This window comes from Tasmannia lanceolata, unplaced genomic scaffold, assembly GCF_043159265.1.
Source record: "Tasmannia lanceolata isolate RefF3 unplaced genomic scaffold, GAP_Taslan_0.1 ptg000029l, whole genome shotgun sequence".
NCBI classification, from domain to species: Eukaryota; Viridiplantae; Streptophyta; class Magnoliopsida; order Canellales; family Winteraceae; genus Tasmannia; species Tasmannia lanceolata.
This window is the reverse complement of record NW_027518706.1, coordinates 1,892,165-1,956,182: the sequence shown is the minus strand read 5'-3', so window position 1 is coordinate 1,956,182 and position 64,018 is coordinate 1,892,165. Positions and strand designations below refer to the sequence as shown.

General features: G+C 38.8%; 2 protein-coding genes across 5 annotated transcripts; one reads left to right on the top strand and one right to left on the bottom strand.

The window, feature by feature from the left end:
* Positions 1 to 5,627: 5,627 nt before the first annotated feature.
* On the bottom strand, positions 5,628 to 11,441 carry LOC143859118 (uncharacterized). Its single transcript, XM_077369797.1, has 4 exons — positions 10,878 to 11,441; positions 9,112 to 9,270; positions 7,998 to 8,693; positions 5,628 to 7,094 (listed from the first exon to the last, which is right to left on the bottom strand). Exons 1-4 carry the CDS (start codon positions 11,226 to 11,228, stop codon positions 6,048 to 6,050), a joined length of 2,253 nt encoding a protein of 750 aa, XP_077225912.1. The 5' UTR covers positions 11,229 to 11,441; the 3' UTR covers positions 5,628 to 6,047.
* A 12,828-nt stretch (positions 11,442 to 24,269) lies between these two features.
* LOC143859052 (ubiquitin carboxyl-terminal hydrolase) lies at positions 24,270 to 58,892 on the top strand. 4 transcript variants are annotated; one of them, XM_077369719.1, is made up of 4 exons: positions 24,270 to 24,424; positions 37,503 to 37,772; positions 39,157 to 39,371; positions 58,402 to 58,892. In XM_077369719.1, the coding sequence occupies exons 2-4, from the start codon at positions 37,529 to 37,531 to the stop codon at positions 58,759 to 58,761; spliced, it is 819 nt and encodes a 272-aa protein (XP_077225834.1). In that variant the 5' UTR covers positions 24,270 to 24,424; positions 37,503 to 37,528; the 3' UTR covers positions 58,762 to 58,892. The 4 variants fall into 4 exon arrangements, with proteins under 4 accessions (XP_077225834.1, XP_077225833.1, XP_077225835.1 ...); XM_077369718.1 differs by having other exon boundaries at positions 39,121 to 39,371; XM_077369720.1 differs by lacking the exon at positions 24,270 to 24,424 and adding an exon at positions 37,941 to 38,076 and having other exon boundaries at positions 37,634 to 37,772; positions 39,121 to 39,371.
* The last annotated feature ends 5,126 nt before the right edge of the window (positions 58,893 to 64,018 follow it).

Genomic DNA, 64,018 nt, shown 5'->3' with positions numbered 1-64,018 from the left:
AGAATACTTTGTAGGCTTTGAATCTACTGGGACGAATACAAACTTCCGTTCAATTGCGTACTCTTTCACTTTGTTCTTAAATACTTTCAAATTCGGGAAGATTCCCCCCACCTTCATCTCCTCAAGTCCTATACGCCCCTCATTTAATTCATCTACAACCATCTCATCTACTTCCAACCGCTCCCTTGTATACGTATTACACAACGGGTCGCCCACAACGTTCTGTAGACCAACGAGGGGGCATACAGCTTCGCACTCATCTTCCTTACCAAAGTCACCTTCGCGCACACTGTCCTCAACGAAGTCATCATCACCAAATGAATCATCACCCTTTATACTGTTACCATCCTCGCATTCAATGCCATCACTAACATGCATATCACTATGGAAATCCCTGCTGAACTCTGCATCGTGTCTGCACAGTAGGGAGTACGTTAGAATGAATATTGTATGAGAGAAACATAGAACTGGCGAAGTAAATGTAATTAGTAATTACAAGATTACATGGCAGTGCTCATATGTTGAGTTGTTTTTTCCACTGTCTCATCAAAAATAGGGTCCTCATAGTCTTCGTTCAAGTCCACTGAATATCTTTTCGGATTCTGAGGAATATTGGTATCTTCTCGGTTTCTGCCCAATATTTGTATATTCTTCGGACCACCAACGTCATTTCGATTAGGTGTTGCTGACGCTGCACGGATGGATTTATTTATGAGGTTCAATGGCGGTTGAAGAGGACGAGAAGAAGGTTCAGAAATATTTCCATATAAAATAGGATCTTCATAATGTTGAATTCGATCCCTCATATTCCTGAGCAATGACAAATTTCACATCACCTAATAGTGTAATGGAATGAGAGTTCAAAGAATGAAAATTTCCACCTGACTGAATATTTTACCTCCGGATGGGGATCGGTGCAGAACTAATTCCTCCTACTCTGTACTCTTTGGTTATGTACAGGCTCATACAATTGAAGAGGCTATTCTCAAAAAGCATCATCACCATAGCTAGGTCATCGTCATTTCGAATGTCGTACAACACGATTTGATATGGATCCACGACATATCGACATTTTATAGATTGTGAGATACCGGTTGCTGTGGTATGAATTTTTTGGTGAACTAGAGACTCAAATTCTGCAAATTTTATATGCCGATTCACAATTAAAGACATCTTTGTCCCGCCAATATACTCAAATGATACTTTATCCTTCAAGTACCCATCAACGTGTAACATAAAAGAAGCCCTTCTTTCCACCATTTTCGCAAACCCTATTAGGATAAGAACCATTATTAAACCCTCATAAAATTTGAATACAAACTAATATATGAACAACCATTTACAATGATACAACCACTTTAGAATGTTATAACCACAATTGGAAAATAAGTTAGACTCTTGGAAGCATATTTTATTCATTCGAACCACTGCGGATCCACATTTTATACCTCGGAACCAGTAGGGAACCACATTTTATACCTCGGAACCACTACGGAACCACATTTTATACCCCGGAACCATTACGGATTCACATTTTATACCTCCGAACCACTAACGAACCACATTTTCTACTCCGGAACCACAGGGGAACCAGATTTTCTACTCCAGTACCACTAGGGAACCACATTTTCTACCCCGGAACCACTAGGGAACCACATTTTCTACCCCGTGACCACTCGGGAACCACATTTTATACCCCGTGACCACTTGGGAGCCACAATTTATACCCCGGAACAACTAGGGAAAGACATTTGATACATTGGAACCACTAGGGAACCACATTTTCTACCCCGGAACCACTAGGGAACCACATTCCATACACCGGAACCACTAGGGAACCACATTTTACAACCCGCAACCACTACGGAACCACATTTTATACATCGGAACCACAAGGGAACCATATTTTATACCCCGGAACGACTACGGCACCACATTTTATACCTCAGAACCACTACGGAACCACATTTTCTACCCCGGAACCATTAGGGAACCACATTTCATACACCGGAACCACTAGGGAACCACATTTTACAACCCTCAACCACTACGGAACCACATTTTATACCTCGGAACCACTACGGAACCACATTTTCTACCCCGGAACCACTACGGAACCACATTTTATACACCGAAACCACTTAGGAACCACATCTTATTTCCCGGAACCACTTGAAAACAACATTTTATACGCCGGAACCACTAGAGCACCACATTTCATACACCGGAACCACTAGGGAACCATATTTTATACCCCGGAACGACTACGGCACCACATTTTATACCTCAGAACCACTATGGAACCACATTTTCTACCCCGGAACCACTACGGAACCACATTTCATACACCGGAACCACTAGGGAACCGCATTTTACAACCCTCAACCACCACGGAACCACATTTTATACCTCAGAACCACTAGGGAACCACATTTTCTACCCCGGAACCACTACGCAACCACATTTCATACACCGGAACCACTAGGGAACCACATTTTACAACCCGCAATCACTACGGAACCACATTTTATACCTTAGAACCACTAGGGAACCACATTTTCTACCCCGCAACCAGTAGGGAACCACATTTCATACACCGGAACCACTAAGGAACCACATTTTATACCCCGCAACCACTACAGAACCACATTTTATACATCGGAACCACTACCGAACCACAGTTTTTACCCCGGAACCACTAGGGAACCACATTTCATACACCAGAACCATTAGGGAACCACATTTTATAACCCGCAACCACTTCGGAACCACATTTTTTACCCCATGACCACTCGAGAACCACATTTTATACCCCGGAATCACTACGGAAACACATTTTATACCTCGGAAATACTAGGGAACCATATTTTCTACTCTGGACCCACAACGGAACCACATTTTATACACCGGGACCACTAGGGAACCACATTTTATACCCCGCAACCACTACGGAACCACATTTTATACCTCAGAACCACTAGGTGCACACATTTTCTACCCCGTAAGCAATAGGGAACCACATTTTTTACCCCATGACCACTCGGGAACCACATTTTATACCCAGGAACCACTAGGGAAACACATTTTATACCTCAGAACCACTACGGAACCATATTTTCTACCCGGGAACCACTACGGAATCACATCTTGTACCCCGGAACCACTTCAAAACCACATTTTGAGCGCCGGAAGCACTACGGAACAACATTTCATACCCCGGAACCACTAGGGAGCCATATTTTATACCCCTGAACCACTACGGAACCACATTTTATTCCCTAGAACCACTACGGAACCACATTTTATACCCCACAATCACTACGGAACCACATTTTATACCTCGTAACCACTACGGAAACACATTTTATACCTCGGAACAACTACGGAACCACTAGGGAACCACATCTTACACCCCGGAACCACTTGAAAACCACATTTTATACACCAGAACCACTACGGCACCACATTTCATACACGGGAACCACTAGGGAACCAAATTTTATACCCCGGAACCACTACGGAACCACATTTTATACCTCAGAACCACTAGGGAACCACATTTTCTACCCCAGAATCAGTACGGAACCACATTTTTTACCCATCACCACTCGGGAACCACATTTTTTACCCCGCAACCACTACGGAAACACATTTTATACCTTGGAACCACTAGGGAACCATATTTCTACCCTGAAACCACTACGGAACCACATTTTATACACCGGAACCACTAGAGAACCACATCTTATACCCCTCAACCACTACGGAACCACATTTTATACCCGGGAATAACTACGGAACCACATTTTATACCCCACAACCACTACGGAAACACATTTTATACTTCGGAACCACTACGGAACCATATTCTCTACCCTGGAACCACTAGGGAACCACATTTTTACCCCGGGACCACTCGGGAACCACATTTTATATCCCGCAACCACTACGAAAACACATTTTATACCCCGCAACCACTCCGGAACCACATTTCTACCACGGAACCACTAGGGAACCACATTTTCTACCGCAGAACCACTAGGGAACCACAATTCATACCCAGGAACCACTAGGGAACCGCATTCCATACCCCGCAACCACTACGGAACCACATTTTATACGTCAGAACCAGTAGGGAACCACATTTTCTACCCCCGAACCACTAGGGAACCACATGTTTTACCCCGTGACCACTCGGGAACCACATTTTATACCCCGGAACAACTAGGGAACCACATTTTATACCCCAGAACCACTAGGTAACCATATTTTATACCACGCAACCACTACGGAACCACATTTCATAACTCGTAACCACTAGGGAACCAAATTTTATATTTTATACCCTAAATCCTAGTACGGAACCAAATTTTATACCTCCGAACCACTGGGGAACCACATTTTATACGTCGGAGCCAGTACGGAGCGACATTTTCTACCTCGGAACCGGTACGAACCAAATTGGGTAGAAACAAGTAATGATCTTTTTCCAACAGAGAATATGATGGTTCTAACTTTCTTTTAAAACCCAACAAAACAATGGAAACAATTATATAACCAACATAGAACAACTTGGGTAATTTCTCTCTTTTTTTCAACACAAAACAATGAAAACCTTCATAAAATGTTCAAACCCAACAAAACTGAAAACCTTCATAAAATGTTAAAGCCCAACAACATATGAAAACCTTCATAAACTGTTAAACCCTATCGAAGTAGAGGACCATGGACCTACTTGGAGCTATGTTTATCACCGACGTTCAAATTTCTCACAAGTAATGGTGTTTTTTTTTAACAAAATACAATGGGATTAGAGCTTCCAAAGGATGGGAATGGCTGCACTGGTATTTTTCACGTTGGCTGGGTGAGGTGAGGAAGAAGAAAGAAAAACGTAGGGATTAGAGCTTCCAAAGGATGGGAATGGCTGCACTGGTATTTTTCACGTTGGCTGGGTGAGGTGAGGAAGAAGAAAGAAAAACGTGGGGATTAGAGCTTCCAAAGGATGGGTGAGGTGGGTAAGGTGAGGAAGAAGAAAGAAAAAGAGCTTAAGAAATGGTGGGAAAATGAAAGTGAGGGTATATTTGTCATAAAACTGATACTTTCTCACCGGCCCTTTTTTAATAATTTTTAAATATCTACCCTTTATTAACAATTTAGCATAATCTTTGCATTTTTTTAATCATTTGCCCTTATTTCTAATGTCAAATTAAAAAAACGGGGATAATATCTTTAAAATGAAAATTTCCACCCACCGTATGAGAACTTTAGCCATGAAGCACTTGTTTTTGGTCAGAGCACTATCCCAACTAATAATGGGAGAGGTCCACTATGTATGTGATAAATGACTCCTTACCTATAGGTCAATGCTAACCGTCCCATCTTGAATGTTAACTGTTGACCACTTTTCATATTAACCATCCATTTTGAGGCCATTGATTGGATGGTCAACATTGATGATCCACGATTTGGCCCACCAATTGGTGTACATCTCACTTAAGAGTGGGACATGTTTTAGTGTGGTGCTCAGAGAGAGAGAGAGAGAGAGAGAGAGAGAGAGAGAGAGAGAGCAGTACTTTCATATTGAAACAAAGATCTCTGGACACATTAAAATTAGAGTTGAAAGAAAATTCAGAGAGAAGTAAGAACAGTATTGTCAGATTGAAACAAAGATCTCTGGACACAGGAATTACAGTTAAAAGAAGATTAAGAAGAGTATTTTTCAGATTGAAACAAAGATCTCTGGACATATCGGAATTACAGTTAAAAGAAGATTACAATGCAAGGAATCAACAGCAATTTACAAGGAAAAACCTATCAGAGAGAGTAGCATTAGAGAAAGGACATACCCAGTCAGTCAGAATCACACGGTACACTGTACCCCTGCTCCGGCGGCGCTGAAAAAGAAACTCCACCAAAATCCACTCTAATGGGCTGCTTTGATTTCACCCATTGATCAGAAGAAACCGGAGAGAAACCCAAACCAAGAACAAAACAGAGGATAAGTAATAATAATAATCACACTTCCTACCTAAAATTTATACATCTCTTCAATCAGCTGTCATTGCTGCTGGAGAGGTGGGCGTAATCATCAGCTGACAAAACTCGGTAAGATGGAATTCAATCTGGAGACGGTGATGGAGAGGTGTTGAAGCCATTAAACCCTTCTTGATATCAACCTGCAATTCCCTAATAGGAATCGCGGCCAAGAATCTCTTGATGTACTCCTTACAGGCCTCCTTACCTCTGCACACAACCTCCTCAACTGGGTTTTGGTTTCCAGGATCCTCTGGCTTAGTTACTAGAACCCCCTCCTTCAAATTGTTCTGTTGGGCAGGCAGGTTTCCAGAGTCCTGATTGGATGTGGGCTTCTCCTTCTCCTCATTCCTCCCTTCAGTTGATAATCTGTAAATTGAAGTGTCTCGGTCGAATTTCAAGACATAGGCCTGGTTACAACCTTCGTAAAGCCTCTCTCCAAGTGTGTCTATAATGTAGTAAGCCTCGGGCTCGACCTTGAGGACAAAGAAGTGATCATTCCAGCTAACAATATAAAGCTGAGGTCTGCTTTCCGAAGGGCAACTCGACCCTGTCCGGCTAATCTCATCCCAGATTCCGTCAAAGGACATGGCCCCATGTAGGAAGTCGAAGCCATCACCCATTCCATCTGGATGGAAGAACCCAATGAAGGACTTCTCCGGGACAACAGCGAGGGGACGTATCTTTGCTTGTAGGACAGTCTCGAGGTCAAAGTGTTTGTCTGGGAACCGCTCCCGATAGGTCTCATTCTCACAGAGGTTTCTCCACTCGAGCGAGCCTTCTCTGATAAGGCTATCAAATTGGGACTTGATGGGCATGGTATCTTGGTTGGTCTGAAACCAGTCAGCGATGACAGCAACAAGGGCAGTGCATGCACTCTCACCGGCGGCCCGCTCGCTCCGTTGATCAATAGAAGCAAAGAATACTTGGGTGGAGAGTTTCATGTGCCCATCACGGCTTACCAGTTCTTTCTGCTCCCAATTACCAACGGCAAAATTGTCGTCTCCAAATTCTGATGCCGATGATCGGTTTGCAGACGCATCATCATCTGTCTTATGCCACTGCCAGAACAGTTTTCTCCTCAGAACCAAACATAATCTCACATTTAATAAAATCCGAAACATGAACTGCTATAGCATGGAAAAATGAATGAAGAAATGCAAGATAACTAGTGTTCTAAAAGTAAGATTTTCCAGGACAAATGGTACACAATCCAAGTATCTAAAAAACAAAGGTGTTTCAGTCATATCGCTAAAGAATCAGCATTTTCAAACTTTATGAAAGAGGAAAACATGGTGAAATCATTTACTAGGCCACCAGTGATCGCTAGTCAATTTTCAGAAACTTGCATTCGACTTGGAAATTGGTGTTTTGATTCCAAGGCTCAGCTTTGCCGGGTCAATGAATATTTTGGTGATTCTTTACATAAATCGGTGTTTGGACTTAATGCTTTGGACCAGGATAGACTGAGTTCAGTTTAGAGTTTATCAGAAAATTTCTGACCACATAGTGAATTGATATCCTAGGTAACACCCTTCGTTATGAAAATCGAGAACTAGTTTCTGAGTTGACTGTGGGTTTCTGAGCAATGAATTTGGTCATTCCTTACGGGATCAGAGTCTTCGTTTTATTAATATTAAGAGCCTTACTAAAATGGATGATATCTATGGAAAAATAAGACACTAGTATAAGCAATCCAATGCTCCTGTGAGCAGAAGATTAAAGAGTATGAGCTTACAACATTTTTGAAAGAGTATGAGCTTTAAAACATTTTTGAAAGAGTATGAGCTTAAAACATTATTGAAAGAGCTTACTACTAAATTGAAGATATCTTAGTAAAGCATTTTAAACATCTGTTTCCAGATGGTTACAAATCCTTCTTTTGAAAGTATCATTTATCGAAATTCTACCAAAGCTCCTGAGCATGAGTTGAAAGGGAAAGGAAGGTAAATCCAAACACATACCCCTATGGCGAAAGATTCGTCGGAGGAGCTCAGCTGCCTGCGATCAAAATCGATGTCGTCCCCACCCTCTTCTCCATAAGCTTTCTTTAACAGCGGCTCTCCTTTGGCTTTGGGAGACCTGAAACCCAGCTTCCTCTTCTTCCAAGGAAGGATGCTTCGTTTTGAAGTCTGAAATACAGACTGTTCGGAGATGGATGATGTAGTCTCTTCCACATGTACACAACCCACATCAGATTTGCGGTTGCTATAGTAAATCCAAGCCTCATCTTCCCCATTTATTCTCATTTCAGAGTAACAAGACCCTCCAGCACAGTTCGCAGATGCTAATGTACCATAACTGAAGGATTTCCTGAAACTAGAACGTTCCTTTCCACCCTCCGTCTCTCCTCCTTCGAAATCATCAAGTGAGTCTGTGTCAAATGGGTATGTGTATTCAGCCTCTTCGCTCCTAGCTGAGCATCTGCCCTCGCTACCCTCTTCCTCCCAGCATACCTTCTTATGTCTTCGAGTTGAAACATACTCCGTAAGTATTTTGACTTTCCTCAGGCCTGCTTTGAAAGCAGAAACCTCGTCTTTCTCTGTAGAGGGAGCATCACCAGCACGAGGCGACAAAGAAACAGGCAGAATTGATCTCTGCACCGTCTCTGACGACTCCTGGGCAGGGGCGGTTCTCAATTCCAATAAACTGAGAGCTAACTGCAACAGAAAAAACCTCAACATAAAAAACCCAAAAATTTAAAACGTGAGACATAAAAACTAGAAAGGTGTTTCTGACAAGCAATCAAATCAAGAGTAACTCTTTAATTCAGATCCGATGAGAACAAACATGTATTCCCACAAAAATATGAAGGAAATACATCTAACATAATTCATTTACGTGACAATGAGGCTTCATATAAACTCGGGCTTCCTGCATAGGAATAAAGATTATTCCAATGTGAAGAAAATAGAGTCCAACCATTTTGGCTACCACAACAACATGAGTTGTGGATTAAATGAAAATGTAAAATGAGTCATACAGAGACAAAGAGACACATTATCATTTATAATGCACCAGACGCAGTATCTTGCAAGTAGGGAGAATGTAAGTGGAAATTAATTAAAAAGCACATACACAAATAGATGGTTGAGACTCGGAAGGACCACCACCCGGTAGAGAGAGAGGGACATTTATTTCTATCTCTTTTTCCTCAGCTGCAGATGCAAACTCTGCAAGGTTCAATGAAGCTGTTCCGATAATAGACGCCTTGTTCTTCAGTCCTTGGTTCAATCCCTGAAACAGTAACATGACGAGGTTCTGAGTCTTCTACAACAAGAATAGAATGAACATAATGTCAACAAATAAAAGATTGATGCTGCCGAAGAGAGTTAATCAAAATGCCAGTAAAAACACAGATTCATCAAAATTCTGAGGCTGAATTTCACACTTAGACACAAAATAAAGAAGCAACAGGTTCTAGAAAAGAATTCTCTACAAAGCTGGAGCATGCGAATATACCAACTACCCACACATGGAGCTATAGCCAGCAAATATAAAGTTGACCCAAAAGGCTGGGCATTTCTGGTCAGTAAAGACCCAAGTCTTACGACCAAGTGATGACACATACCACATTATAATGTATGCAAAACACTCAGCACATCCATGAACATGAGACACAAAGATCCTACCGAGCAGTGTTTAAATGCTTGATCAAATGGATGAAAAAAACATCAGACTGACTCAAATTGATCTAGTGTTGCACATCTAGTAACTGAATATTTTTTTAGAGAACCCCTAAATCCTAAACTTAAAGCTGACTTAAGGAACAAGAAAAATGCTGTACCTGTGAGATAAAGTTCATCTGAAGCTACCTTTTGTTGTTGGCAACAAACTATTTTAAGGAGAAAACAAGCTAATAAATTAAAACAGATCAAGTTTACAAGCTCCTAAAGGAAATAATGTCAGAACTCAGCCTTACAGTGAAATGTTACCAGCAAAGATAAGAACAGAACATGCAAAGGAGAAATATATAACCAAATATCCTAACCTCTAAAACTCAGAAAAGAGGAAGAAGAAGATAAACAGTATCATTCAAATAAAAAACCAACAACCAAATTCCCTACAACAATAAATGAATGAATATTATACACTCATAACCCTAATTATTTATGATTCTCCAAAGAGAATATTCTCATATCGATCAAAATCAAATTGATTTGACCATTGGGTCTCAAGATAAACACTCCTTAGAAATCCAGCGATTCAAATTGATTCAATCTAACTGTTAAATAACCAATTGATTCAATCTAACTGTTAAATAACCGATCAAAATCATTCAGATTGATTATATCATATGGATGCCATTAGTAAAACCCTCAAATAAATCTAGCAAAAGCAATCAAAGGCAGGACATGGGACGTTCTAATTATCATCTCTGGATCCAAACAAAAATATCAATAAACCCTGACCTCCATTTTCACCTTATAGCTACTGCACTCAATAGGAAAAAGGCATAAAACTGAATACTACCGTACTTTTAAAAAAATTGCAATCGATAAGGTAGAATCCCCTCATGAAAATCACAAAAATAGATGGAAAGATTGATGAACCACACATCACCAAAACCACAATTTCAAAGAAAGGACTGAGAAATGGATAAACCTATCATCATCAGAGATTGGAACAGAAATTCCAATCTTCTCATCGAGGAATAAAAAATCGTGAAAATATGTAAGGAAAAAAAATATTCTGATCGTTGTCTCATAAAACCCTAACATACATACAGAAACATGAACATCAAGATAAAAGGCAAAATTTCTAGGTCATGAAAAACAGAACCTAAAAAAAGAAAGAAACCCTAGAAAATGAAAAAAAAGAAAAAGAGATAGAATCGGACTCACATTGGACACGGTGAATGAGATCTCCCAAGGAAAGAAGGCGGCGTTATCCTTATAAGACGAAAGATTACATAAGCTCCAAAACTCTTCATTCCATTGTACTGTTCCGTCTCTAAGAACATCCTCCTCTCTGGTGAAATTCCTCTTTACCTTCCGTCTAAGAGAACTCAACGACATCTTCGGACCTTTCCATCGAATCTCCACCGTTAATTTCGGCAGAGATTTCTCCTCGGCCTCGATCTGTTGAAGATGAGATTGATTAAATCCTTGGAGACTAAGGACGATGAGTTTCACCTGGAATTTCTTTGACAATAGAGGCGGCCATGGCCTCCATCTCATCATCTTTACTACCATTTCCAACACCAAAGATTTCAACCGATTAGGTCTGTTAATCTGTTCAAAATCAGATCTTTATCAGTAACTCCGGCCAAAATTAAAAAAAGAAAGGGGAAAAAGATCAGATTCCCGAAGCCTCTAAGAAAGGGGAAAAAGAATATGCGAGTCTAGAGATGATGTTGAGATACGAATTTTGATATTTCATCATGATTTATACGACCGTATAAAATCTGGGAGAAGCCGCAAAAACCAAACCCTCAACCTCAAGGCCGGCCACTAATCCTAACAACGTTAGTGGTGGGAAAGTAACCATGGTTAGTCTAATTAGTTATTTAGAAGACTGGGCCTCACTTTTGGTTGATCAGGGCCGTTCATAGGAAAGATTCTAAAGTTGGATCTATTAAATTGCCCAATTAAAATGAATTATTGGACTATGTCTGGCGTATCGTCTCCGTTTGGATGCTAGAATTTTTCGGTTCTCTGGACTTTTGTGGAATTTCCGCAGGAAACTCACGTTTGGTTGCTAGTTATATAGTGGGAAAAAAAGAATCCCACAAACCAAAATAACCCTGCACGAAACCCAAAGCTGGAAAAAAAAACCCCAGGAACCAAAACAATTCCGCACGAAATCCGAGGAACCAAAATAACCAAAAGAACTTTTTTCTTCCCAACAGTTCAAGCAACCAAACAAAGGATTTTTATTTTACCGGGATTTTTATTTTACCACCATAGTCCGGTCAACCAAACATGGGATTTTTATTTTACCGGGATACTTCCAGGGAGTTTTTTTCCCCACCAATCTCCCAGGAAGTTTTTTGTTCCACAAACATAAATAGGTTGTCTCCCACAACCATTTCCATAAGATGATCCTAACCGTCTTTTAAACTTCTGTAGATCGGATGGTTATGATTATCGTATGGAAATTATTTATGGGGTAGAATCTATTTACGTTGTGACCCAACAAATGGACGATTTACATAATCCTATTGAGCGGGTCGTACAGGTTTTAAAAATGTGTAGTGTAATTCATTTACAGATCGGACGGTTAGGATCATCTTATGGAAATGGTTTTGGGAGATAACTTATTTATGTTGTGGCCCAACAAATGGACGGTTTGGATCATCTTATCGAGTTGGCCGTACCATACTTTTTTGAAAAATATGGGTTTATTGGTTCCAACTTTTTGTTCAATCTGATGGGTCTTATGTTTGATCTTTAAAATGTGAAGTTATTTATTTTGATAGTTGAATAGACGGTTCAGATCAATCAAAGGTAGGGCCCACCATATAATAATAAGAATAGGCATGCTTCATTATACTAGTTAGTGTCTGGTGGGTACCACTCTTTATCTCTCTTCCTTTGACCAAACAAACCAGAGTTAAGAAAAAGGACTACTTCCCGTTGGCGTTGACACGTAGTCTGTTTTTATTATACTATCTTTTGAAAAATGACCAAAATGTCCTTGTGCCAGCTAAGCATTACAGGTAACGTCCTTATCATCGAGCCGGCACACTTGGTTGTTTTCCTATATTAACGGAAGTGTCCCCCTTAATTAATCTTCCTCGGTTTCACACCCATCGGTTTTCATGAAGTAATCGTGACCGTTTATCTGAGATAATCTACGTCTTCTGGAAGGAGGGATTACCAAAGGATTATTTTATCCTTGGATATGTTCTTTATCCCATGTTCGCATCAAAAACAGCTCCAATGAGTAAGAATGAGTTTAATATACTTAGACATTACATTCATTTTATAATCTATGATTGTAAAATCCTGTATTTTATAAGCTAAAACCTGGATTTTAGCTTAAAAAATCCACCTGGAGTTTAGCTAAAGCCTGGATAGTAAAATCCATGAATCCAACGGCCCAACAAGCAGGAATTGCAATAGGGTCGGGTTGGGTCGGGTTTTGCAAAACCCTGGCCCAACCCTAACTGCCATTATCTTAGCCCTGACCCAGAGTCAGGGCTGAAAATCCTCAACCCAATGCATGCCCTACAGGGTTCAGCCCAACCCTTGCCCGCCCTGATTGGGCAGGGCCGGGCCGGGCTGGCCCTGCTTGAGTCGGACCGAGCCGGGTAATTATACATGTTTTCGGTCTGTTTTATTGTCAAAAATCAAAATACTTCCACACAATCTATTATTCTAATTGATATATGATTTTTGGTGATAAATACATAACCAAAACCCAATAGATGGAGAAATGAAAAACAGAAAGGCTCAAGGGTGGGCCATGGGTAAAGTGTAAACAGGGTCGGGTCGGTCAGGGCGGGCTGGGGTAAAGTGAAAGGGGTCGGGTCGACCCGAGGTATCAACCCTGAACCCGACCCGACCCTGAGTCAGGGCTAAAAAAATGTACCCAAACCCGCCCTCAGGGTTAGATTTTCCAATCCTGACCCTGTTCGGGCTCAAGGCAGGTCAGACCTCACAGGGCCAAACTTGCACCCCTAAGCAGGATAATTAATCCCGGGCTTTTATTGAAGATAAAATTATCCAAATCAGAATAGACAATCCTAGTAATAGTTTATCAAATGATTTCTATCCCCGCGGAGAATAACCTTAACAATGCATTCGGATTGCCGGAATTAGGCGCTTAAATTCGCATCTAATTCTAATTCTGCCTGATTTTGACGTTTGGTTAAATAAAGGAACAGAGATGACATAGTGAATATGACACAAGGGTGGATTTTTTTTCGTGGAAAGGGAAATTTTTCTCAGAAATTATACCATTGCTCTCTAAATAGCGGAAAGGAAGATTTTGCTCAGAATTTTTTTTCTTATGATTAGGAAAGTTAGACAATATCCTACGGGCAATGATAAATCAACCCCCCAAAATGATAAATCGACTCCCCATGTGTCTATCTCTCTCCTCTTTCTCTCTCTCTAACCCAGAGGAGAGAGAAAGACACATGGGAGTCGATTTATCATATTTGGGAGTCGATTTATCAATTCTCAATGTCTTTGTATTCTTTTGTGACTTTTGCTAAAGTGCATCTAATTAGATGTCCTTTTCTTTCTATTTATATTTTTTTGTTATATGACACAATATTATTTTAAGGGTTTCTTTTTATTAGGAGGTCACCTTGAACCTTCAATATTGTAGCAAGATTCTCTTAATTTTAGAAATTATATCTAAGCCCCTCCCTTTTATGTAATCTAAGAAAAATACCTTTACAACTACCTTATTTTTTGCGGGTTCTTAAATGAATGCATGTGCATATTTTTCTAAGGCACCGTTTCTTTCGTTGTAAAATAGGCTTAAAACAAAATTTACACGTACTTTTTCACTTAAAAATGGGCATAATTTTTTGTTTTACACCCATTTTACCCTAAAAATATGAGCTGGTAAAAGTACAAATGGGGCCCACTCGTTCAATGATCCAAACTATTAATTTGTTAGGCCTTACTAGAGATAGGTCATAGAGCAAAATCTACTCAAATGGCCCACATTTTGGGTTAAGATCATCGTATGTATTTGATTTTTGGGCTACGGCTATTTAAGTTGGACCCCAACAAATGAAGGGTTCGGATCATCCAATAATGTGGACCCTACTTAATTTAAAAGATGTTCCTTTATAGTAACCCAATATTTAATTTACTCACAAATGAGGTATTGCCTTGAAAATACAGCTAAAAGTAACCAAGTGGCACGAGTCACTACTATCTCTTATACATTGATGGCTATATTGATCATGAAATGTCGAAGATCCCCTTTGAGAGGACCACCGGTTCTCACGGTCACTTTCCAAAAGTCTCCATCAAATTGAATTATTCTTTTTTGAAAAAATAAAAGGTAACTTGATTTGTTGGTGACCGTTTTAAACTTTAAAAAATGTAGAATGGAGAGGTGATGGAGAGAGCATGCGAAATCCCCAAAAACAGTGGAAAATATATATGCTTTCTCAATTTGAGTTTCTTTTTTCCAATTTTTTTTTTTTTTTTTGTGGTTGCAAAACATGCCTTTAGAAGTAGGGATTTGCTAAGGTCCATCGCAAAAGGCTTTTCACGGCTGGTCTCACGCACTTCAGACCAGCCACCACCTCGTGAATGATGTTGTCTCCATTCACGAGGTGGTTGGACTGAAGTGCGACAGACCAGCCGCGAAAAAAGCCCTTTGCGATGGACACTAGCAATTCCCTTAGAAGTAATAGGTGTTGTGATTGGATTATTGGTTTGATTTATGGGTCATAGAAGATCCAAAAAATAGGTCTACCAAGTGGACGGTTCAGATCAATCAAAGGTGAGAGTCACTATGCTGTACGAAAGGCCCCACATCGTGTTACAATGAGGCGACGCCTTATTAATACATTATATTATGGTCCTCTTTGGAGAAGTTTGGAAAGGAAAAACATTTCAAAAATTTCCTGCTTTCCCTATAAAATTAACTATAATTATATCATGAGAAAACGGTTTCTACACACAAGTGCAGATAAGTTATCTACACGCTAGCTTCAAATACAGTGAGGCTCACACTGTATTTGAAACTGTTTTCACACAGTTGGGTCCATGAATATTCGGTCGAATATATTGTTCACGGCTATCAAACGTGACCTTACTGTAGGCTTTTTGGCTTGTTTAATCTTTAGTTGAAACGGTCTAATGGTGCGTGATTCTGCACTTGTGTTAACCTTTAATATTGATAAAGCTAAAGTTTTAGACCATTCTTCATGACCACTATCTTGTCACCATTTGGAGAAAGACATTAAACTTAGTTTGTAAGGCTCCGGCATTTAATAAATTAAATAGGAAGGGTATTTATGCCTTTTTCCAAACTTAGGGTTGTTTTCAAACATGCTAAAAGGCACCTCATGTCTCTGTAAACCTTTACATAAAGTCGATCATATTTTAGAAAACGATATGAAGACATAAAGGCACCTCATGTTTTAGTTCAGTTCTTGTAGAAAAGATACTGATATAAAATTATAAAAATGCCCCTCGCACAAGGGTTAATTTTCAAAAGACTATTGATAGTGGCACTACCATGTTCTGATACTTGCATAAATTCACCTTGTATTTTCAAATGTAACTAGATGTCAAAGGTTTTTTACAATTCCCAAGAAGCACTCATGCCAATTAAAAAAGAAGGAAAAACTTTCATGACAAAAATTTGTTCTGGGAATAAATACCAAGGTGATTTAGTCATTTTCACACTGCTTATGGCGTTCCGTAGGGATTTGTTACGAACCTGAATCGGTTCACAACAGATTTGATCTTCTTTGAGGGAAGATCAGCCTCTTGACCCATTTCGAGGGAAGGGTCGTCCTCCTTTGTGGAACAAATTTCTACGTTCCCTTTATTATCATGATAATGCCTGCTCTTATAGAATGAGAGCCCAGCGATTACAACGCTTGAAAATAGGAGAATAGATAACACTAGTAACTAACCTAGACACATGGACTAATGAAACTAAGCTAGCTAAACACAAACCTAACTAGACTTTAACGTGCTAGAGAAACACATCAGCATACGTTTTTATGAAGAGAAGAAAATAAAGGAGGGAAATATGGTAAAGCTAACTACCCATACCTCCCATATCTCGCTCCAAGTGGGACCCAACTCAAAGCACGTAACAGGATTGCTCCCTTGTTTTCTTGGCTTCTTGCGCACATTTGTCTTTTTCACAAAACTGATTTCCGTTTTGCTAGCAATGCTAAAAAATGAAAGAGGGTTGTGTTTTGCGAAAATAAACTGAATAATCTATCGTGTGCTTAAGAATAAGGAGGAGAGAGCAAATTGGCGGTCATTTTCACTTTCGTCTTTATTTTCCAAACAAGATTTCCTTTTCTAAAGTGTTTTCCAAGAAGATATGACAAGTTGTTACTGCAATTATCAAAACATGTTGGTGCCAATATTAGTAGCCTTTTCAAAAACATTTTTTTATGGGTAAGTCAGGGTTAGGCGGACCCCTACCAGTATATTAAATAAAGAAAGACGATACAATAGCAGGAACAAGACTACTGCCCAATCCTTAGAACAATGTCTAAGGAAAAGGGCATAACAACTAGGGCCATGTTACCCTTGAAGACAAATTCAAAACAACCCAAAAAAAAAGAAATACACGAGTTCAATTTGTGCAAATTGGCAAGGCTCGGGACACGCATGATCCTTAGAGCAAGACCCCATACTTAGGTGAAGCCATGTTTACTGTGATCTTGGAGGTCTATCATCTTCTGGCTATACTTACTTATTCTCTGGCTTTTCCTCAACTCTTGAACCTTTGGGGGTTCTGTTTTTCTTTGATCGAGGAGGTCTGTTTTCTTTTGCTAGGCGTGCTCTTCTTCACCAGCTTTCTATTTTTCTTTTTTGCTTTAAACTTTTTGCCATGATTCTTCTTCAATGTGATGCCTATTAAAAAATATGTCACCATCACTAGTGGTCATATCAAGAAATACAGAATCAGAGGATATACTAGAGAGCAAGAAATACAATTTTCGTTTTCGAAAAAATAAGGTGAGGCTATCCTCTGGTGCTAAATTGTCGCAGGTGATGATACTTCGGTTGGCATTGGTCTTACATGATAGCTTTTTCATTCTCCTGAAAAAGAAACCCTAGAATTATATAGTTGTCATTTACTAATAGCGGTTTTCTGCCGCCCTTTTATTGCTTCCTTCCCTTTCCACTCACACATGTCACATGGCATGTATAGATTGCACCATTTTAGTATATGGAGTTTTTATTGTGACTAAGAGTGTGAAGTCCCGTGGGGGTGGGATCGCCCTTGATATTTGATCCAAAAACAGCCGACTTTTTAACAGAATGTTGTTGGATCAAACATGAAGGGTGGTACTTTTGTCGCAACATCCACAAGTGACTTCACACTCGGCCACCATATAATTTCTCTACTATATGTATGTCTTTATGATTGGGTTCTTGTTCATCTGCACTACTCTTTCTCTTAATATAATTTGAGGAATGCTAAACTGAAAAGTGCCTTTCCAAAAACCCAGTTGCAAGGGCACTCCATTGGATCACGTCACCAAGTTGTATGTTTGAAAATGCAAAATTAAAGGAATGTGATTTCGCAACGGTTCCCTTTAGTTTAGCATTCCTCATATAAATTTTATAAGCATTAATCAATGGCTATTGATATTCGCACTACCATGTTTTGGGAATGGGGTGAACTCACCTTTTCCTTACTTTTTCATTTGGCCGAGGAGCTTTATGAGAATTGTAATAGCGTTCGATGACTAGTTAAATAATAAAAGACAAGGTGAGTTTGGCCCATGATCAAAACATGCTAGTGCGAACTTCTGTAGTCATAATCAATTTATCATTAATCATTTTTTTGGGGGATTTGCTGGGCAATTTCGTAGAGAGAACATAATTACAAGAATAAGACAAAATCTAGTACTAGGTGACTGCTCTCTTCTGCAAAAGTGAGCCGTGAAATGGATTTCTGCGAAGCTGCCTAGCAAATCCTTAATAACAAATGTACCATGTTTCATTGGCCCCACCTTCATCAGATGATCCTAACTACTAAGTTAAATTTGAATTTGAGTCCAATAATAAGTTTAGGGCTAACAATCGGTTGTCATAATCTCAAACGAACAGGGCCTTAGTCGAGGGTAGCTAGAAAGACATTCGGAACATTGTTTTGAGATCCAATTTGAGTAATCAACGGCCTTGATGAAATCTGCGTGCCCTTGCAAAATCCAGCAACAAGGGTCCCCCATTGGATCCACATCTTCAAAGCACATTTATAATAGCATTGAAAATTATAAAAGTAAAGGCATAATAAATGAAATTTGATGATGTGGATCAGATGGGGTGCCATTGGGGCAGGTTTTTGCAAGGGTACCCTTGGATTCCTCATATATGGGTGAGAGAATGAGTGGAGAAATGCAGAGAAGACTTGAAGAAAGTGCTGAGAAGACTTCAATTGAGTGGGGATAATACTTTAGTAAAGGTCCCACTAATTTCATTTCACAACAAGTCAACAACCCACACGTATAACATATTTTAGTGTTTTATTCTTCTTTTTAAAATAACAGACGAGAATGATACCAAGTCATGGTATAAGTCAAGCGTCGAGACACCATGTGACATCGTGATTCATATAAAAATATCTACTTTAGTGACAAAGTTTTTGTTGAAAATGTCTACTTTTTACTATTGTTTTTTGTTGTTGTTGTTGAGAATAATAGACTTGCCAAGTCCAAGTGTCTAACACAATCGATAAGACACATATACGATAGAAATAGTGACCAGCCACAAGCAAAAGATGCATAGGAATTTCCAATGGCCTAGCCCTTGTACCCAGTTTATGCAAGGTTTCCTGTGAGTTTAGCATCTCTCATGAATAAATAACACAAATTCTAATCACTTAAGCTTTTGGGCAATTTGTTATTTCACATGGTATCAGAGCCTTACGACACGAGGTCTTTGTTCAAAACCCCACAACTCCCTGATTTAAAAATCTACATGTAAGGCCGACTCAAAAAGAGGGGTCACATGTGCCATGTGTATGGTGATGCAGAAGCATCCCCTAGGACTTTCTATATTAGCCCTTGCTCGCTCATTTGGGAGGTTTAGTATAGATTTTCTTGTCTTCTTCATTACTTGTATGCAGGGGTAGTTTGGTTATTTTGAGCTTTTCCCGTATTTTTTGGTCATTTTAGTTATAGTAAGGGTAGGTTAGTCTTTTTACATGTATGGGCTGCATATAAAGGCCATATCCCCTCTCATTTGTGATAGGTTTTGAGATTTGAATTTGAATTAGAGTTTGTTCATTGATCTAGATCTAAGTTTGGAGGGAATTTCCTCTTTTTTGCTAGAAGAAGGATTTTACCACTTTTTTCCTTGGACTTCGAAAGAATTCAAGTTGAACTTCCAGCTTTTGTCTTCGAATTCAAGCTATTTTCTCATTGTGAATCAAGGTTTCTTTGGTGTCCTTGAAGATCTTGCATCTTCTTGCAAGATCCTATATCAAATTAGTGAAGAAAATACAAAAAGTCAAATCTGTCAGCAATTTCATCGCTGCGCAACCCATAGATACGATCCACAAGATTGCTGGAAAATCGCTTCCGCCGCTACTTGTATCAACAACAGATGTTGTTTTGAAATACTCTGGAAGTTTTGTGAATTGAACGTTGCCTGCTTGTAGCCAATTCATTCAAAGAGATGCCATTTTGAGTGCTTAATTCACACAAGGAATAATTGATGGATTTCTTTGTGCGAGTGCTTAAATTGTGTTATACACTACAATACTTGCCTTTCTGTTTGTTCACAAGAGCATGATTGGATCCCTCTCTCGGTACATTTGAGCTAAGAATTCCAGTTTTAATGGATGCCAATTGGAGTTGAAATTTCAGTTTTCATAACAGACAAGTTCTGCTATGTTTAATTGGAATGAGGGTGATTATCTTGTGGAATTGCATGCAGTTTATACTAATTGATTTCAAGCCCAAGGCTTGTGCATGTGCCACTCAGGAATTTGATTAATAATTTGGCAATTGCATATCTCTTAGGGCAGCCACCTGGGAAATTTTTTTTAGGAAATTCCAAAGGTCATCTGTCACGGAAGTTTGCGTCTCAGATTATTCTCTTAGTACTTGATTGTTGGTTTCTTTTCAGTAAAGTTGATGCCATGTGACAATTATCCTCTGAGTAAATCAGAGTTTGAGCTTTGAATGACCTCAAGTCCTTATTTGATTACCACCTGCATCAAAAGTTGTAATACTTGCAGATGCTTGTTAAGTTTGGGCAATCTCTTCTAAAGCTATTATGAGTGTTAGGACTGAAATTAAAGGACATATGTCTCTAAAAAAGATCACTCCTATCAAAATCTTGATTGTTGGTTGGTGACAAGAAGGCCTTAAGGTTGACACTTGACAAGTGTTCAATACATGTGCTGACTTGATTAAAGTTCAGAATTTTAATTGGGAGTGCTACTTCCAAAGGAAGATTTCACAGTTACCTACGGTTTGTGAAATTTCTTCAATGTAGACACTCCGGCTCCTATATGTGATTAATGACTTGTTCATAACACTTGTGGGCAAATAGGTTTTTTTATTTATTGGAATTAACCCCCAAACGTGGAAGCCTTCAATATTTGTCGGCATAGCCTATGCCACTGTACTTTTTCAGAGAATTAAAACGTGAATCAAAAGCTTCCAAGGAACTTGGGTATTTTGAATACTTTAGAATAATTGGAACTTGACAATTGGTTTCAATATAAGGAACTCCATGCCTTGAGGTCTTCCACCTCTGAGTATTCCATTTCTCATTCAATTTCAAATGCATGCATTCCTGAAGCATGTCTGTTGTACCGATTCTACTTGAATACTTACTGTGGGGCTATCTTCAAGTGTTTTTGATAGAGCAAACATAAGAGGCCATCCCATTGTGCTTGGGGATAGTCCTGTGCATATACCAGCAGGCAGTTGGATGTAAGAAATAGAACATTGCTCAGACAAGAGCAGAACTCTATCCATTGGTGTTAGCACCAAAAGTTCTTACTATTGGCATGATTGTCAATTGAATAGTTCATGGTGTTTAGTGTTGAATTTGTGGAAAGATAGTGTAGAGGTCTTTGAACAGTTTAAAGAATTTAGAGCCTATTTGAAGAGGAATTCCACTAGCCGCAAATACTTTGACATGACTGCAAAGCACAACCAGTCTTTTTGCTTAAGTAAATGTGCTTTTCAAGAAAGGGAGTGGGATAGGTATACAGAGGATGACTATGGGCATGATTTTACATACAGATCAGTCCCTAGACACTTTTCACACATGTATTGTGATAGACGGATGGACATCCTTGAGTTCCATTGGGGAATGCCAGATAAGGAGATCTTTGACTGGATCAACATTGTCGAGTAAGTTTTCCGAGTCCAGAGAGTTCAGAGAGTTCATCTAGATCATCAAGTACCTTTGGCCTCTTCCAGATTCCGAGGTGAGGCGCGTCCATGGTGGCGTAACTTGCTATGTCGTTAACGAGAGATTGATGACTCTCCGATTCATACATGGGGTGAGATGCATAAGGTACTTGAGCCCGAGTTGATTCAATATTATTATCCGCGTTTGAGGCGATAGAGGTCTAGGATGCAGGAGACTATTCCATCATGATCACCACCAGTTCGACACATTGCCACTTCGTCTACTCCTGTCAGAGCAATAGTGAGGTGTATTATGTTTGGTATGCTTGACCATAATATGTGGAGATGTTTGACTCGACGTCCGCCTGCACATATTACTACTACTCTTGTTAACGATGATGACAGATAGACCCAAGTGCCAGGATTCAGTGGAGGAGGTTGTTATTTTAGAGCCAGGCACAGATGGTATTGAGCTTAGCGCTAGACGATGATGATGCTAGTAATCTGCCTATTGATAGTGGTATTGATATTGTGGTTATGCCAGAGCATACTGGCCCTGAGCCTATTGCCGAGATTGGAGATACATAGTCTATGAAGTGGACAAAGATTTCCTTGATCTATGATACAGATGAGATGCCTATAGTTGCAGATGTTACATACAAGGGGCATGAAGACACATGCATTACATATGGCCATAAAGTTACCGATGAGATATTGGCAGATGTCGATCATGTTGAGATGGTACTGCCAATGACGTTTATAGCGAGTTGGCATGGTGGGCCACTATTTTCCTATCGTTTTTAGTCGATCACTAGATCGAGCCATATTGCCACTACTCCATTCCGCCGCACTTGCCGGGATGGACTGTTTTGGATGATTCCTATCATGGGTGACTTTGACGGCCTTCTACTCTTACTACGATAGTGGGTCATTTACGTATTTGACCCAAGCGAACTACTACGCCACTGATGCTGGTGGGGAACTCGAGGACGAGTTCTTTCAAGAAGGGGAGTTTGATGAGAGAATCAATATTTTTACATAGTAATTAATGATCAAAGAATCAAAATCTTTCAGGAGTTAGATTCTCACGAAACCTTTTTTTCTCCATTCCTTATGATGATGGAGTGTCTAGGAAGAAACCCAAAGATCTCTCGGCACATAGATTCACCTCCCGATCCTTTGCCAGCCTTTGTGGGCTAAGCAGGAGCATCCCCTGAGACTTTCTACATCAGCCCTTGCTCGCTCATTTGGGAGGTTTAGTATATATTTTCTTGTCTTTTCCATTACATGTATGTAGTGGTAGTTTGGTTATTTTGAGCTTTTCTTATTCTTTTTGGTCATTTTAGTTCTAATAAGGGTAGGTTAGTCTTTTTACATGTATGGGTTGCCTATAAAAGGCCATATTCCCTCTCATTTGTGATAGGTTTTGAGAATTGAATTTGAATTTGAATTAGAGTTTGTTCTTAGATCAAAATCTAATTTTTGAAGGGAATTTCCTCTTCTTTGTTAGTAGAAGGATTTTACCACTTTTATCCTTGGAATTTGAAAGAATGAAAGCTGAATTTCCAGTTTTTCTTTTCAAATTCAAGCTATTTTCTCCTTATGAATCAAATTTCTTTGATGTTCTTGAAGATCTTGAATCTCCTTGCAAGATCCTACATCAAATTAGTGTAGAAAATACAAAAAAGGTCCAAATCTGTCCGCAATTTCATCGTTGCACAATCGGAGATATGATGAGCAAAATCGCCGGAAAATCGCTTCCGCTGCCACTTGCATCAAGAGGGGCCACATGTATCAGTCTTGGGCTCACAAGGGGAACTCTACTGACCACACGATTGTTCGTTTGGCAGCTGCTCAAATTTTCTTGACCGTCCATTTGATATCTCTTTCAAATGGATGGTTAGGACCGTTCGATTAGTGCAGTTCTTATGATTCGGCTAATCTATTATAGGGTCCACGATATAAACGGCCCGGATCTGTATTGATGTCACTATAATGTTCCAATTTCACCATGGAAGGGGTCATTGGTAATTTGATACTACAGGGTTTGAGGAAATCATTTCCCCCCCATTTTGTCATTTTCCTCTGCAATGAGAGCGCATCTAGGGGAAATTTTTACGGTCTAATGGCAAGGCGTTAAAGTAATTTCAATAAAATTTTTGGGTTATGATAAATTCGCACCCACTGCTAACGTGATTTGACGTCAAAAAGCGTCAAGTCTGCACAATTAAAGTTATAAGTGGTGCGAATTATCCTACAGTGGGTGCGGATTTATCATCTTCTTCTCTTCCGGGCTTTTGAGGAGGAAGGGCAAAACTCACACAGCATATTTTCCTTGCATTAATTCTCGATCTCTGTTGTTTCAATGGTGCTTTTAGGGTTTCTCGATTCGAGTTTCTGGTAAGATCTCGAGATTCTTGCTTTCCTCACTTTTTCCCTTCTGTGCTTAATCATGGGGTGTTTGTGTGAGTATTTAGGGTTTATTTAGGGTTTCGAGTGTGAGATTGTGTTTTCTTTGGCTTAAATTTGAATCTGCACGTCTCATGTTTGATACAATGCCTACAAGAGTTTTATTGTATTTCAACTTCTTTATTCTGTGTAATTTGAGACGAACTTATCAAATAAGAAAACATTTCTATACTATCTTTTGTTCTCTTTGCTTGATTTTGTTCGCAATTAGGGTTCTGAGTTGGATGTTACTGGTGCTTTTTTGTTCTTAACTTATGCCTGTCTGGAAATATCTTAATCTGTGTGAATAAACTTTTGAAGATGATGGAGGAGGGAGATTTATAATGTGATTTTCGAAGAGGGGATTTACTTTCGCCATTGGGGAGCTTTATTTCACAGAGTTTGAGCTTTAAAGAAGGGGCTAATAGGGGGATTTAATGAAGCCGTATCTCGCTTCAAAACCTTTACTAATAGGGAGAGCCCCCCAATGCTACTATACTAATAAGGACATTGTCACTTCCCGAACTAGGACTAGGGCTAGGCAAGTGACAGTGCCGCACACCTGCAAGGCGAACCTTATAAGCGTGCAAGGCGTTCGATATCACATACGGTAAATACAACCAAAGCAACTAACATCCCATAAATAAATAACCTGACCATACACCATTCTCAATTCCAATAACTGTTTAACCATTACAGCACTACAAAATAAATCAAAACGAATAATACTCACGAATAAATAAATCAGTAGTCTGAATGAACAAGTGCATCTTCAAAACTAGACTAGGTAATGCTCTCCCATGTCCCACGCCGAGATAGGATTTACGGTATGAAAATGTAAACCACGTGTGAGCTAACACCTAGTAAAGTAATAGAGTACTACTCTAGCCGGGTCTGAGCATGCCAAGGAAACATAGGTTGGAACAAAAGGTTAGAACGAGACCGAATTGTGAAGTGAGGAACATAGTCAGACATTCTAAAGATCATTTCTTTTGTGTTACACAGAGAAATTCAAAGTGAAGTTCAACACAAGTAAGTTAAATGAACAAGGTTACCCAAACAATATTATAAGTCCAAGGAATACCACGGAGAATTTCGGTTTCAAAAATACTAAAGCAGTCCCAGATCACGTACCTTGATTGGAAATCCCAACATCATTTTGTACCCTGAACTTCAATTACATACAGCTCAATTTAGAAGTGTATCTTAATAAGCCCTAAACAAAAATGTTACACTTTTGGACTAAAATACCCTTAAAAACTTGCTCCCCACTTAAAATTCCCGTTATTTAGAGGCTTATATAACACTTTAAAAACTAAATAAAACTCTTTTAATATCAACACTGGGCCATCGTCTTAACTCCTTAATTCTTCATGGCATCTTGGACGGTCCCCTATCATACGCCCCGCTTTAGAGAACTCGACCCTGTTGAGTATAATTATAAGCTTCATTTGCCGGAGTTCGTTAGCTTTGATCTTCGTGCGCGTAATAAACAGTTGTCCTTTCCAACACACTAAGTATTTTCTTCTTAGTAAGTATCTCATGCGGTCGTATCCTCTGATGAGCACAATTTCAATATAATTATTAAGCTTTACGACCATTGAAGTAACAAATGATGTTGTGTCTATTTTGGACACACCTTCCGCGTCCTTTGGCACTAACTAGACTTTTCTTAGATTGTGTTGGATGAGTCTTCTTTTCCAGGTGTGTTGAATAAAGATCCTCTTCATCTTTATCCTCGTGTAATGCCTAAGATTTAAGTATCATCGGAACCAACTTTGTATGAGGATAGTAGCTCCTGTTTGTTGCTCTCATTTTGTGCTCTGTATCGAAGGTATCAATAAAGGTTCTTTCGACACGAACTTCTGACTTACTAGTGGACTCTTTAAGGCTAGAAGAGGTGCATGAAAATCTTGGTGAGTATGGTCCAAGCGATCCGGGTGGGATAGTCAACTCAACTCAGCTTAACTCAACAAAGCCTATCGGCTAAATGAATCCTTTAAAAAAATTTCATGAAGAAGGTGAAAGGAATCTACTAGGCTCTAATCCTGGCTCTAGTTGGGTTCTTCTACGTGGATCATTTTCTTCCATTCTATCCTATCCAAGGTCATGTTCTCTGTTATGTTCCTAGCTACCAAGTCTTTCCTCATTATTTCTACCCAAGTTGTTTTCGGTCTGCCCTTACCTCTTTTTATTCCATCAACTTGGCACGAGTCGCCTCTTCTCACTGGAGCATCCAAAGGCCTACGTTGGATATGTCCAAACCATCTTAAGTGGTGCTCTCTCATCTTCCTCAATTGGTGCCACCCCCATCTTTTTACGAATGTCTTCATTTTTAACTCTATCTAACATTATGTGGCTGCACATCCATCTAAGCATTCACATCTCTGCTACACTCATCTTATGCACATGCTGCTTATTGGTGGCCCAACATTATGAGCCGTACATTATGGCTGGCCTCATAGCCGTCTTATAAAACTTTCCCTTCAACTTGGTAGGGATTTTATGGTTCCGCAAAACTCCGAGGCAAGCTTCCACTTCAACCAACCTGCTCTTATTATATGGTTAACATCCTCTTCAATCTCTCCTTATGTAGAATTGAACCAAGATAGCAAAAGATGCCCCTCTTAGGTACCTCTTGTCCAGTCATATTTACTACATCTTCGTCCCACCTCCTTACATTACTAAAGTTGCACTCCATATACTCTGTCTTATTCCTACTCAGTCTAAAACCTTTGGATTCCAAAGTAGTTCTCCATAACTCTAACTTAGCATTTACTCCTACTTTGGTTTCGTCGATTAATACTATGCCATCTGCCAATAACATACACCACGGCACCTCATCATGGATACCCTCCGTAAGCTCATCCATAACTAGCGTAAAAAGATAAGGGCTTAGAGCTAATCCTTGGTACAGTCCTATTGATCTAGGTGGGATAGTAACCCTTCAAATCTGGCGTTTAAGCTTTCCAATAACTCAACTATTTGATCAGCACTGCATCTAGACAACATTTTTCCAACCTGAGCTCTGTGATGACCCAATAACTTTAGCTCTATGGCCTTTCTCACCTACCTAGTTAGCTCTATGTCACTCAACCCACCAAAAATGGCTTTACATAAGAGAATAGAGCTATGGCTCTCATAAGAGGGATGATTGGGAAGTTTCCAAATCACCAATTACAAAGTAGAGAATAAAAAACATAACATTTGGTCTTGGGATGGAGGTCCAAGATGGGGAAGCTTGGCCGGATGGAGGAGGTGTTCTCTTGAATGGTTATGGAAGATGGGTGATCTCCAAGTGCACACTGCTGCAAGGAGGATGGAGGATTAGATGGGATGCTCACTGCACCATCCAATTTGAAAACTCACTGCCTTCGAGTTGGTTGCTTCACTAGCATAGGATAAACTTGCTTTGAATGTCTTAGTTGCATATCTCTCTCATTCAGAGTCAATAACTTATATTCAAAAAGAGGAGTGCACATATCATTTTTGCCCAAAAGAGAAATAGTGCAAAAGATGGTCATCTCATGGCCCCTTTGGATGCTAGATGGCCCCTTGGCCCTGCGCCCTAACGAGGGACCCCCACTCCAACGTCCCCACTAGTGGGCCAACTCCACCTGATTTGGCCCCACGAATGATGCCCAAACACATAAAAAGGTTCCCCACATGGCGCAATCCATCCACTGCCATTCGATCCACAACACTATCAATGTCCCGAAAAAGGAACACTACAAGCTCTGATACCAAATCTGATGTAGGGCGATCGAAGGAAGGATTGATGGTTTGGTCTAATACTAAATCAAATGTAGGACGATTGAAGGAAGGACTTATACTTTGCTTTGACATCAAATCTAAGGCAGTCCTTCAATCAATTTGCTATCAAAGCAAAGTATTAGTCCTTCCTTCGATCGTCCTTCATTAGTACCTTGTGAGAAGAATGAGTTTTGGATCTAAATGGAGAGATTGATGTCAAAGTGCTTATCGTCGACAAGGTGCTCAATTTTGATAAACCGATCTCCTAAAGAATTCTTCAAAACTTCTAGGGGCCTTCGTCAAGGAGACTCATTGTCTCCTTTCTTTAGGCGGGAGAATTACCCTAATCGAAGTAGTTTTGGCTAACCTCCCATTCTATTTCTTGTTGGTTTTCTATTTTCCAATTCAGTCATCAATAAAATCGAGCAACTCCAAGGAAATTTTCTATGGAACAATAAAGAAGACAATATAAAATATCATTTTGTATATTAGAACATAGTTTGTAGGCCATGTCGAGCGGGAGGTCCTGGTATTAGATGGTAATAAATAATGAACAGAAATGATGGAGATTGATAATTGATGCTAAATGTGGTTCTAGTCCTGAAGAGTGGACGTTATTAGATGAATATATAGTTCAAAGGACTGCAATTTGGCTAGACATGATGAAATTCTTGACACTCTTTTAGAAAGGGATCCAATTCAAGGTAAGAGATGGGGAGAGGGTTAGGTTCTGATTGGATAATTCGTGCAGGAACAAAACATTGAAGGAGGACTTCGTAGTTCTCTTTAATGTGGCTTCACTCAAAGATATTTCTTGGCTGAAATCATTTCACAGAGTGAATGGTCTAGTGGATTGGAATTTTAGATTTAGGAGGAATTTTTTTGATAGAGAAATGGAAGATGTTGCGTCCTTTATGTTTAGAATTAACTCGATTTACATTAAAAGAATGGGAAAGGGTAAAAGAGTTCAAAATGGACCCCGATGGGTATGTTTTTCGTCATATGGTAATTCCTCGCCAACCTGGTTATCTTGGAAAATTATAACCCCCTTGAGGATTAATGCTTTTTTTGGTCTGCATGTCTGTTTTTTGGTCTGCATGTCAAGATAAGATTCTTTTTATGGATAGTCTTTACAATCGATGGAAGATCATAGTCAATCACTGCGCATGCTGCGCTGAGTCTGTAGACCATCTTCTTCATTTCTATTTACGTGTGATATGTAGTACTTTATCTCTTTGGTGTTTGTTGGGTTCTCATAGCTACCCCTATTTAGCTTGTATGGAAAGAAATGAACAAGAGTTTTTAAAGGTTCATCAAAAGGTGTGCGCAATATTTAGAAGTTAATTTTTTCCGTAGTTTTTTTTAGTAGACATCAATCCTTTCTATGTTTAGTGGAATTTTAGCCAAATCTTTCGACCAGTCTTGGGAGATGATTAGGCTGATTAGTGTTCATACGGAGGGCCCTAGTTCTAGATGTGACCTTCCTCCTAGGAGGTTGAAGCTGAACTCTGATTGCTTGAGTATTGGTTGTCCAGGCCCGACAGGAATTTTGGGTCTTCTGAGAAACGGTTATAGAGAGGAGTTTCGAGCTTATTGGGGACTAATTGGGGAAAAAGATGCTAACGAGGCAGAGGTTTAAGCGTTTCATAGTGAGATTGTATTGTATGGTGGACAATTCTCTTTGAGTTGTTTTATGATTTTTTATGGGACAGTTCCCTTGCTATCATACTTTTCCTTTTGACCACCTCAATCAATGGGTTTTGCCTTTCTTAATAAATTATTTTCCATAAAAAACCTTTATGCATTCAAGGGGAGGTGATTCCCATTGGCGTTGTAGAGACGAACATGGTGATCTTTACCAAATGACTACCGTATGATTTCTCAGGATTTCTTAGGTTATCAATAATGTCATCATGTTTATTCTTCTTGGCCAATGTATTAGATCCATATTTATTTCCACTAGTAGTTTCCCTATGGAAGTATGATGATCATTGAATATCCTATTGTTCCTTTTAAATGTGCCTACTCACCACTAATGGAAGGAGATTTCAAAAGATTTTACCAACACTGCCAGAAGGAAACCCACCTGAATTGATAATAGCGCTTTCAATTGAGGTCGGGGCTACCCATGATATGTCAAAAGTTCCCAATCATTGAGCTCCACAACTTCCAAGCCAAGGAGCAATAGATCAACATATGATCTATTGTTTCCTCCTCGTCTGTGCATAGCACACACCTGCTTTCTAAATGAAATCTTCTCATTTGTAACCTTTTGTATGTGCTAAATGAAACTCTGCCCCAATTATTCAGCCAAACATTCATTTCGTCACGAACACAAAAGGATACTTTTTTTTTGGTTGAATATGTAAAAGGACACTTAAGAGATAAAAGTCTGAAATTTAGGTTTCCATGAAGTCCAAACATGGGGCCCATCTGAAGTTTGCCTACCAAAACGCAGGCAACAATGCCCCCTTCGGCACTCTAAAACAATTACACCAGCTCACAATTCTTCCTTATAATTGAAAAGCCTCCATCACCATTTGGTGAGGAGCCTCACATTTTGTAGTCTAATTTTTTTTATTCCCACCTTTTTAGGTCAACAGATTTCCTTTCAATTAATTAAATGGACTCTATTAAGAATGATATCATCATTCCAAAGGAAATTTCAGTGGATTTTCACGATCCTTTCTTAAACAGGGATAAGTATCTCATTCCTGGATGGGAATATTTAATAATGAAGCATTCAGGAGAGTAACCTCGACGAAAAATGACATGTATATGCTTTTTGACGTATGTAGTCTGGTTTCAATCCTTTCCAGCGCTGAGTCTGAATCGCGGGGACAAAGACTCCTGCCGGGGGAAGGCCAAGGTACTTAATTCATGAGCCATTTGCTTTGGCCTTTGGGTTTCCCAAACCTATTTGCAAACGCTTCAAATGAAGGCATATCTCTAAGAGCCTCAAACGAATTCCTATCATTTTGGGATGAGCTAAGAGACCATTACTTTTCACCTTCTTATTATGAAGATAATTAATTTGGCTCCATGAGTAGAATGGGTCCTTTTCGGTTAAGTCACACTATGCTCTATCTTCGGCCTCGAATATCCAAAAGTTCCCGAATTTTTCGATGTCCATGGCCTTCCTGGCCCTCACCCTTTTGTGGTGTTTTCTTCAGGGGAAGATTCTCACTGATGGCCAAGTGATCACAAGAAAGATTTGTGACTCAAGTTTGCATGCATCTTCTGTGGCTCTCCAATGGAGAATTCTATCCATTCGTTCATTCAATGCCCATGGCTGACTAGATCTGAAGTTATTTCCTTGGATTATTTTGTGTGTGTCTTGATATATATGATTCATCCTATGCTACTTCCATCCGGTCTTGGTGGCATAAGTCAGTTGGTAATAAGCAACTTGAATACTCATGGAGAATCCTCTTTCCCTCAACTTGATGAATCATTTAGAAGTATAGAAATAATAAAGTTTTTAATGATGAATTGAGTGAGTTATGGTCGTTCAATCAGAGGTAGGTCTGAAATCAGCACGACAAAAACATGCGAGTCTCACTGTTTCGCTCATAACTTTCAAAATACTTGGAATTTTTCACCTGGATGTTAAAAAAAGAATGTTAAAACCATTCTCCTACTATCAATTGGATTATTTCCAAATGTGGTTCAAAATCTCACTTCTTTTCACGTATGTCCAATGAAGATATTTTTTTTTTGAATGGTTAAAATTTCATTAAAAAAGGGGGACCGAGATGGTTAGAATACAATAACAAAGAGAGAAAAATAGAGGAACAAAGGAATAATACAATGAGACAAGAAAGAAGTGGGCAAAACACCGATGTCAGGGAGGAAGAAAGTCACATTGCTCAAGATCTTCTAAGAGAACCCCTTCCCTGGCCATCCTATCCGCCACCCCATTAGCCGACCTCCTGATGTGACGGAAGGAGATAGAGGAGTTACCCAACAAATCCTTTATCTCCTCCAAGCATGAGATCCACTCAACCATCGGATGACATTCAAAGAGCCACCTTCAATCAATATTTTATCCAAGTCTTCACCACCCAGAAGTTTTATTCCTTGATATTATTTTCAAATTACCTTTGATTGGAGAGTAAAGAAGAAAAGAAAAGAAACCAATGAAGAAACTTAAAAAAAGAAAATGTCCATTAAAATAAATAATGAAGAAACTTAGGAAACCCAAAGGCAAGCTGTACGAAAGTTTGAGGACAAAGGAGTTCATGTCAGGCTCTCCTCTCCTTTATATAATATATAAATTCTAATTTACAGAAACTGGCACATTTATTATGCACAGAACTAAAGGGCAAAAACATTTATACGTGTTTATACAAGGTATTTATAATAAACTTATTCTTGATGACTATGTACACAACCGCAGCTCAAATTGACACTCCATAGGTATTACTTTTATACAAGTCATTCGAGCATTTTCTGGTCCTATAGGTATTGCTGATGCAAATGAAGCTGAAGGGCGAGCGGTGCATCAAGGAATCAACTTACTAGACTCCTATGACCTAAATAAAGTATTGAAGGAGACTCCCTTAATGTTATTAGATGGCTTAGGGGCTCCCATCCGTTTCTGTGGAGGTTCGCCGCTTTCTTCGACAAGATTCTTAACAGGCTGGGAGGATCTACAGTTTCTTTTAGTGATTGGCCAATGATGTCGCTGAGAGACTTGCTAGAGAGGGTGTCACTAGGGCGGAGTTAAGGTTGTTTGATACCTAATTTACAGAAACTGGCACATTTATTATGCACAGAACCAAAGGGCAAAAACATTTGTACGTGTTTATACAAGGTATTATAATAAACTTATACTTGATGACTATCTACACAACCACAGCTCAAATTGACACTCCATAGGTATTGCTTTTATACAAATCATTCGAGCATTTTCTGGTCCTATAGGTATTGCTGATGCAAATGAAGCTGAAGTGCGAGCGGTGCATCAAGGAATCAAGTTACTAGACTCCTATGACCTAAATAAAGTATTGAAGGAGACTCCCTTAATGTTATTAGATGGCTTGGGGGCTCCCATCCGTTTCCGTGGAGGTTCGCCGCTTTCTTCGACAAGATTCTTAACAGGCTGGGAGGATCTACAGTTTCTTTTAGTGATTGGCCAATGATGTCGCTGAGAGACTTGCTAAAGAGGGTGTCACTAGGGCGGAGTTAAGGTTGTTTGATACCTAACCACCCCCCCCCCACTCCCCCCCCCCCCCCCCCCCCCCCCCCCCCGCATTTTTCTTTTCTTTGTTCCCCTTGTATTTCTATTTGTTATCTTTTTTTCTTTCTTGATTCCTTGTATAGACCCCCTCGGTCTCTTATTGGAATGAAAGCTTTTACCATTAAAAAAAGAAAAGAACTGAAATTGACACTCCACAAATTATGTACACCAAGGTGTGAAACTGTAAATAAGTGACCTTTAACACTACTTGTCTCCCTCAAACAGATGCATTGAGTCATAAAGCATCAACTTGTGAACTGAGAATTCATGGTCAGCTCGCATGTCATGGGCTTCGTGGGGATACATGTTGGCTAACTGATGCGAAGACTGAACATATGGAAGTGAAATCAATCGTCTGGAGTAACAATGATGAATGCAATCAAAATCTACCTTGTCATGTCATCCTCATGAAAAACTAGTTTAATGTCAATTTGAATAACACTCTTATGATTTCCATAAAGTGGTGTGGATGGAGGGAAAAAAATACCAAATTTTGACAAAAGTGAACGATGCCATAGAATCTCACTGGATGCCGCTTACATAGATCGATACTTTTGTTGATGACTTGGAGGCCGAATCTTGTATCTTGCACTTCCACAATACCAAAGCATCTCCAAAGAACATGCACCATGCCTTAGTTGAACGACGAGTATTTGGATACCCACCCAATGTACATCAGTGTAGGCAACCAAATCAAATGAAGATGTGACGAAATGAGGAGAATCGTGCCTAATGTCTTATGCAAATATCTGGTGTTACGATGCACAACTGTGAACTGATAATATGTATGAGGAGTGGAGATAAATTGATTCAGTGATCAATCTAAATCGAATAGGCAATGTTAGGTCATGTCATCATCAAATAAGTCAAACTCCCCACTATTCGAAGATAGACAATGAGATCGGAGACATGTACCATCTGACTAATAGTACTTCACATTAAGCTCAAGAGGGGCTGCCTACTAGCTTGTTGTTTGTAAGATGTGCAAGAGATATCAAACCCTCAATTTAGTTAGTTTGTCTGACTAATGTACCTATATTTGAATGCGATACCTCTTATCTAACGAAGGATGTCAACAACCCCTAGTGATTCATCTTAAATCTGGACTGAAGAAAAGACTTCAGGTGATCAATGTCTCAATCACCCCTTGGAATGATGGTATTATAAATTTAGGTAAGGGGTTGATTATTTTTGCTCTACCACGTATGTTGTAGAGAGAAAAATCTGAGGACTTAGCTGTTCCGAGCTCTTCAAACCATGCAGGAGGTGCTTGCGCGAGTCCATAAAGATTTCTTAAACCTACACACTTTTGATGGATTTAAAGGAAGTGAAAGACCTAGAGGAGTCATAAATAGTCTCTTCGAGATTACCATGTTGAAATGCATGCTTGATGTGAACAATGACTAATGGCACGTAAAGGCTGTGGCAATGTGACTGCAAACTGTAGCCATCTTCGCCATTGGAGCTGACATTCATAGTCAATACTATAGTCATGTTTGTTTCCCTAAGTAATGTAACATGCCTTGTATCTATCCATGCTTCCTACTTTGCTGCTTGCTTATAGGTGGAGGATATATAATGGTTATCAAGATTAACAAACAAGGCTTGAGAAAGAAAACCAAACCGATCATGTGGGTTAAAAGGACGACGAGAATGACATAATGTGCACTAATAAAACAAAGCTGAATCTAAAGGAGAGAAATGGGAATTAGTACCTTGCAACTGTGAAGGGTCTAGTGGAGTAGCAATTTGGCAGGGCTTCTTTCTTTCTCTTACTTTGATAAGTGAAAACTGGATATGATATGGGAGGATAATAGGCCTCAAAAGCAAGAGATAACATCTCTCTCTCTCTCTCTCTCTCTCTCTCTCTCTCTCTCTCTTAATATATAGGTAAGCTGGGATCGAACCCCCGACGTCAAGGTGAAAGAACACTGTCTTTACTAACTGAGCTAGAGGCTCAACTCCACAAGAGATAACATCTTTAAAATATGTAAGTAAATAATGGAAGGAAATGGAGATGATGACATGGTATGATAAAAAACATTTTCAAGGTGACCCATAAAGCTACTTTGGATAATCACGAGTGATTGGATATCTATCAGTGCTGTTTTTTCTCCCCTTGGTGGACCTCATGAGGTGTGGTCAGCCTCTTCTTGTGGGTGGTTTAAACCCAACTTCAATGGTAGCATTTATGTCAGTGTGTAGTTATTATGGCTTATGCAAGGCCCAATAGTGATAATGATGCAGTCCAGACATAAGTATGAGCAGTTTGGAGCCGGGTCAAGTCTGTCGGCCTATCTTGTTTGACTCTTATATATCTATATGTATTATGCTAAGTGCACACACTATGACTTAGATCTTATTGTACTTAGTACTCATCCACATGTAAAACCACAATAGAGCACTTAATGTGAGATACATGTTCCCTTCACAGCGTATAGGGTATCAACCACCAAGGTGAAATATGCCCAAATAAGATACTAGATTCACAAGATGTTTTCAATTTTACTTAAATACATTGAATCTAGACATATTTTCAACTTCCTTCCATAATATATCCTTTTATGAGTTTAGGGAATAATCCAAGGATTTTAGAATATATTTATCAAGTGATACTAACCACCTAGTCTGGACCGACAAAGATTTTGTGGAAGGTGACTCTTTCAACAATATCAGTTGGCTTGAAGAGTCACCCATTCCCCGTGGAGGTTCAAACAATGTTTTAGAGAGATAAGGACATTTTGACGCAGCTTGAGTGCTCCTCTGTTTGTATTCATCGCTAAGGAAATGGTAGAACTTATTCCTTATACAATTTTGGCATTTCTTTTGCAAGCTTGGTGGTGTGGAATGAAATTCCCATATTGTAATCTTTTAAATATTTTTGGTATGGAATATTTCATCTAGCCCCAGCATGTATTTTTTTCTTTTATGTCATTTATTTGAAAAAATAAAATCAAACACTCACCAATTAAATAGTAGCACACCACTCTAGAAGATGTAGAATTAGAGCACAAGAATTCATGAGCACAACGCCAAAATAAATAAAAAATTTCATCCCAACTGCAAAGTTCTGTAAAGTGCAGCTATATAAGCTTAGATATCAATTCAAACCTAGCGTAAGCCACAAATGATCCTACCTGTTGATCTTCTATCTCTAAAGTCTAAACTGCCTAGCTTAATGTAGAAATTAATCACAAACCACCCTTTTATGGGAACCCATGCCTTTGGTTCATATGATTCAAAAACGCCTCTTTTCTCAATACTTCAGTTGTACAACTTGCGTTAGATAAGACTCAGTTAATTATAATTTAAAACAACCTAAGTGCATGGTTTAATGTTTTCGATTATGGTGCATAGTTCACCCCAACATCCATGCTATCACTCAAGATAAATATTGTATTAGACCAGTAAGGTATGTATTTCCGGATGAATAATTTATGACCGGTAAGGTATGAATTTCCTGATGAATAATTAATGTATTGGACGATCCATGAACTCTATATTTTGTATTGTCCATTTGAGAAACCAAAACGTATCTTGCTCAATACAGGCCCTTTGACCCTTTTCTTCTTTTCCTTCTTTCTGTTTGATGGTTGCTCTAGCATCACCTTTCCACATGCTAAAGTTTTCCTTTTAATTTTGGATTTGACAAACTTCGGTTATTGTTGCTAGGGAAAAGTTTTAGAGGGGCAATGTGTACTATGATTAGCTTTCTGTCCAAAGGGGACTATTGCTGATCCTTCAGACGTCTTTACCCATTTTGGGCCCTAGAACCCAATTTCTTATATCGTGAATCTTTAGAGGAACTCATAGAAAAACCACCACAATGTCCATTATGTTGGTGAGGCGTCTACCAGACTCTAAAAATACTGGCAAGTGCATTCGAAGAAACAGCTTCAAATAGGCTTCTATATTGTAGAAATCCGTCTCATATGGGGATTATTACTTTGTAATGCTTTTTATGTATCATATCTATGAATTAGAAATCATGACATACTAACTGGAGCTCCTTTTTCTGGCTATTGTGTTTGTTAGGTGATCAATTGTCCAAAAAGCAGAAGATGAGACGGCAGGGGCAGTATGGGGATTCTGGTGTCAATCCATTGGTTGCTTCTCAAATGCAACAAATGTCTGCTCAAAGAGTGCAACATAACTCTGCAATGAGTCGTTTTCCTGGACTGCCAGACACTTTGCCCATTGATGATGAACACAAGTACATCACTTCAAAAGCAGAGGGGCAATGGCAGTGGGATCGAGATGGACCAAAAGGCTCAAATCCACTGTCTTCTCATTTATACAAAGAAGGTAAGTTATGTAATTGGACCTTATTTTGAATTCTCTTTGCAATTTCATATGCCATATTGTGTTGCATACTTTCATCCTTAAGTGCTAACTTCCAATGTTATATATGTCATGTTTGGACTGAAACAATGGTTGCTGAGTCAGAGGTGTTTTTTTTTTTCATGGGTGTAGTTCTCTTTTTGTCATGCCGGTTGACTTCATTAATGGTGACTCCTGCAATGTGATCATATAGGAAAAGAAGAGAGCTCCATAGCCTCCTAGGAAACTTGTATCCTCAGTGATATGTCGTTTTCTGTCCCATTTTCAGGTACATCTATCGTTTATATTCTTATTATCTGGTAAAGCATTGATACAGAATGTAAGTTTGGGATATGGGTTCAAACCCATTTGTACTGGCTTTTCAACTTCACCTATCCGCTTACCCATATAGAGGCTAGGCGAGTACCAGATGGCTTAGCCATCCTAGGTGATAACTTTCATCTGAAAAGAAAAGAAGAAGAAAATGGTGCGATTCAGAAACTAAACTCTTGCTGTGGTTTCTACTTTCAGGGTCTTCTATTGATATCTTTGTTACTCTGTCCTAAATAGACATAACAGTTTGGAGAAAGCTATTTGATTTTGCTGAATGATTATCTGTTTTGCCGAGAACATTAAGTGGGTTAGCTATATGAGCCTGAACCACTTGTCTTCAAGACTTATTCTTGAAAGGCCCATTATAACTGTATAGAGTTTCAGTCTCGGTCACGATGGTGCTGCTCGAGAACCTTAGTTTACTACTGAAAAGAACCAAAAAGAACAAAAGAAAAAGAAAATTGTAGTCACATAAAGCACTCAATAACGTATTAATGCCTTATGCTATGCAACTTGGAAGCACACAGACATATTAGTGCGAGGGACGGATACAAGCTGTTGGATTTGCAATTTTGGAATATATCTGTCCAGTTATATGATTGTATTGAAATTTTAAGGAAATATTCATGTAAAAATTTATTTGTGAACTCATAAGATAATTTTAAAATTTTATATAGGCAAATATAGATTTACTGATTTACATGTTTTGAATGATACAAATATAGATTTGCACCAAACAATATAATAGTTTTTAAATAACGCCAGAACAGTCAAAATAATAAGTTGAGGTACTTCTCATATACCTGTGCGATGTGTGATACGAATTTTTTTAAAGATATGGATTGTTCTTGTTAAGTAGTCCTTAAAAGTTTATTTCAAGATATCAATGATCTAGATATGTGATAACCCTTCATCTTTTATCTAAATTTGCAATTATATTGGTAAATTTAGCCACTTGGAATCTTTGTAATTAAAAGGAGTGAATCTGCTTGTGATGTAGGCCAAGGAAGTGATTCTCCTCGATCTTTATTCCCAGGTCAGAAAGTGGACTCAAGGTCTGGTTTAGAGAAGAAACAAGCCAAGGAAGACCCAAGAGCCCAATCCCAAGAGCAAGATATGGAAATTGGGTACGAAGAAAATCCTATGGCACAAACATTTGAAGGTCTTGAGAAGAAGTTCCTTGATGAAATCATGAAGTTAACCAAGGAGCAACAAGAAGCTGAGGATGCAGAAGTTTCAAGGCATAGGGAGGTAAGTGCATTCAATCAAGCTTCTGAAATGTGTAGCATTTCCTATGTGGCATAGACATTTTTGGTATGTTGCATTTGATTGGAAAATCCTTGTTGTTGTGATCTTAGTAACATTCAAGGTTTTAAATCTCGGTTTCGGTTTCGGTTTCGGTACGAAATTTCGGACGAAATCTTGTAAAAATTTCACCGAAATTTCGGAAATTTCCGAAACGTTTCACCGAAATTTCACCGAAATTTTGTACTTCACCGAAACGTTTCACCGAAATTTCCGAAATTTCACCGAAATTTTACCGAAACGAAACGTTTCGGCCGAAATTTCCGAAACGTTTCGGCGAAATTTGGTACTTTTCCGACTCACAGTGAATTTCGTTTTGGTTTCCACCGAAACCGAAATATTTCGGCCGAAACGAAACGTTTCGGCCGAAATTTAAAACCATGGTAACATTAGGGATGTACATACAAGATTTAAACGAACATCAGAATGACTTTATTTTCTTACTCAAAAAATGAATAATTATCTTGAATCTTTATTTTTGAAAGTTGGAGCTCTATACTGTCAGAATGGTAAACTGAAACCTCTCCAATTTACTTTGATTGATAATGCTCCATGTAGATGATTGTAAGTTTCTTAGTTCATTTGTTTTATCCTGCTATTATTTACAGACTTGAACTGGAACTTGGCATGCTTCCTCTTTGCAAAAACTATTTGTGTATTTTTTTGAAAGATAATTTAGAACAAGAAGAGAAGCGTATGATATATATATATATATATATATATATATATATATATATATATATATATATATATAGAGAGAGAGAGAGAGAGAGAGAGAGAGAGAGAGAGAGAGAGAGAGAGAACATTTCCTACACACTTGTGTAGGTAAGTTACCTACACACTACCTTAAAATACAGTGGGGGCCCACATTGTTTGGGTGATCCAAACAATTCATTTGAATGGTCCTCACATAGATAGGGTGTCCACAAAAAATCAAATCCATAGGATCATCCTAACCATTCAAACTATGGAGGCAAAAAATGGACTAATTTGTGAAGGTTTATACACGTCCATTTTACCTCCACAAATCGTAGGGTTGGGATGATCCTATGGATCTGATTTTTTGTGGACACCCTATCTATGTGAGGACCATTCAAATGAATTGTTTGGATCACCCAAACAATGTGGGCCCCCACTGTATTTTAAGGTAGTGTGTAGATAACTTACCTACACAAGTGTGTAGGAAATGTTCTCTCATATATATATATATATATATATATATATATATATATATATATATATATAGCAGAAGAGAAAATGGCGAATTTTTTGAATTTCTTCCTAAATTCTATGAATTTAACACGTCAGAGCCATTCCCCTCCATCCATCTATTACAATTCTACCCCTCAAAAAATTTCTACTTCCTTATTTACCCCTATGCTGCTATATCCATCTATGCATATATGGAAGGGCAAAATAGGGCCTCCCTGTTTAGTTATCTCCGAGTCTCTCTCTCGTCAGAGATATTTTCTCCTCTCTCAGCAACTACTCTGCTTAACCAAACACGTATCCTTCTCTCTCTTCCGTCTGTACCCACCATGTCCTTCCTTTCAGTTAGGAGCTGTAACGACCCGATTTCCATGACCGGATCGCTACAAGCAAAACCTGCCAAAATACCCATAATTTTTTTTTAAACCCATATATGAAAATTAAATAGCCATCGGTCTTATTCCATTTCCAAAATGTCTCCTTACAATAACTTTAACTTAAAACCTATTTACTCAATTAAGTAAAGTCTTGAACTAGCCAATTTAAAATAAATTCAAAGGGGTTGACGAAGGGTATCGTCTTCCTTAATTATTTGCTCCCATCATCCTACGCTTCGAGACTTCCTCGTGCGCAAACGCACCCTCATTAGAATTCTCTAATCCTGGGGAGAAAAATAAGGTCAGCAGGATGATAGAAACTGAACCAGTATAAGAATTCAATTTAAAACAACACATCAAGATCCATATTATAGATAAGACAATTGAAATTTTTCAAAATAATGGTTTACCAAAATCTTCTGCAACTGAATAGAAAAATCATTTAAGGTGATCAAATGTACTAATATCTGAAAGAGAATAGTTCGATAATCATTAGGAACAATTATAAATCTACCACATTCTTATCGTAACAATTTCATTTAAACCCAGGGCACTCCAGCTCCCACTAGCTTGTTGCCCTTGCCGACACGGTCGACTCCGCGTGGACTTATTACGGTTGATCATACCGTCTAGGGACTCTTGGTCTCTGTAGGATTCCGACATCAACTAGGAGGTGCGCGGTTCCCCCAAGTTGTATACCTTTGTTTACGGGGATAACTCAATGGTTTCCCATCACCCTTTCCCATTTCCTCTTCGGATATTTCTTATGTTTCCATACGACTTCCAAGTTATTTCATGTGATAAAAACAATTAAACTGATAATTCCTTATTAGAAATCAGATTCATTTCCAACATGTAATACAAGAGACAAAATTTCATTCCTCATAGAATAGTTTAGAAAACATAAAGATTTAGATACTTCACCATTCTTGTTGTATAAATTGAAAGCCATACGAGCAAAGTTTAGCTATCACCTGCCTTAATCTTACAAACGCAGTAGGATGAGATGGCTCCTGTTAGAGAGTAGAGTGCAACGATCCTGAAGTCACATAGTTGAGTGTAGAGAATGGCAGTTTAGACTAGGTTCAAGTTGCTAAATCTTATAACTACTAGATCTTTTCCATAAAGTAATTTGCTACTAATTAGGGGATTTGAATTAAGTGAATCAATCTATCCCACCAAAAGAGTTTAGCAATAAAGGTAAGTTGCCAAATCTTATAACTACAAGATCTTTTCCATAAAGTAATTTGCTACCAATTAGGGGATTTGAATTAAGTGAATCAATCTATCCCACCAAAAGAGTTTAGCAATAAAGGTAAGTTGCCAAATCTTATAACTACAAGATCTTTTCCATAAAGTAATTTGCTACTAATTAGGGAATTTAAATTTTAAGTGAATCAATCTATCCCACCAAAAGAGGTGTGCAAGATCTCCCTCAAAAGTGGAGATCAAATCTCCAACCTATCTTATTTATCTCCTCCTTTCTTTATATTTTACTGGATTTTCATTTAATGAAGGTACGTTTCCCCTAATATGACGTACTTTCTTATTTAATATGTTTCAAATGATTTCTTATTCCGCGGAAAACTTAATCCCCAAGCTACCGAAACAAATATAGAATAGATTAACAAGAGCCATTGATCTCTAGACCGATTGATCCAAGTAGATCAAGGATAAATAAGAGATCCTATTTCGGGATCAAGGGTTGGTCTAAAGTGGATCGAAGATCTCGATCCTCGATATACGATCTAACGGTCTAAAATTCAAAATTTAAGGAATTGAAAGTGTCAAAAAGTGGTCTTTACATTCTACCCCCTTAATTGAATTTCGTCCTCGAAATTCCGCTCTTTCTCATCCCAAGTAACGCAGTGAACTATCAGTTAAGATGGAATTAAAATTAACTACCTACCTTTCAGTTACTGCCACTGTCGTAATCGTCATCCTCTTATACGTCCAGTACATTACCGAAGACTGACAATCTGCGACGTTTGCTGGTAACCTCATCTTCTGAATATGGGGGCGTCTGATCGCCGATTGAGTAAGATGATAAGTTGATGATTTCTTGTTCGATAGGAACAGGTTCCTCCTCAGGATCTTCTTCTGGATCCTCCTCTTCAGGTTCTTGTTCTTCTGGTATTCTTCCTCGGAGTCAGAGGAAATTTCAATCGGTTCCATTTCATTAGCTGCAATCATTTCTCTCCTATCTTGTTCGAATTCTCGGTTGACCTTAAAGGTGTGACATATCATATGTCACCTATTAGCTATCTAACCCAAATTAACGACTCAACCCACAAGCACCAAGCTCTCCGTGAACCCGGGCTTTGATACCACAACTGTAACGACCCGATTTCCATGATCGGATCGCTACAAGCAAAACCTGCCAAAATACCCATAAATTTTTTTTTAAACCATATATGAAAATTAAATAGCCATCGCTCTTATTCCATTTCCAAAATGTCTCCTTACAATAACTTTAACTTAAAACCAATTTACTCAATTAAGTAAAGTCTTGAACTAGCCAATTTAAAATAAATTCAAAGGGGTTGACGAAGGGTATCGTCTTCCTTAATTATTTGCTCCCATCATCCTACGCTCCTAGACGTCCTCGTGCGCAAACGCACCCTCATTAGAATTCTCTAATCCTGGGGAGAAAAATAAGGTCAGCAGGATGATAGAAACTGAACCAGTATAAGAATTCAATTTAAAACAACACATCAAGATCCATATTATAGATAAGACAATTGAAATTTTTCAAAATAATGGTTTACTAAAATCTTCTGCAACTGAATAGAAAAATCATTTAAGGTGATCAAATGTACTAATAACTGAAAGAGAATAGTTCGATAATCGTTAGGAACAATTATAAATCTACCACATTCTTATCGTAACAATTTCATTTAAACCCAGGGCACTCCAGCTCCCACTAGCTTGTTGCCCTTGCCGACACGGTCGACTCCGCGTGGACTTATTACGGTTGATCATACCGTCTAGGGACTCTTGGTCTCTGTAGGATTCCGACATCAACTAGGAGGTGCGCGGTTCCCCCAAGTTGTATACCTTTGTTTACGGGGATAACTCAATGGTTTCCCATCACCCTTTCCCATTTCCTCTACGGATATTTCTTATGTTTCCATACGACTTCCAAGTTATTTCATGTGATAAAAACAATTAAACTGATAATTCCTTATTAGAAATCAAATTCATTTCCAACATGTAATACAAGAGACAAAATTTCATTCCTCATAGAATAGTTTAGAAAACATAAAGATTTAGATACTTCACCATTCTTGTTGTATAAATTGAAAGCCATACGAGCAAAGTTTAGCTATCACCTGCCTTAATCTTACAAACGCAGTAGGATGAGATGGCTCCTGTTAGAGAGTAGAGTGCAACGATCCTGAAGTCACATAGTTGAGTGTAGAGAATGGCAGTTTAGACTAGGTTCAAGTTGCTAAATCTTATAACTGCAAGATCTTTTCCATAAAGTAATTTGCTACTAATTAGGGGATTTGAATTAAGTGAATCAATCTATCCCACCAAAAGAGTTTAGCAATAAAGGTAAGTTGCCAAATCTTGTAACTACAAGATCTTTTCCATAAAGTAATTTGCTACCAATTAGGGGATTTGAATTAAGTGAATCAATCTATCCCACCAAAAGAGTTTAGCAATAAAGGTAAGTTGCCAAATCTTATAACTACAAGATCTTTTCCATAAAGTAATTTGCTACTAATTAGGGAATTTAAATTTTAAGTGAATCAATCTATCCCACCAAAAGAGGTGTGCAAGATCTCCCTCAAAAGTGGAGATCAAATCTCCAACCTATCTTATTTATCTCCTCGTTTCTTTATATTTTACTGGATTTTCATTTAATGAAGGTAGGTTTCCCCTAATATGACGTACTTTCTTATTTAATATGTTTCAAATGATTTCTTATTCCGTGGAAAACTTAATCCCCAAGCTACCGAAACAAATATAGAATAGATTAACGAGAGCCATTGATCTCTAGACCGATTGATCTAAGTAGATCAAGGATAAATAAGAGATCCTATTTCGGATCAAGGGTTGGTCTAAAGTGGATCGATGATCTCGATCCTCGATATACGATCTAATGGTCTAAAATTCAAAATTTAAGGAATTGAGAGAAAGTGTCAAAAAGTGGTCTTTACAGGAGCTTCTTCTGCAAACCCTAATACCCATTCTATTATCTTTTTTTTTTTTTTTGAAATGGACCCATTCTATTATCTTGCAGTCACACCCTAGAAACCTAGCAGCAGAAGTTCTCTCAAAGTGGTGAGTACCTCTATTGCTCTTCTTTTTCTTCGTCTTCTTCCGTGTTTTGCTTCACTCTCTCAGCCTTCCTTGGTAACCCTCTCATAATCTCTTTATGCTTCTAGGATTTTGATATAGGGTTTTCGTTTCTTTTATTTTTTTCCATTTTTTGTTACTATATGATCCATATTTTTTGCAAGGACTTGGCAGCGGGGACGAGGCCAATCTCTTCTCCTCCATTGTGATGAGCCATGGCGCAATAGAGGGTTTTTTTGGGTTCACTTTCTTCAGTTTGTTTAGTAGTTGCCTTCAGGCAAGCTTTGAATTGGGAATAGGGCAAAGTGGATAGCAACACTACCGATGGTTCTCAGGATAAAAGAGGTTCTTAGCAATAATCAAGATCAGGCTTATCTCTATTTATTTTCTTCCCATTTGCATTTGTGTTTATTTCTCTTCATTAGGGTTTGGGATTAGTTTTTTGTGCTGATTCTGTTTGTAGCTCTTTTCTGACCAGTGCGTTAGAAACATGCAATAGACTCTGGATTCTCTGATTTATTTGCTTGGTTATAGTAGATTAGATGTGAAGAAATTTACTCTAAAATCTACGAGTTGCTGGGTTATATTTTTATTGTAGCTCTTATGTTTTAGTTTCATAGGGTTTAATTTGCGATGCAACTTCTGTCGACAGTTGCCACCTGTTTGAAAAAATTGCCAACAGTAGAGTGTGAGAGCAAAGATCCATTACGCATGACTTTATAATAGAATTGTTTCTTTATCATTGTGTTTTATATCCTGTGCAATTTCTTTGTGCAATCTTTGGTTGGACATGGAATGTGATGTTTGCATGATGTTAGGTTCTCATTCAATGGCGATTTGTGTGAATTTTTTATCAATTACACGCTCTTTACCTGCTATGCCAATCTTAGAATCTCGGTGGTGTTCCATGATCTCTTTTTGATGTCTCCAAATAACAGGAATCATCCGGTGCTGATCTATTGCAAACGGGGAAAGGCATTGATCAACTTCTACAACTCCTATGAATTGAACTGCCATAACTTTTATATTCATTAAAGCCCTGTTTGTTTTGAATTTTGAGAACCGATTGCGAGTCCAAAGCTGATTTTTTGACTTCAAATATACGTTTAATTTTAAGTCATGTAATCAATTTTAGACCCGCAATTGGTTATGAAAATCCAAAACAGAGGCTATTTAGTTTACCGAATTAGTTGTGGTTTAATTTTCCTTTTTTCTTTTCGGCTTGATATAGTTGTCATTTAGTTATGGGAAATCATAGAATATGGGTATTTTGGTTATGTGAAAACCATATAGTTTGCATGTAGATATATTTAAAAATCCACGGCAGAAATTTATTTAAGCTTACCATTTCTTTTCATTCCTTCTCACTTGAGCTTTGATATCAGTAGGAAATATATTTTATATTTGATTATGGACTAATGCATCTGATTTAGATTAGAATTTCTGCTTTTCAATTGATTTTCAGTTTTTTTTTAATTTCTTTTCTTCTATTTGAAACCTTAAAATGCTTTCTTTTTGTAGAATACCATTTCTTTCCATTCATTTTCAGTTTTTTTATTTCTTTGTGTTTCGCTAAATTCTTTTTGCATTAGTTTCACCAATTCTTCTTTAGTGTTGAGATACACTACTTCAATATAGGTTATTCCAATGTAGTTTATGACCGATTAAATTAATCAAACTTATCATTTCATTTCTCTCTCTTGCCTTTTGAACCTCATATCCAATACTTTGAAACTAAGACTACACTTTACACATGAGTAATCAAATATATCAGCAATTTATGCTATAATTTTTAAATCATCTTAGGGCATCTTTTTATTATTCATTTAATTTTTCTTCGCCGCCCCGTGCATCGCACGGGTTTTTTTGCTAGTATATATATATATATATATATATATATATATATATATATATATATATATAGAGAGAGAGAGAGAGAGAGAGAGAGAGAGAGGAATAAGATTGTGCGGTTGACCGCACCTAAGCTTAGGTGCGGTCGAGGGCCCAAACACATGGGTCCCACATTTTTTGTGCTGATCAAAACAATTCATTTGCAAGGCCCCATCATAAATAGGGTGTGTACAAAAAATCAGGTCCATTGGATCATCCTAACCCCTCCAAAAGTCGAGGGCAAAAATGGGCAGATTTGTGGCAAACGGTGTCTATCCATTTTGACCTCCACAAATGGATGGGTTAGGATGATCCTATGGAACCGATTTTTTGTACATACCCCATCTATGTAAGGGCCTTTCAAATGAATGCTTTGGATCATCCTAACAAAGTGGGCCCACATGAGTTTGGGGCCCTCGACCGCACCTAAGCTTGGTGCGGTCGACCGCACAATCATTTTTCTCATATATATATATATATATATATATATATATATAGCAGAAGAGAAAAGGAGATAATTATTTGAATTTCTCCCAAAATTCTATGAGAATTACACATCATTTTTTTTGACTTTTTTTAACAAAGGCACCCATTCAACCCACATATTTTCAATCCTACCCCCTCCTTTATGCTTTTTAACAATGGCACCCATTAAAGCCACATAATTTCAATCCTACCCCCCTCCGTGATACTTTTTAAATTATGGAAACCTCTATAGATTGGAGGGCTAGGATCAGCCTATGGAAATGATTTTACGTGCACAACCTATTGATGTATTGTTCCATCACATGGACGGTTTGGATCAACCTATGATGTGGTCCGTACAGTTCTTTGTCGACCCGTGCATCGCACGGGTTTTTTTACTAGTGTGTGTGTGTGTGTGAAGAAGAGAGAGAGAGAGAGAGAGAGAGAGAGAGAGATTATATGAAGAAGGGCCGTATAAACACGTAAAGGTGGTAAGATAAGGTACCACCCTTGTGATTTGATCCAACAGAAGCTCCTCAAAAAGTGAGCTGCTGTTGGATCAAAATTTAAAACCTTGGTTCTTATGATCATAATTAGCGTGGATAATAGTTCTCTTTATGCATCCAATGCCATTTGCTTGGGGGGAGGGAGAGGGATTTCTACCCTTCAAGTTGCCGATACCCAGCCCTCCATTCTCCGTAGATCTATTGACATCCTCTGAATTAATCAAGTGTTTATGCTTCTTGATTTCTCCTTTCCATACCAAAGAAAATCCCACTAAAGCTTTGCAATCCTTTTGGCTATTGCTGTAGGGATTTTGAATGAGGACAATAAATATACTGGAAGGTTTGACAATTCTGATTTGATGCCCACCCCCCACAACACCACGCACTCACACACACACCCACACACATCAATAAGAAAAATTTCTTCCATGTAGCTAGCTTTGCTTATCCTTGTAGAAACAATGAAAATCCCATTCCCAATCAACCATGCCTTTGCACCACACGAACATTTCCGCAACTTTCCAATTCTTGTTTCTCCATAAACTATATAGAGTGGCTTACTGGTCGCAAAGAGATTTATCCCCCACCCTTCGATCTTCCTAGAAGTTAATCGTAGTTTTGTTTCCAATGGACAATCTAGTACCTTTTTAAGTCCTCCAATGGCTAGCAAATAGATCTTCAAGCATCCTATCCATTGCCTCTGGTCAATTTTTAGCAATCCACGAAGAGTACTATGGTTTCAAATTTCGGCTGAAACATTTCAATTTCGGTTGTTACCGAAACAAAATCCACTTGGATTAGGAAAAATACCAGATTTCGCCCCCAAAATTTCGTGATTTCATTAATATTTCGGTCAAAATATGCGAAACATGCAACTTTTCAGATAAAAAAGTGCAAATTTTTTGTCGAAGAACCCTGACAAAAATCAATTCCACTCGTGGAAAAGAGAAGAACAACATGATTTCTTTAAGACATTTCTAAAAAAACAACAAAAAATAAAAAGAAAAACGGTGAAGAATCTAACCTGGATTTCTGCCGTGATTTTGTACTGAAAAAATGTTTCCTTGATTTTACAAGATTTTGGCCGAAATTTTGTAGCGAAACTAAAATGTTTTTGTTTTGCTAATGACTGAAACACAATTGAAATTTAAAACCTTGGTTCTAATGATCGTAATTAGCGCGGATAATAGTTCTCTATATACCCTCCAATGCCATTTGCCGGGGGGGGGGGGGGGGGGGGGTGGATTTCTCCACTTCAAGTTGCCGATACCCAGCCCTCCATTCTCCTTAGATCTATTGACATCCTCCCTTAGTTTTAAATTTCGTTTCGGTACTCATTTCGTTTTGGTGAAATGAATGGAACTTTTCGGTCATTTAAGTCATTTTGTTCTTATTTCGGTATAAACTTGGGGACGAGAGAAATTATTTTTTAATACTTAAAAATCCAAAAAATTAGAAATTGTTAGAAAGATATTAGAAACAATTGAATAAACAAAATATGTAAAAGATCCAACATTTACTTAAAGAAAAATCACAATCAACTGAAATGCCTGTGTTGACCTGTGTGTTGACCCATGCATGACTAGTTGAAAAAATTTTAGAGACCAAATTATGAGATTTCTTTACCAGACTTCTGGGGTTTAGTAATGTTTGGACATGACAGAATTTATGAATTTTTAAAATTGGAAAAATACTGCATTGTTTAGAAGTTAAGATTTTGACCCAGCCTGATTTTTTTCGAATTTTGTACTAGAACCGGAAAGTTGAATTTTTGTCCTTTTATAATTGGGTACTAAAACTATTTTTAATGAATCTAAATTGGGGGGTATTCCCTTATTTACATGTAAATCTTAAGTAAATGGACATTAAAAATGATAAAGACATTTACTTACGGTATTTATTATATACCCATTTCGTTCCGGTTTTCATCCAGAACCGAAAAGTTTCACCCATTTCATGCGAAACAAAACGAAAATTAGAACAATGCATCCTCCTAATTAATCAAGTGTTTATGCTTCATGATTTCGTCTTTTCCATCCCAAAGAAAATCCTTCTAAAGCTTTAATACACTGGAAGGTTTGACAATTATGATTTGAAGAGTGTGATGCCTCGCCGCCCCCCCCCCCCCCCCCCCCCCTCCCCGCGCACACACACACACACCAACATCACCACTACCACCACCACCCCCCAAAAAAAAACCCACATGCGCACACATTGATAAGAAAATTTTCTTCCATGTAGATAGGTTTGCTTTCATTTTTTTTTTCTACCACCATTGCCCACAAAACTATGGGTGGTGCTCCAATGCCCAAAGGGAGACTGAGATAAGTAGTGGGGAGGGAGTCTACCTTGAAGCCGAAGTCAACGACCATCTCTGTAAAAGCTCCTTGATCAACACCTCTTTTGATAACTACTACCCCTTGTGTACGAAAAAACTACTACTCTGTAAATTTCCACTAATTTATTGCAACCCTCTTTCCATTAAATCTTTTGTAAATTACTCAACCTAACTCTCACCTTTTTAAAGGTGAAAGTTAGCATTTCCCTCACTAAGCCATCCTGTTGCATATTGTTTGTTTTTTGTCTAAGGACCTGCTGGGTTACTCCAGCTGATTATTAAAGATTTGGAAGTCCATATTATAGACAATCGGCAATTCCTCTTCCTCGCTCCTCCCTTTCCCTCCGTATTTTTTTGAAATGTTATTCATCATTCCACGCCTTTCATGGATACATTTATGCACCACTTACGGATTGCTGACTATGGTTTTAAATTTCCACCAACACGAACAGAAAACAATTGAAATGTTTATGTTTCCATTTCCTGTCAAATGCATACCGAAACTGAATTGCATACTGAAACCAAAATTGTAAGTGTATATTCCATTATTTCAGTTGAAACTTGGAAATATGTCGGGTTCAGTTGAAAATTTAAATTAAAATCATGTGAAATCACGAAAATATATTAGCATATGCAAATGATGGAAATTTAAGATGAAAGTTCAAGAAATGCTAGAAAAATCATTTATTTTATAATTTTATTCAAAAAAAGGAAAAAAATATTTTTTTGCATAAAAAATATTAAAAACCTACAAATAGAATAGACCAGGAAATTATATAAATACTATTGTAGTATTATATATATATATATATATATATATATATATATATATATATATATCACACACACACACACACGCACACTACATTTATAATATTATAACTATTTTTTATATCTTGCATAAAAAAAATAAAAAATCATTAATTTTTTTTATAAAAGCTAACAAAATCTAGGCATGTGCAGATTTATCCATGCCCTGTTATAAATAAAATTTATTTTCTATTCTCTTACATTTTCTATCATTGTTATAATTTTTTAGAATTTTAAAAAATAGTTTAAAGAAGAAAAATGTCTTTCTTTGCTATTTATTGATATGTGCTATATTATTGTTGTCTGTATTACATAAATATATTTATATGAATTGAATGTGAATGTGGTATACGTTTTATTCACAAAGATCTATATGAATTACATATGAAATGCAGCATGTACTGAATTATCATACATGCACGATAGTACATTTCAATAGGTGTTCAATGTTGTTAAACCATTATGAGTGGTTTCTTTGCTTATATGATGATTTTTGAATGTGCATTTGTGCTTATTCTAGCACTTTCTAAGATTTCATCTTAAAAGTCCATATGTTTCCATATGTTTTCGTGACTTTATAGAATTTTTGCTGAAATTTCCCTCCGAAACCGACATGTTTCCATTTTCCTCACGGCCGAAATGCATACCAGAGCCAAAAGCTAAAACCTTGTTATTGACTACCTTGTAAGGTGGTCTGTCACATGAGGTCAAGGGATTTAACTAAACTCTTTTGATTGTGAGAAGAGGGAAGCACCAAGAGTCATCACCTTATTGCCACCATCTTCTCCGGCAATGGTGGTGGCAACAAGATTCATTTGGCGACCCGATTTGACAATTTGGATGATGTCTACCTCTTTAATTCAATGAAAGAGGTTAGCGGCATGATGACAATCATGAGCAGTTACTTGACTTCTAGGAGAACCCGAGAAACCAGTAGCTGAGAGGATAGTGGAAATGACACCAGGAAGAGCAGCTGTGATTGTCTGCTGAATTAGCCTCTGAATTGCGTCTATGTTTGATCAATTCGTTGGTGGTGCTTCTTGATCAGAGTGCATTTCAGTTTGGACGTGGTAGGCTTGTTGGGTTCCACCTCTACCACTGCTATTAGTCCCATGAGAATTTCTTTGACTAGATTGCCTGCTACCCGATGAGCACCATGTCTGCAGAAACATTTAGAAATGATGTGTCCAGGGCAGCGATAGTAGGAACATGTATTTATTTTCTTACAGTTGGAGGCCAAATGTCCAAGCTCTTTGCATTCATAATATTGGTACCTTGCTCAAATTGCGTTGATGGTTTCGTCCCTTATCACCTTTGTTAGAAGATGTATATGGGCCTAAGGGCATATTGGTCATTTTATCCTCTTCTCTCTTATAATTACATTTGTGAGGGGGAGCTAGCCCCCAACTCACTCATTCTCTTCTCTTCTCTCTTAACATGGTATCAAAGTCCTAGGGACCACTATTGGAAGAAACCCCTCCTCTTCCTTCCTCCACGCCTCCACCCTATTCTCTTTTCTTCCTTTTTTTTCCTTCTTCTTCTCCTCCCACATGCCCAAAACCCTAACCCTAACTGTCTTGGCCTCATCCACCTCCCTCTGTTCTGCCTTCACTCCAAACCCCAAACCCGATCTCGCTGAGACCCAAAACCCAAAACCCCACTCTTGCCCGGCCCTAAAACCCAAAACCCAACCTCGCCACCCCTATACCAGTCCCCGTGCCACCTCGCCACCCCTCCCCACCTCCACCCGACACCTACCCTCGCCGTAACCCCTCCAATTCCACGCAAAACCCAAAACTTATCACTCCACGGGTCTCTGCTTGTATTTGTTTTGTTCACAACCTCACTCCTGGTCTAGATAAATTGGACCTCAGAGCGGAGCGATGTTTCTTTCTGGGCTACTCTCGTACCCAGAAAGGTTATCGATGTTCCAGTTCTTGGTTACGCAGGCTATTCATTTTCGCTGATGTCACATTCTTTGAGTCCGTCTCCTTCTTTACTACTCTCACTGAGAGTAGTAAAGTTGTGCCCGACTCGCAGGTCCTTCTTCTTCCTGTTCTTCTTGATCCTGTTGAGTCCACTTCCACACCATTGTAGGTGACGTCGGCCCCTCCTCCAGCTCCTACGTAGGTCGATCAACAACGTTTGAGGCCAGAGGTCTATCACGCTCTGCCTGTGGTATCGTCCTTCCAGCTGGAGATACCGACTCCTCCCTCTCAGGTATATATTCTTCCCTCTCCTGATGTTCTTGTAGATTCTCCTATTGCGTCACGTACTCGCTCACGTACCACTGCACATCTCATTTCCTCTGCTGTTTCTTATGATCAGCTCACCCTTCTGTTGGGTAGCTTTGTGTCTTCCTTGTCTTCTGTTTCTTTGCCGTAGTCTTTGCCTGAGGTCCTTGTTTATCCAAATTGGCAAGCTGCTATGGATCTTGAGATGGCCACTCTTCAGGCCCATCATACTTAGGATTTGGTCTCTCTACCTCATGGTGCTAGACCAGTGGGTTGTCGTTGGGTCTTTGCCATCAAATACTTGCCCGACGAGTCAGTTGAGCGCCTTACGATGCATTTGGTTGCCAAGGAATATACACAGACATTCGGGGTTGACTACACTGAGACATTCTCCCCGGTCTCCAAAATCCCCTCGGTCAGTGTTGATCTCCCTAGCCGTCAACCGAGGATGGCCCTTATATCACCTTGATGTCAATAATACCTTTCTGCATGGAAACCTAACTGAGGAGGTTTACATGGAGCACCCCCTGGGTATGTTGCTCAGGGAGAGATGTCCTCCTCAGTTTGCCGATTGAGGAAATCTCTTTATGGCTTAAAGCAATCTCCCAGAGCATGTTTGGGAAATTCAGTAATGCTGTTATGCGCTTTGGCATGAAGCAATGTGCGGTTGATCACTCCGTCTTTAGCCATCAGTCTGATGCCGGATATGTTCTTCTCATAGCTTATGTGGATAATATTATCATTACTGGTAGTGATTCAGTGGGCATACAGAAGTTGAAGATTTTTCTGTAGAAAGAGTTTTCCACCAAGGATCTGGGTCGCCTGAGATACTTTCTTGGGATTGAGGTAGCCTATTAGATGAGGCAAGTTCTCTTGGGGTGAAACTTGCTGCCGTGGTTATGGACCCGAATTCAAAACTGCTTCCAGATGAGGGTGATTTGTTAGATGACCCTGGCAGATATAGGCGGTTGGTTGGAAAGCTGATATACCTCACATTGACTCGCCCAGATATTTCATATGCTGGAGGGGTAGTTAGCCAGTACATGAGAACACCACATACCTCCCATTGGGCAACCATGATTCAGATTCTTCGCTACTTGAAAGGCGTTCCAGGGAAAGGCCTGTTGTTCAAGAGACATGGACATGAGAAGTTGGAAAGATTTTGTGATGCAGTATGGGCAAGGTCACCGGCAGATAGATAGGAGATCCACCACTGGATATTGTACCTTTGTTGGGGGTAACTTAGTGTTGTGGCGAAGTAAGAAGCAAGACATAGAATCCAAGTCAAGTGCAGAAGCAGAATATCGAGCCATATCATATACAAGTGGAGAGCTTATCTGGCTGCGCTCTCTCCTATCAGAGATTGGTTTATCTTCCTCATCCCCAGCTCAGTTATAGTGTGGCAATAAGGCGGCTATCGAAATTGCTACTAACCCTGTTTTTAATGATAGAACCAAACACATAGAGGTGGACTGCCATTTCATACGCCAGAGAATCTAAAAGGGTGAGATATGCACTATTTACACTCGATCAATGGATCTAGCTGATGTCTTTACGAAGTCATTGAGTAAAGCAAAGCTAAATGATATTTGTAACAAGCTGGGAATGTATGTTATATACATTCCAGCTTGAGAGGGAGTGTTAGAAGATGTATATGGGCCTAAGGGAATATTGGTCATTGTAACCTCTTCTCTCTGATAAATACATTTGTGAGGGCGTGCTAGCCTCCAACTCACTCATTCTCTTCTCTTCTCCTCTTTCTCTTAACAACCTTGTCTAAGAGATATTTTATCTTGTGTGGATGGGGGTGTAGCATCAATGGTGGCCTAGGTATGCATCCGCATTTCCACCTCAAGAAGTTCTGATAGATCAGATTGTAAATCACGTAGTTGACTAGTTGGCCATGACTAATGATATTTGCACGGGCTGTCTCACATTCCAGTCAAGCATGGATGAGAAATTGCATGACTTAGGTCCTTGAACTTTCAAAAATTCTTTTTATGTGGTGGCAGAAATATTTTGGGAAGACAAATCGTTTATAATTGCATGAAATCGGAATTGTTGGATTGAATATCCCTAATGTCTTGGGTAAATTGAGATAAGTGGTGATTGGCTCGGAAGAGCCCGTGCTTGATTTGTCTGTTGGTAAATTTTTCTAAGATAAACCGACGTCTCTTGGTATGTCGGGTAAGGGCATAGATTTAATGTAATGGATGTCTCTATCGAATATCCAAATGGGACCAGGAGTGTTATTCATCCTGCACTGACTTAGCTCTTTGTATACTTGGCCATATTGCCACCAAGCATGCCCAATTGGCCTTTGCCTTCAACAAATATGCAAAAAGCCCATAAAAAAATAAACATAAAAATGCAAAAATGGAACTTCAAAAGTTAGTAGTTTGTTCCATCGAATTTCATGGAAATACTCTTCGATCTATCAACCATAACGAGTATTATATTATACACACACGCAAGCAAACACATACACAGGAAATCGAAATCCACTTTTTTCTCTTTATTTTGCATTAGGAAAGTGGCCCTTTACTCGTTATGTTTCTTAAACTTAAATGCTGTTACAATTCTTAAAACTCTATTAACAACCAATCATGAAAATATTTAGGAGTGCCATTACCAAGAGGATGGAGTGTTGTAAATCAATATCCACATTTCTTTCTTTGTTTTACATTATTCCTTTCTTTATTTTATATTAGGAAAGTGGCCCTTTGCTCTTTATTTTGCACTTGTCTAATTGTTTGTTAAACTTAAATGCTGTTACAATTCTCAAAACTCTGTTAACAACCAATCATGAAAATGTTTACCGAGTGAGGAGTGCCATTACAAAGAGGATGGAGTGCTAATATTATTTCCACCCCCAAAATTTAACATTTTAACATCTGCGCATTTAAGGGCCGGGCTGTTAAAAAGAAAAAAATGTGCTTGAAGTTGGTACTCTGTGTGTGTGTGTGTGTGTGTGTGTGTGTGTTAAGCTCTTTTTGTTTTCTTTATGTGAGGAGGCTCTGTTTTTTGTAAACTTGGTTCCATGCACGATTCTTCTGTATGTTGCTCGCCTTCATCTTCTCCTCTGCCACCCCTGCTTTCTCTTTTAGCCCCGCAAAGATATAGTACCTTGCCACCATTGCTTGGATCAGAAAGGCTTGATGGCTTGGCCTTTCATGCTCTCAACAACCTGTTTCATTGCTGTTATATCGTTCGAACAGCCTTTGATGTCTACCAAAAGCCTGTTTGTGAGGAGAGTTGGCTTGACATTTTCCTTCTCAACAGTCAATAGAACATCCACTATATACTATCTATTGGAACTCTCGTAGAGCAAAAGCAATTGGTTGCAAGAAAATGCTGACAGTGGGAAGCCCAGGTCCCTCATCTTTTTAATCATTTCTCCGCTTTCTTGACAGTCAACTGCGGTACAGTCAATGAAGAATGTCCCATATATTACTTCCCTTGGAAGGTTTTTAAAATTTTATCAATATACTTTTCATCTTTGCTGTTGCCATGAACTTTAGCAACACCACCTGACATGACCACCTTGTAAAATAACTTGTTTTGGAATGGTGTCGATTGGGGCTGTTTGATGGGTTAATCTTAATATTTCTTGTCTAAAATGGTTTTAAATGCTGGTCCAAAATTTTCTAAATGCTGGAGTTGCCGGTTAAGTTGCCTGAGCTCGAGCTCAGAAACCTTTTCCATATATATATATGGAAAACTGTTCGTGAGCTTGAGCTCATATAAGCTTATATGAGCTTGAGTGCCCAAACACATGGGTCCCACATTTTTTGTGGTGATCCAAACCATTCATTTGCGAGGCCCCATCATAGATAGGGTGTGTACCAAAAAGCAGGTCCATTGGATCATCCTAACCCCTCCAAAAGTGGAGGGCAAAAATGGGCAGATTTGTCGACAAACAGTGTCTGTCCATTTCCCCCTCCACTTTTGGATGGGTAAGAGTGATCCTATGGACCTGATTTTTGGTACACACAACCTATCTATGTAAAGTCCTTCCAAATGAGTGCTTTGGATCACCCAAAAAAATGTGGGGCCCATGTTTTTGTGGCACTCTAGCTCATATAAGCTATATGAGCTCAAGCTCACAAATAGTTTTCCCATATATATATATATATATATAGAAGAGAAAATGAGAGAATTATTTGAATTTCTCCCAAAATTCTATGAGAATTACACCACTTTTTTTAACAAAGGCACCCATTCAACCCACATATTTTCAATCCTACCCCCTCCTTTATGCTTTTTAACAAAGGCACCCATTAAAGCCACATAATTTCAATCCTACCCTCCTCCTTTATGTTTTTTTAATTATGGAAACCTCTATAGATTGGAGGGCGAGGATCAGCCTATGGACAGGATTTTACGGGCACAACCTATCGATGTTGTGTTCCATCACATGGACGGTTTGGATCAACCTCCGTACAGTTCTTTGTTAGCCCGTGCATCGCACGGGGTTTTTTACTAGTGTATATATATATATATATATGGAGAGAGAGAGAGAGAGAGAGAGAGAGAGAGAGAGATTAAATGTTTTGTTAATATTTATGTGTATGTACTCCTAGGTTTCCATTGAAGTCTCAGGCATACACACACGCATGAGAGTTAGTGTCACAGGCAATGGGTTTTGTTTATAATAGGGAGGTTTCTGCTTTTGGCTTTGTGGTAAAAAGCTACAGTAATGTTACCCACTCAAAAAGAAAAAAGAAAAGAAAGAAAAAGAGAAGCGAGATACAGAAATTAAATCAAATCTAGATCAACATTAAGAAACCAACCTTGCATTCTAACATCTCACATTATGAATTATTATGTTTGGTGTTTCAGAAGATAAGCGAGATCAATGGTCAATATCAGGAGAAGCTAATGTCTATTCGAGCTCGTCAAATCAGCCAGAGGGACGAGTTCCTTCGCAGGGAGTCACAGGTTAGGCAGCATCAGTACCAGCAAGCTGGATTGAGCCACTACCAGAATAGTACCGGCCCAAGTGATCCACATGGCTATGGTGTATCAGCTGTCTCTTCTGCTGGTGCACTCGAAGAAGCTCACCGAGCTTATGCTGCCAGTCAGTTTGACTCCTACAGAGAGCGGTCACAGTTTCTCGCACGTGGTCGGAATCATGGGCTTGAGTCGAGGGGTCCTTACCCTGGAGGCCGCGCTTATGAATCTGGGGCACGCTATTACTGAGAAAATCACGTTAAAAAAAAACTGTATGTCATCTTTTTTTCACTGCTCCTATTTGTGTAGTGTTTAGTTTTGAAACTATAGTGCTCCTCCATTTAGTGTTTATTCAGCATCCAAGTTTTCCTTGTTCCATTCATCAGTGATTCAGCATCTAAATTTGCTCTAAGTCTCTAATCAAATCTCCATATCTCCTCTATGACCTTAAAGTTATACCTCCATATCTGTAGCCAGAATTGTTTGCAGTATTTCATCTTTCTTAGTTTAGTTTGGTACAATTGGGACATCGACCAGAGGGTGTTTTTGCTCGGGCCGTCAACAGCACATGTGAGTGTCATTTGTTCAGTGATACAACGTGAATGAGCCATGCATAAAGAACTTCCCCTGCTGGACTGGTGCGCTTTTACCATTCAAATTTGGATTCTTTACTTCTAAATGCTCATTTGTAGGCCACTAGACATCCTCCAATGTGCTAGATCTTTTGTGCATGGCCTTTTGATGTAGACCTGGTCTTTTGATGAGGATGACGACCAGAGCATGAGAAGCAAAGAGGCAAAGAGAGGGCAGTACCTTGCTAATTCATTTTACTAGTGAAGGGCCGTGTGGAGCCATGTGTGGGGGTGGGGATGTAATTAGAGGATGAATAAGGGCTTAATTGGAAGGAGGCTGATCTGGCAAGAGGTGACCACAAGACAATTGGCCATGAGTTTTGGGGATGACATTTAGCATGGAGGGACCACAAGACAGCTGGCCACGACTCTTGGGGATGACATTTGGCATTAGGGGACGACACCGGAAGCCACCAAGGAGTGCGACATGGCCTTCCCAGCTAAGAAACCCAACTGGCCATGTACACTTGGCAACATTCTATAGGCTTAGATGCCTGCCCACCCTCCATAAATAGAGGTGATGGGTCTCAATTCAGATGCACCTTGGTGAGAAGAAAGTTTATTTTTTAAAGAGAGTTAGAACTCCTCTTGAGGTTGAGAGATTTTGTGAAAAAAGGCCTGGGGAAGAGATCGAATGAGGAGTTGGAGAAGACTTTGGTCATGTTAGTCTTGCTCCTCCCTGCCTTCTCAACTTGTAGTTCTTGTTTGCTTTCTCTTGTCCAGACAACATTGTTTTCTTGTTTTCATCTTTGTACAATTTCTTTTCCTTTGTACTTCTAGCATTAGATCTATGCAATTTCTTTTCTTTTCCTACCATCAGTTTTAAGCCTTGCGTTTGTAATCCACAAGCAAGTTTAACTCGGATCCAGTCTACATCAACTGGTATCAGAGCTCAGCTTGCAAAAGATATTGATCTTTTGCGGATCCTGATGCTAGAGTGCACTGGATCTATCTAGTTCTAGTAGGTCTATTCAAGTTTCGTGCAGTCTGCACCGTTACATTTAGTTCTGTCACCAATCTTTGATGGTTCACGATTCAAAAGTTCGTATTCCTGAATTCAAAAGTTTTCAGCTGAACTGTAACTAAGTAAGCTCGTTCCTATTCTTCTCTTGTCACTATCTTTCTCCATGTAAAATTTCTTCCAATCCTCTTTTTTTCCAACTCCATGCTACACTAATTGATGTTCCAAGCGTGCATCAGAGACATCCACTTGCACATATTTGTAGGAGTTTGCAGAGCATATTTGATAGGAAAAATTCGGGTTTAATATGGTATGAGTTCAGAAAAACGTGGTAAAATAATAGTCAAAGGAATGGAAACATGAAAAATGCATTAACGTTTAAAATTTTGTCTTTACAAAATATAGTTTTGGTAAATGGTTTCTGAGCTCAAGCTCAGATAGAATTTCTGAGGTAGAGTTTTTAAATATAGTTTTGGTCATTTACAAAATATAGTAGAGGTATAGTTAGAAAGTTGGCAAGAAAAGTGTGTTTAATACGTTTAAACTTATAGATGATTTCCTCAAAGAAATGGATTTTGCTAACTATGGGCAAGATGCACTATAGTCACGCCATGCGTCCTGATCATCACACATTGCGAGGTGACACATATTTTCATACTGGACATGTTCTCCTCCCTGGATAACAAGCTGGGGTTTATTTATCCTTCGATAGGTTTATTATCTTTCTCTATGACTCTGTTCACTTGTTGTCTCGAGAAAAGAAAAGAAAAGAAAATAGGCTTTTTTTTCCCGAGAAACATACAAAACGGGTGTTCACTTACTTTCCCGTCCCTTTTTATTATCTGACGTGGAAAGACAAAAAAAGTACATGGAAAATGTGGTTTCCCTTCTATTTGTTTTATTTTCTTCCCAAATTGGGAGGAAAATTGCATTTTCTCGAGAAAATAAGTCGCGCTTTCCTAGAAACGACTCAACGACAAAAAGCAAGTATTTCTTCTCGCCTCTCTCGCAAAAAATGAAGCTACCCCATCTTCTACCTTTCTCCAGCGATGCAACACCACACTCCGGCAAAGGTACCTTCTCCTCCTCGTCGTCTCTCTCTCTCTCTCTCTCTCTCTCTCTCTCTCTCTCTCTCTCTCTCGTAATCTTGGGTTTGAAAACACCTATCTCTGTCTCTGCTCGGATCAAAACCATTTTATGTGTTTCAAAACACCTCTCCGTCTCTTAACCATTTTCAGCTACACCTACCATGAAAAAGCCCCAAGATCTTAAACATAAAAAAAACCGATTTTCTCCGAACCATTTTCAACAGATATACAAAATGTTACTTTATGTAATGGATTTCTAAATGGATCTATTATTTCTTCTGTAGATTTGGGATTTTTTTATTTCTTTTTTACCAAAAATCACAGGTTCACTTGTTTGCCTCTATTATTAGCCTAGGAAAACAATTAAATGGGTTTAGATATATGGTGTTTAAACAAGTATATAATGGGTTTTTTTTTTTTTTTTTTTAACTCAGATACATGGGTTCAGATAGATGTGTTTTTTTTTTTTTTCATCTTTACTATTTTCCATTGCTTAAACAAGTATATAATGGGTTTTTCGATTTTTTGGTTCATTTCTATATATATTTTTTAGTACCGTTTAATGGGTTCAAATAGATGGGCTCAGGTTCGATTTCAGGGAGAAAACAAGTTTCCTGCATATTTTCCCTCGCTTGAGTGAACAGCGAGAAAGCGAGAGAAAATCACAGTTTCTTTTCCTTTCCTTTCCATTTTGCCACGTCAGATTCCTTTCTTTTCTTTTCCTTTGCTGCAGAGGGAAAACAAGTGAACAGAGCCTATTTGTTCTCGTTCTGCTCTTCCAGCCCTTGCTCAATTCGTACTGATGTTCCACTTGCCTCACCTCTGCAACCTTTGGAAGGACGAAAAGATGTTCAAAAGTTAAGATTGAAGCCTCATAAAAGAAAGTGAACCGAGAAAAGTCATCTATGAATGTCACATGGTACAGGGAACTAGCTTCAGATAAGATAGGAGCAGGTCCCCACACATCTGAATGAACTAAATCAATTAAGGCTGAAGTTTTGTTCTCACCAAGGCTGTTAAGCAAGTTATAAGGAAGAGCCACAAGTTTGACCAATTTGCAGCTCGTACAGATTTCCCTGTATTGTATTGAAGAGCCTCTATGCCCCCTGCCCCCCAGGCTACAAAATAGAGGCCAAGGACAGATGAAGAGTAGGGCATGAGATGGGTACCACTTCCCGTCTACGAGACTGTTTAATCTTAACACGCATATGTCAAGCTTGTCCCAAACAACAATTCTCGTACTGCCAATCTGTAGCCATTTAGGATATGTTCGTGAAGTTTCAATAGGTGAGGATACTTTTGTCCTAAAAAAGTTATACAAAGGGGCTGTCAGGGATGAATCCCTGACACGTACGTGTCTTCCTAGTAGCATTCTTCATTCAATTTATTTCAGTCTTGTCTCAAGAGTCAAGAGCCTTTTACACAACATAGTTTGCGAACTTTGATCTTGACATGTGAGTATTCGTTTTTTGTTTGTGCAAGCAAGCATCTCATTTACCAAAAGTTGGCGTTCACCCAGTTGAATGTGATATATCAGGCCTTATGCCGGTGTCAATAGTTAGAAATAGTTCTACTTTTCTCATCATTATTGTTAGGGTTCCATGTAAAAGCAGCGATCCCGTATCGGTAAAGTGAATGATGTGGATGGGCATATAACGGAATGGGCACCCTCCCATTAACGACTAGCTTTTAAGGGTGAGTTCTACCGGGTCCCAACAAGTGATATTAGAGCTGGGCGTGGTAACCCCTGTGTGTGCCTCTGAGGGCGGAAAAGTCCCTCGGGGAAGATCTCGTACTTCCCACGTTGCCTCAGCGTGGAGGGGGAGATTGTTGGGGGTTCCACGCAAAAGCAACGATCCCACATTGGTAAAGTGAAATGATGCGGGCATTCTCCCATTAACGGCTAGATTTCAAGGGTGAATTCTACCAGGGTCTCAACAATTATCATGTATCGAAGCCTGTTTGAGTACATATGATCTTTCATGTCAAACATTTGCCATTGTCACGGGCACAAGCATTGATGTGAATTAACTGCAACTTTTTGCCTATTTATTTGTAGAGAATCATAGATGACGGGAAATTTTGTAACTATTAAGGGCCGTTTGGATACACAGATTTTAGAATCCATGTTTTAGTTTGAAAACAATGTAAAAGAGGGTTCACGATCAAGCTGTTGTATGCTGTCATTGACAGCATTTCTTGGATTTTAAGTAAGAAGTCCAGGTTTTAGAAATCTCTCCTCCATCCTAAGATTTCTAAAACCTGGAAAAATGGGACAATCTCCTGCTCTCTTCCCGTCAGGAAGAAGGACGAGAAAATAGAAAATGACGGCCGGTCTCTTTCTTCTCTCTTCTTCCATCTAGAATTGAGGAAATCCAAGATTCTAAAATCAGCGTATCCAAACGGCTCCTTATGTCATGAAAACTCTGGTTACACCCATCTGTCTCTTTGCCCCCAATTACTCAAACACAGATAAAACAGGCCCTTTGCTATAAACAATCAAAAGGAAATATTCATTTATACGTAATCCAAAGAATTATATCCCTATCAACTATATAGTCTATCTCCCTCTTTCTCAATCCGAGAGTCAAATCAAATTTAATAATAAGTTATTTCTTAAAATATGATAATTTAATAGCTTAACCTATTGTGTAGGTATAATTTTTAAAAAGTCCAATTCAATGGAAAAATTACTAAGAATTCCTTCACTATAAATCCCCCTATTTAGATATCAACCATTTATTCAAATTGACTTTGATTTTTTAAGTATTTCACCTTATTTGAACATGGACTATTGTTTTAGACCAACAAATCAGATTTTTTTT

Excerpts from the sequence above, each read along its gene's own strand:
- LOC143859118 (XM_077369797.1), bottom strand. The coding sequence starts at position 11,228 with ATGGTAGTAAAGATGATGAGATGGAGGCCATGGCCGCCTCTATTGTCA. Across the intron at positions 8,694-9,111 it reads AGTCTCAACCATCTATTTGT|TTAGCTCTCAGTTTATTGGA; the intron begins GTATGTGCTTTT and ends TTTCTGTTGCAG. Across the intron at positions 7,095-7,997 it reads ACGAATCTTTCGCCATAGGG|TGGCATAAGACAGATGATGA; the intron begins GTATGTGTTTGG and ends CTGTTCTGGCAG.
- LOC143859052 (XM_077369718.1), top strand. The coding sequence starts at position 37,529 with ATGAGACGGCAGGGGCAGTATGGGGATTCTGGTGTCAATCCATTGGTT. Across the intron at positions 37,773-39,120 it reads TTCTCATTTATACAAAGAAG|GCCAAGGAAGTGATTCTCCT; the intron begins GTAAGTTATGTA and ends CTTGTGATGTAG. Across the intron at positions 39,372-58,401 it reads AAGTTTCAAGGCATAGGGAG|AAGATAAGCGAGATCAATGG; the intron begins GTAAGTGCATTC and ends TTGGTGTTTCAG.